At 37.6% G+C, this 72089-nt stretch overlaps 1 protein-coding gene and 1 non-coding gene across 6 annotated transcripts; both read right to left on the reverse strand.

Annotated features, from left to right (window-relative positions):
- Positions 1-7161: 7161 nt before the first annotated feature.
- Positions 7162-7234, reverse strand: TRNAK-UUU (transfer RNA lysine (anticodon UUU)). Its single transcript has one exon. It is a non-coding gene; the product is annotated as a tRNA-Lys (tRNA).
- Positions 7235-8452: 1218 nt separating this feature from the next.
- Positions 8453-42107, reverse strand: GK (glycerol kinase). Of its 5 annotated transcripts, XM_062600087.1 has the most exons (22): positions 41868-42107; positions 36751-36824; positions 35990-36096; positions 35352-35429; positions 34281-34360; positions 33254-33391; positions 32487-32596; positions 31988-32054; positions 30862-30879; positions 28245-28280; positions 27582-27649; positions 25982-26024; positions 25237-25317; positions 23259-23337; positions 21302-21398; positions 19599-19683; positions 18839-18959; positions 16766-16909; positions 15627-15707; positions 13996-14082; positions 12046-12129; positions 8453-10935 (listed from the first exon to the last, which is right to left on the reverse strand). In XM_062600087.1, exons 1-21 carry the CDS (start codon positions 41943-41945, stop codon positions 12089-12091), a joined length of 1713 nt encoding a protein of 570 aa, XP_062456071.1. In that variant the 5' UTR covers positions 41946-42107; the 3' UTR covers positions 8453-10935; positions 12046-12088. The 5 variants fall into 5 exon arrangements, with proteins under 5 accessions (XP_062456071.1, XP_062456079.1, XP_062456097.1 ...); XM_062600095.1 differs by lacking the exon at positions 30862-30879; XM_062600113.1 differs by lacking the exon at positions 13996-14082.
- Positions 42108-72089: the final 29982 nt, after the last annotated feature.

Here is a 72089-nt window from a genome sequence, read left to right on the forward strand (position 1 = left end):
GACACAGAAGGGAGGGAAGAGAATATGTTCCTGGAAAGTGGAGTGATGAAAGCATTACCCCTACTTTTAAGCTGTTAATGATACCCAGCTGCTTTTCACTGCTGAGACCATTACTTGCCTATCCCCTGAAAGTTAAGTTAAGGCATTTTATTGATCAGGGAAGAGTCTGAAGGGATTAACATCCACTCTTGTGCGGAGTGTTTTCTGCACAGCGTTTTTATTTGTCTCATTCCTGCTCCATCAGTAAAGCAGCAGAGAAAGCCACATTGAAGAGCATTATATAACTAATGCAATTTAAGCACTAGCATTTTCCAATAAAATCCTTTCAACAAGGTTTATTTATAAGACTTGGAGGACTCGTTTTCCATACTGAAATAAATTGTAATTAAAACTTTTGTAGTCTTTTAAGTCAACTTACTTTACACATTTACTTGCTAAATTTGATAAATATGTAAAATTAGTACTCTGGATTTTCAGATTTTTTTTTTTTTTTTTTTTGAAGAATCTTAACAGATTTTTAACTGCCATAGGGACAAAGATGACATGATGTGAATGGCTGACTGAGACCTGTGCTTGACTGTCATTCTGGTTAAAGATTTGTTCTTTGGCCAACCTACTAATATCCATCTAGATTGTCTTCCTTGAGAGTGAAAGCCTTGGACAAAAGCATCCCGGGCTTCTTGTGTGACCCTGAGTCACACAGTACTTAGGCCTATTAGTAGCCTGGTGCCTTACTGTTTTTGAAAGTCCAGATTTAATCCTTTTTGCAGCTCACTCCTCATTCAAGTAAAAGGCTTGCAAACTCTGCCAGCCCACAGGGATACTATGAAGACAGATACCTGAAAGGTAGTAAAGCCGAGCAGTGCGTGGCATCAAAGTAAGAGATGGCAAGGAGCAGTTTATGCCACTTCCTGCCAGCTGTTTCTGACAATATCAAGTATACTTCTGCCCTTCTGGGCAAAGTAACATTTTTACTGATGCCAAAAGGTAGGGGCAGTCATACACCATTGTCTTTGCTGGTGCACTAAAGCCACATTGTTTCAGCTAATGGCTTTGATTTTTAGGGGAAGAAAGGTAAAACTGCATCGTTAAATGCAACAGGCGAGGTGAGAATCTCTGCACTGCCGTGCAGGGGGAGGGAGTTACTGGTGTTGGTGGGTGGCTTAGCGAGCTATCGCACCGGGCGAGCACAACCTGGCCGCCCAGGGCTGGCCCTGTTCCGGTGCTCGGCTCCTAGAGGGCTTCCAGACACAGTCACAGAGGTGGCAGAACGAAGCCCCAGAGGCTTAATGGTTTTGATGGGTTAAGAACTAGGCTTAAATCTACATACTACTGCAGGCAGAGCTAACAGGATGATTATATCTGTAATTAGCCATGGTTATGGTACTCTGCCTTTTTCATCTTTAGTAGGATCCCCAACACAATACTTTTAAGAAAGAAATGCAACAGAATAATGAATGATTGCCTGACACTTACTACACTATTAGAGTCTAGCTCACGTATTAAGAAATGCTTAGTTGTATTTAAGCCTTATTTTGAAATTGATGGAGTCATTTAAGTGCAGAGGGTGGGCACAAAACAAAACAGCCAGTGAACAACGAGAAGAGAAGTAAAAGAAAGAAGATTCAGTGGGACCCAGAACGTCCGATCATTAGATGACTGATTCCACTGCAGATCGCTGACGGAGGTCGAGTCTCCTAGTTGACTGTCTACCCACCTGCAGACAAAACTCTTTTGGTGTTTAACAGACAAGTAGCTACATGAGGACAAAGTGTAATCTCAGTGGACACCCTAGTGTCAAAAGATGGCCCAGGCTGCTGCACCAAACTTGAGACTGGTGCAACAAGACTGCACTTGCTTATGTGGTACACGAGGGAATACGGCCGAGTCTGCTGCCTATGCACAGCTTGTTTTGTGAAAACATGAAGAGTTCCACTTTGTCATATTGTCAAACGAGCACCTTTATAAAGGAATTTAGCTTTCGTGAAAAATTAATACAATCAAGAAGAAGTGTCTTGTTTTTAATTATAAACAGCCAGTATTTTAAAGCAAAAGTAAAATGTGATTAAGAAAGCTAAAACAATTCTTTGCTCCTTTGTTCATAAAATATAATTTAGGCTTTAAACTTCCAATCAATCAAAGTTCCAGACTAAAATCAGAACTTAACATAATCATATAGAAGTATTTAATGTTGCAGTTGTTTACAAACTACACATTTACAATTTTCTCTAATGTCATTTGTGACATTTACTTAATGCTTATTTAGGCAACCCTAGAAAATGATGAAAATGTCAAACAAGCAAAATAAATGTATGTTTGCTGAAAATGAACATAATAAACATCACATCTGTTCAAATGGCTTTTGAGTACCAAACATGCCTTCCTTAAATCAAGGAGTCTCACATACTGGACCAGCAGTGCCTAGGTATTCAGCTGATCAAATAGGAGCTTGATTTTTACAATAAGAACTACATTTCCTTAACATCTAGCAAAATGACAGTGGTGATAAATCTATTTTGTGGTTCTTTGGAAAATTTCAATCACATGTGATGCTAGTAAAGATCAGTCTAAGGAACTAAGGAGACTGGAAGAATCAAAAAGGAAATTGGAAAAAGTCAATTGATCACACCAGTGCACGTGTTCAGATAATGTGATACCATTGCCTGAAGGTTTTTTTAACTGTTAAAATTAATTCTTTTAGCATATTCTTTAAAAGTTTATCTTCACTGAAGAAAGAGTATTTTTGCTATATTCTACTCTGTTTAAATTAGAAGCATTATGTGACAAGGCCTGAACAGTGATCCATTAAATTCGCGGGGAAAATGGTTGGGCTTAATTCAAGCCCAAAATGCCAAGGCTATTTCTGCAGAAGAGTTCCTTAACGAACAGAAATAAGGTAGCAGTAAAGCAATTCTGCCATGGTAATAGAGAGATCATTTTACCATCTAAAATGCCAGCAATACCAGTGAAAGTGCTGCATTGCCACTATGTCTATATGAAGACATAAAGGTGGATATCAACCAGAAAAAGTATCCTTATACCTATGGGTAGCATAGCTGTGTTGGCGAAGGGCTATTGGGTGAGCCTGGCTTCAGCACTGAAGCTGAGATGGAGGTATTTGAATTTATAAAAATACAATTATGCAATGTATCAAAAATTTTTTTTTTCTCCATAAGGGTCTTATTCCGGCTGAATATCGGGACTCATACTCTGTTCTTGTCATGATGTGAGCCACATCCTTAAAAAGCCTTAAAAGATACTATCCCAAATCCCAACAAACACCTAATGTGTGGACAGCAGTGAAACTGTTATTTTAATCATCCTGGTGTTCAGTGTTTCTTTTTGACTATTGCTACATGGCTGCCTATCAAGACACAAGGGGAAGTAATGGCTCTATAAAGGTATGGTTGTGGTTATCCTTGGTTGTGTTCCTCTCATTTAGAGAACTTGAGCCACCCTTCACAGGTGACTGTCTGCACGCATACAACATGCAGAGACATTTGCCAAAGGCAAGCGAAGGATGACAAAGAAGCAAGTGGAGGAGATGATAGATACACAGATCTCAATATTAATAAATTAAGACAAAGAGCTTTGGACAGTGGAGCTGAATCTACACAAGTAAGTGAGTAAGAATGGAGAGCTGATGAGAGTGCAAAAAGCAAATGAGAAGGGAAATAGGATGAAGAAGGAAAATGGGAAAAGAGGCAGGAGCTGATAGTGCAGGGAAGGTTAAAAAAATTTGATGGCTGGAAGGAGTATCACCAAGCGTATTGGCAATTAAGAAGAATAAAATACATATCTAAGGACGGCCTCATTCCCTTTTATAAGACTTAAGGAAACACAGTTTAATATCTTGGTCATGAATTGGCTCAGTCTGTATACGAGATTACTTGAGACATCAAAAATTAGGTCTGATTCTGAATGTCCCCAAACCTAAGCCAAGAACCATCTAATAAAACAAAACTGACCTGGCATCATCCCGCTCACCATTACCCACGCAGGGGTGGTCCTGTCCATCCATAACACATCTTCCGAGGTCTGACATACCCATCTGAAAGCTTTCTGTGCTGCTCTGCAGCACAGCCTGGATGTCTCTGAGGAGGACTTCAAGCCTTTAGCATGGGCAGGGTATCAAAGTAGGAGCATGCCTGCAGCTAGCAGCCTTGACAAAGGAGCAGGTTGGAAGGACTTTGCTAAAGAGGTTTGGAAGGAGACTACCACATGGGAACCAACAGAACCTGTTGGCCTTCAGACCAAAAGGGTATCTAGTCCAGGAGTATACACTCCAAAAAAGGCGTCTTTAAAATGTGATGTTGTCTGACATCTAGAGGCATGATTGTATGTGTCTGAAACACAGACAGTATCTCACTGCAGTAGTAGAGTAAGTGTGTGGATGGAGAAACCTACAACCTCTTGCTCCTGTTTTGAAGCAGGAATGCCTTTATGACATGGAGACAAAGTGATGCAGCAGGTGAACAAATCCAAAACAATAAACCAACATCTTTAGCAGCCTTCTGAAAGGGTATACAATATTTGTATTTTTTCAGGGACAGAGGAAATAGAAAGCAGTAGTGAAAGCGTGGAAACACAAGGTTTTGCTAAAGTCTGAGAGGTGTTGGTTGTACTAGGGAGACTAAATGGAACCTGCAGGATATAGATACAGGTCAAATTCAAGAAAAAGTAGCTAGCAGTGAGGTCTGAAAAGTGAAATAAGGACATATCTCTCAGCTTTTTTTCAGTAGCACTTGGTTTTACATTTCTTAGATGTTTCAAAAATTGTTTTCAGAATAATATGAAAAGTCAGGAAGAAAGAGAGAGACAGAGCAATATCTTGGCTATGCCTATACAAAAATGTAATTCAGCATGCTTGCTAATGACCGTATTTACAAATGTGCTGTGCAGGGAGACAAGAGCTAAGGACAGGACTTTGAGAGAAATGTTAAGCACTATAATAATGAGAATCCTTGTTTTATACATTACCAAATCTCTAACTTCCAAATAAGGAAAGAAAAGAGACAGGGATCTTTATACTCACTTATATCAGTTTCAGTTTCCTTCAGCACAGAACATCAGTTCATTTCAAAGTCCCAACAATCCATGGAGAAAAAGAAAGCCATATACTTTAATAACTACTTTGGGTTTATGGACAAGTAGGTCCACAAGTAACCTTACTATGGAGACTTTGTGATTTTTGAGTGAGATTTCCTAACTTTAATAGTCTTAAGGTAATTTCTGAAAACAAAAAATAAGCTTTGTCACACCGTTTGTTTTTTAGACTGTTATGAAAATCTTACTTCTTTTTTCGTAGATGTTTACTATCATCTGTTTACTGCAAACTAGTTTGGCAATACTGATCTACATCATGGATCTGCTCATATACTGATGTTATCTTTGTTTCTATTCCAAAATAGTACAGCTGTGACTCATATTTTAGCAAAAATAATTTGAATATGATTTCAACATTTTCATTTTGAGAAAACTGTGCCTAATGCTGCTGTGATGGGTGCAAGAGATGCTACTTTGAAAGGTAAGTTAGGCTAACTGGTATTTATCTTTATAAAGCTAAAAAAAAACTTCCAATAATTTCAGATTTTTAAGAATATTCTGCACAAAAAAAGCATCTTACTGTTACGACGTTCACTCATCCTATTGCTTGTTATATCGATCCACTATGGCATTAACCAACACTAGATTCTGAATTGCTAAAATTCTGATATGTTTTCTCTACTCTTTCTAAGTGCTTATCTCTCACATGGAATAATAATAATAAAAAAAATGCCTGGATATTCCAATATACAACACATCTCAATTTGCACATCATTTGGGAATCAGAGTAAATTGCAAACACTCATGAATAAGCAAATAATCTATTTCAAAACTAACAAGTAAGATCTTTCAATACTATTGTAATAGCACTATTACAATACATTCAGTTAACATGAATGTTTCCTTTTAGTTAACATTACTTAACCTACAGTAATTTTACAAACCTTGTCTCAAATACACTTGTTTGCTGGTATAATATCAACATCCCCACCCATCAGTTACTTATACCTGAGCCTTCTCCCAGCTGAGCAGTCCCAGCTCTCTCAGCCTTTCCTCGTGTGAGAGATGCTCTGGTCAATCCATCCTCTTCATGACGCTTTGCTGGACTCTCTCCAGTAGTCCCATGTCTCTCTTGTACTGGGGAGCCCAAAACCAGACACAGCATTCCAGGTGTGGCCTCACTAGGGCTGAGTAGAGAGAAAGAATCACCTCCCTGTTGATAACATTCTGCCTAATGCAGCCCAGGATACCACTGACCTTTGATGCAAGGGCACATTGCTGGCTCATAGTCAATTTGTTCACCAGGACCTCCAGGCGCTTCTCTTCAGAGCTGCTCCCCAGCAGGTCAATCCCTAACCTGATTTTGTACATGGGGTTATTCCTCCCTAGATGCAGGACTCTGCTCTTGTCCTTGTTGAACTTCATGATGTTCCTCTCTTCCCATCTCTCCAGCCTGTCCAGATCTTTCTGAACGGCAGCACAGCCCTCTGGACTATCAGCCACCCCTCCCAGTTTTGTATCATCTGCAAACTTGCTGAGGAGACACTCTACTCCATCATCAAGTACTTCAATAGATGTTAAGCAGTATCAACCCTTGGAGCACACCACTGGAGTGACTAGAGGCTCAGGGAGACTTTTATTTTGTGTGTGATAGGGATTAACTTGTCACAGATAGCTTTTGCAAATCTGAGCTATCAGTCTATCCCCCTAGAGGACTGACCTATATTTAGCAATTTATTTCCCTGAAATTACAGAGAAAAAAATATTTCCATATCTTCAGCAAGATATATACAGAGCACTGGGGGAAGATATTAACTTACTCAGGTTTGCTATTGACTTTGGTCACCATTGACCCATTGAACAGCAGAGAATTATCACAGGCTGGAAGGGACCTCGGAGGTCATCTAGTCCAACCTCCTGGTTGGATTTCCTGGTGCTGGTTCCACTGAGGCTTGAACCCAGAACCTCCAGCATGTAAAGCAGATGTGATAACCGCTACACTATCCCTCTACCCCAAAGAGTCTGTTAATGGCTGTAAGGATCTACCTGCTATTGCCCAGGTTGGGGGATACCAGTTGAGCAACAGGGAAGGCATCGAGTAAACAGCAAGATAGTTGCCTGAACAGGGGCTTGAACCCTGGACCCTCAGATTAAAAGTCTGATGCTCTCCCAACTGAGCTATCCAGGCTTCTGGATTCTAGCAATGATCCTATATTATTTCTATCCTTTAAAGGGCTGCTAGTCATCCGCCTGTCCTTATCTCCAGGATTTGTGTGTACTACTTCCACAAATGCTAGACAAGTGTACAACAAGAAAAAACAAATCACTCTGAGCTTGTGCTACATGTGTCATTAGGGTAGCATTCCGACAGCAAAAGATTCAGGCTTCTTTAGATGGGAAGATTATTGGATATATATGTGGGTATTAAAAAGTTTGTCTGCATATGATTCCAATAACAGACTAGACATTACATTAGCTTTTGTTGAAAAGCATTTGGTTAAACATGTAAATAAAACTTCATATCAAAGAAAGTGTAATTAACTATACTAATTAGATTAATACTCCTGAAGTTTCAGGTGGTCTTGTAAACACAGCTGAAGGAAAGGCTCTAATTTTGCCATTTGAAAGGAAAACTTTAAAACCTCACAAGCAGAGGTAGAAGTCTGGTATAGAGTAGTAATGTGTTAGCCAAATTTCTATGATGATAATTTACATGATATTTAAGTGATTTGTTTCTAGCTTACAATAACTGATCTAGATATATGGGACTACTTACTTCTTAAAGACTATGGCTGAAGGCTATATTCTTAGTATAATTATGCAACAGTAGATGTGTAAAATATGATTTTGATCCATGCACACACAAAACATAGAGAATCTGGCAGGCACACTGTGTAAATGTATCCCTTTTTAGGGGGATTTTGAAGGGAGTTGCTTTATATACATACCCTCTATTCTGTTTATTTTTTAAAAAATAGAAATTCCAGATGTTTCTAGATATTGCCCCCAGCCACATCTATTTCATTGACATTTCTCCTTCTCCTGATTCATAACAGCTTTTTAATCTTTAATAGTATCACCAAACAGTGTTGTTTGTGACCTTCAAACCAAATCTATACTAGGACTATGTCCCTCTTCCTCTTCTTACTTGTACTTCCCTGCTTTTTCCTGAATAAGTGGAGGTTGAGGAAATCTGAGTTATTTCTAATCCAATCCATGAAACTGAATATATCACTAAAAAACACAGCCCAGTATGACATATATTTGATCCACATGTCTCAGCAATTTAAAGCATGTGTGTGTGAGACAAAGCAGAGGCTCTATGGTTTAATATGCCTCAGTGCATATTAACAGTCCTTATAAAAATATTAATGAAAATGTATCTGCAAAATAACATGCAAGAATAAACTGACAAAATACACCATTTTATTTATGGTATTTTAATACCAAGTGAATGCATTTCTTAAGAGTTTATAAATCTGGTATTTTTTAGAAAAAAATCACAGTTTTATATTCACAAAAGCTACTTTTTAGCAGTCCTCCCCACACGCAGTTTACAATTAATTTCAACTATGAAATTACAGTGATGTGATATTCTTAAAAAATACTTGCAACAGCAATTGAAAATAAACTTATGGTATTTATTCAGTGAAAAAGTAATAGGAATTGTGTTTCTCAATAAAAGATACATCAGAAAAAGCAGCAAAAAATCTCCCTCCTCAATGCTACTTTTTTCCCTTGATGCATACATCACTGGCAAAGGCAACACTTCAGCATTAATCATTCCCCCTTTCATTACTTCAGTAATTTTGGCAAGAAGTCAGACGTCCAGTTTTTGAGGTGCGTGCTGCCCTTGACCTGTGCATTCCAAAGGCTGCTGTTACTCCAGTTCCTTGCTGTAAGAAGGGATCATCAACAGCTCAGAGAAAAGGTAAGGAGTATAAAGATTTTTCTACAGATTTATGTTTGTTTTTCACTTTTTATTCACCTCACCATACAAACTGGAAAACCCAGGAGTTTCAGTTGCACCTCACATTCAGGTATTTATAGGAGTTGTGGGATTAGAATGTTGATGTTATGTTTTTACCCGTGCATAAAAATCCCCTCAGCTGAATTTATACATGTAACCACAGGAGGAAAGATATTCCTTCTCTAACTTCTTAGTTAAAAGTCACATTTTCAAAGATCATTGCACTTGGTAATAAAAGGCAATTAATATGCATTTGATATTTAATATCTTGTACAGACTTGAATTTCTGTGCAATCCATTGCTTCAGACACACACATATTTAACATTTCTTTTAAAACTAAACCTCTATTTACAACTGAACGAAGAAAAACAAACTTTGTCAAAGAATAACTTTTTTCTTAAGACAAAAATCTTTAAGAACAAACACGCACAAAAAAAAATCACTCCCTTTAACTCCTAGTGCATTTAAATACATCTTTGTAATTTGTTTTGAAAGTCGTTGTTCCCACATTTAACTTCAATATCATTCTACAGTATTCTAGTGATACTGTACAAGAACACATTTCCTCTAACCTGTCCAATAAGGCTGTCATTTCTCATGCTGTTGATACCAACAGGAAAGCTGAAGTTAAGATTATTGCCTCGCTCCTTTACTTATGGAGGATCTAAAGTTTCAAAGTGGATGCAGCTCAGTTTTCAAGTACGTTGTCTCTGAATTCCAGTGGCCAATTTCAGGTGCCAAGTGCTTACAACTCCAAGCCAGGATTTTGGGCTGACCCAGGATATTTTGGGACAACTTGCTGTTAAAGTTATGGATATGGAATTTGAAAGGGAGATTTTGGTCCCTGAGATATACTAAATGAGATCAAGGACTAAAGCACTGATATTTAATTGGGAGCGGACCCTCTTTAAGGAAAACTAAATCAGCTTCAACTTTCAAAAGTTTAACATATAATCACTAAAACATCCTTAAGCAGGATGACAAAACATATGCAGTATTGGTCAAGAAAAGTACATTTTTCAAAGTAATTTTAAGAGTTATCAGCTACAGAGGACTAAGAAGCTCTACTCTGAATTGTACGCTGTATCAAATTTGTCTTTCAAAACAAACACAAACAGGTAAGAATGTGAAACAGCCTTAACCAAAATGTCTATTTACTCCTATCTCTTTAAAGATACAGTTACAGGACTTACTATCTTAAATACTTGTTGACAGGTAAACTGGCTACATATGCCAGAAGCCAAACAAACCTCCATTTAACTTTGTGGGTAATAATTTTGATAGTACTCTGGTGACCATATCTGCAACCTTTTCTTTGCCAAATCAGTGGCAACATGTGCTACTGAAGGTAAATTTTGAGCTAGTGATTAAAAGGTTTGTACTGTTAAAGGTGTTTCATACCAACGTCCACTAAAATAATACATCTTTGGCAACCATAGAAATATGATAGGTAATCCATAGCAGCTGGAAGAAATATTGTAAGATGTTTACAAAGTTCCGTAGTGCATCACTGTAACTTTCTGCAGTGCATTTTATAAAGTACCAAAATCCTGGAAAGGATAGAAAAACATCTGAAATTACCCCAGAAGTTTTTTAAATGACAACTTTCTCAAACAAAGGTAGAGTTTCTGAAATTTTAAAATTTCATGACGTCAACAGTATAATGTAGGATAGTCAACACAAAGGCTTTCAGTGCAGCTGGAGCTGATGGGGAAGGGAGCAGAGAAGTGATAGGATGATGACTAAGTTTCAGTATATCTCTGGGAGATTGCTCAAGGCCTGGCAACTGATGGGTTCATAAATGGATTTAGTACACAAACAGCATAATCACACTGGTGGTGGAATCTCTTCATACATAAAACAAACAAAAAATAAGCTGCATCCAGGTAATCCATTAAGTAGTTTCATTAATCAGCACCTTAAATAGGAAAAAAATATGTATTACTAGCATAGAATTTACCATGAAACATTTATAACACTCTATAATACAGCTGAGCTATAGAAGGAGTTCAGTATAACCATCCTTTGTTTTCAATTAATGCTAAAGAGGCAATAAAAAAAAATGTATCTTGTGCCACAACTGCACATATGTAAGCCAACATTCTTAAGAGTGTGGGATGTGCATACAGCAGGAGAGAAGAGACCACACTAACTAAGATGGGTAAACTTTTAACAAGTAGAACGGTTGAGGTAGGATACTCTAAGCCTGACATTTTCTGAATATGAGCTCAGCTTTCAGAATATGGAAAATATTACTGCAACTTATAACTGCATAGTGATCCCTATATATAAATTAGTTTACAATTTGGCAGTAACTATCACAACCCAGAAGACTAAAGAGAAATAATGAAATCTTAGAAAAAACAAAGCACTAAGAGTATTTAGGTAGGAGGAATATGACACCACTAGCAGCACTGACACCCTACTCTGTGGGGATAAAGTCAAAGGACTTCAATTTCCATATATAACTAATTCTCTGTTTTCATACCTCACTTAAGCCAATTTAAGCATACAAAGACGCTTCTTTAAATTTCAGTCTAATAGGATAATATTATTTTCAGTCAACCTCTCCCCCTGCCCTCTCAAAAAGAGTACAGCTGTACAGTAGGTTGAAATCTCTCAGGCATCCAGTTCCAAAACCAATTTGAAAGACTGGCAAAATCTGGCAAAAGATAATTGCTATATACAATCTGTTTTAATAGTAAAATTAAATAAAAAAATGGTCCTTTCTTCACTGGAAAGAAAAAGAATGAAGATGATAAAATAAAGTAATTGTAAGTAATTGACCTGATTTTGATGAAATCATGAAACAATATCATGAAATGCAGCATTGTTCTTCATATTCAGTCACCAGGTACTGCATGAAAAAGCAGTTAGTTTAGCAGTTCCCTATATTGTTTTTTTGCAACATTAGTGTCCTCTATTCTGCCACAGTAGATTTTTCCCTCACATTTCAGCAGTTGTAAAATCATAGTTATGCCCTAGAGAGACATGTTTAACAATAGCACTGTTGCCATGCAAGACTTACTGCTGTTTCAGTACATGAAGGATGAATTCAATCCTCTGTAGATTCAATCCTCAAACTTATTATACTGATGACTGTGTTGGAGTTCTAGTGTTTCATTAAAAGATAAAATGTAACAAATTAATTAATGGAGTTTCAGTACTGGAGTTAGAAAGAAAGTCCAGTCAACTAGTTCTGTCTTTTAAAAGCAAAAGGAGATCTATCAGAGTAAATGTCTAAGGGGGAAGCAATTGTGCTCCCATCAGTAACAAAAGTCTGTATCATGTTCTATCCTAACACAGAGCTGAGCAGAACTACAGCCTCTACATATCATCACTGATGCTAGTCCTATTTAGATATGATCATATTCAAAACAAACAAAAAAAAAAGCTGGAAATTTCTTGGAACTTTTCCTTTCCCCAAGCTTACCATGTAAATTACATATAAAACTCCTTAATAGTTATTTTTACTTGAAAACAAGAGTCAAAATAGGTTTTGAAGGCCAGAGTGAATTGAGATGAACGTTTTCCACTTATGGGAAAGAAAAGCACTGACAAGCTCAGAGAAAGGAGAGAAAGTCTGTTTTCATGGGTTCCAACCGTACAAGTTTAGATGTATGCAGGTTACTGATTAGCTGATTTTTAAAAAGCAATGAATTCAGAATTTAAGTTGCTTATCTGCCCAGTTAATCCTGCTTTTAATATTATTGTAGGAATCTCCCCATGTGGTCAAGAACTTGACCTGCAATTAACATTCAAGTTGCTTAGTTCAGCTTGTTAAAAATTTACCCACTTATTCTTTTTTTTTTATGCTCGTCATAACCAAGATTGTTCTAATTTACGGATACATTCCAGAGTTAATAAATCAATGCCAATCTATTTGTTCAGTTTGATTTTTAGTGAGCGTTTGATTAGTTTGATTTTAGTTCTCAAGCTCAGACAGTCTCTTCACACAAGGAAAAATACAACTGAGCAGTAAATTCACGCTGAATGACTGAAAACAAAATACAAACACATCACCATAGAAGCATGCTAGAGTCTTTAATAGTCTGTCTAATTAAAAAATAAGCCTCTTCAAGAAAACAACCACACCCCAAAAGCCCACTACAAGTAATAATAGCTATACTATAAAATATTTTCTTTCAGACGAAATTATAAAACACAAAAATGACAAACAAATGACATTGCCATATAAACTTCTTTTTCTTACCATATGAATATGTTAATAAAATGTCTTATTTCTGGTACAAGTAACTAACACTGTTATCTACAATAAGAACTTTCTTTTAAAATAAAATATGCATTAATAGGTTAAAGATGCATCTTCATTGCATATGCACACAGTCCCTTTCCCTTAAAACAGCTTTTGTAGATAGGCTTATCAGGGTTTCTTCTCTTTATACAAAATGAAATTCACATATTTGTCAAGAGCAAAGCACAAAAAGAGTGTTCTATATATAGATTTAGTGGAAGAAGTTTTCTATCCATACAATAGTTCCAAAAGGACCAGAAAAGGGAGTACATGAAGCCTTTCAGGGACAGAAAAGAAGTCTTCCTTTTAGTTAAATGGGATCCTCAATGTGATTTACAATTTTGTGAGAACTACAAGGAAAGGATAGAACCTCACTCTAACTGTAATGCAGGTAATGCAAAACTCTGCTAGGCTGCTCCAACCTATTTCCTTTTTATAACCTGTATACAACCTGCAGTAGCTAGATGAAAGGAAGGGATACTTCAAGGTTTTGCTTATATCGAATAAGAATTTCATGGCATATGATGAGGAATTTGAGATGGTCTTCACTTGGTTTCCTTAAATACTATATGTCTAATTCACAACCTTATAAACAGTCGTGTGCATGAGCAACAAAAACCATCAGTCATTTTTGCTGAAAAATAAACATAGAAGACAAAAAACTCCAACACTTAAACTAGTGTAGACAGCTTTTAAAATGATCTAGTTCAAATAACAACTAACCTGAGACGTACTTTGCTCCGATTAACATTATCATGCTACTCATAATAAAAAAACCCAAAGGCAGACTACAGAAGATACTAGTGTCACCTGATGTCATCCAGGGGAAGGTGTTTCCAGTCAGGCAAATCAAAAGAGAAATATATATATAAATTGCAATACATGTGTTAAAAATCATATGAATAGCAAAAAGTAACAAATGCAGTGACATCTGCAGAAAAGCTAAAAAAGTTTGTGCATTACCCCCCATAATAATTTGAAATAGGCTTTCATCATAAGAGTTAAATCAAAATTCCACTGTTAGAACTATTTAGGTTGAGCCCATTTGTAGTATTCTTCAATCTTAAATGCTCCTTGCAGGCAGAAAGCAATGTTTCAAAGTAAGAACAAAGAAAAACATCAATTTTTTCCCCTAGTGGTAAAATAGGTAATTATTGAAGGTAGATTCTGGTGAACATCCATTTTTCACATTAGCTAAATTAGCAAAATTTAGTTTTATTTTCTATAAGATAGATTTTTTTATGCTTCAAAATGAAACAAAGATAATAGTTAAGATACACATCAATGTGAGATTTTAGGATACATAGTACAGAACTGAGATGTAAGGCTACAAAATAATAATGGACAATGCTGAAATGAACCTTGTTACTCGCGCTAACATACCTATTTGCCTTCTAGACAGGATTGAGAGAATCGTTTGTAAAACCACAGTGTTAAATAAGATAATTCAATGAATATATAGAGTCACAGAAGGAAAATCTTAGCTTTATCTTTCAGTAATAAAGTTAGACACTTCAGGCAGCTGTAACTGTGGATCCTGGGGGAATTTTATATTTTGAAGATACCTGAAAATTTGATACTTGTCATTCTAGCAGCTTATTCAACCTAAGTTAAACAAAATTAAATGAAGATAAGGCCTACAAATGATATGTAGCTTGATTCAGGCCTGAAAACTTATCTTGTAATGGTGCAGAAATAAAAATTCATATTGCAGATGATAGAAGACTGCAGCTTTAATTCAAACCTGACAGATGCAAGAGTCCCCTATTTCAAAAGAAAGATCCTGTTTAGTCCCTCATAAGTAAGTGTTTGTATATTCTCTGTATGTGCACAATAGGTCTGTGCCACTCCTTATGATAACTTCTTGCTCTTAGTCCTTGTGGATCAAAGAGATTGAGATGGATAGATATATCCCTCCTTCCTATGCAGGATATGATAAAGCAAGAGATAGCAAGAAAAATCACAAGATAAAACTTTTCTCCTTTGCAGCATGAGGGTGTAGTATAAAAAAGTTTAAGAAATCACTGTACTAACTATACCAGCATTGTGCTGAATCTATTACTTTGGGAAGATTTTTTTTTTTAAATCAATAGAATTCTGCAAAGCCTGCAATTTAGTCCTCATTTAATGTCCTCTGTTTTTAGAGGGCTACAAGATGCTGCTTGAGTCCTTTCAAAAGTAAAGCCTATCTATTTCTTGCTTTGTTTCCACAGCTCTTTTAAGTAATAGTTTTCAAAACAATTGAAAGGCCAGTGATGGTATGAACAGAAAAGGTCAAAAATCGCAAAAATCGCTATTTACCTGAGCTAACTGGCTGATTAACAATACTCAACCTGCATTAATCATTAGTTTACCATTTGAAGGAGCTTCAGATGTCTCCCAGCCCATAGATTTCATCACAGCTTTCTTCCATCTGGCATAACGATATTCACTTTCTGAAATCAAGAAATCAGCAAACAGCAAAGTCTATGAATTTAAATGAATGCCACTAGAAATATTTAAGAAGCAGAGATTACAGTCTTGGCTTTCCACACTTCCACATAGTATCATTTGTTTGCACACACACATGCACAAAAAATGCAAAATATTGTTTTGAATAGATTTAAAAAATATATGCCTAGTAAGGAGAAATAAATCTTAGAAACAACTTTGTGCCTCTTCACCAGTAAGCAGATCTATAGGTAGGAAGAAATGAAACAACTGTTATTCACATAGAAGCCCTCCAGTGTTGAAAATAATGACTTAAAGTATGGGGTATAGCAGTACTTATAATCAAAATGAGAAGTAAAACAAAAACTTGTACAAAAAGTTAAATAATTAAAGAGACAAAAATGCATTTGTTATGCACATGGAATAACTATTATGTCAAGCACATGCCTTACAGTCTCTAGGAGCACTTAAGAAATGATTAAAGAGTTAGTTAAAAAGCAATGATTGGTTTGCTGGGATTGGTAGGCTTTTTAAAGTCTAGAGAGTCTCCTAAAATTTAGTTTGACTTTTCTACACCTATGAAAACTCATAAATGTACAGAAGCTTTAGGAGACATCATCTTTCGCAGTGAAAAGCTTTCAAGACAAAGAAATGAAAAGCCAACACAGGTTTCTGTTTTTACTTGATATAAATCTAAAGCCACTAACTGCAATGCCAAGCTTTAAAACAAAAACAAAACAAAAAGCCCACATACAAACAAAAACCCACCATCCAAAGAAAACAGCCCACACATTGTTTTCCACTCCACTCCCCCAACTATGAATTATAACATTTAAACCTTTTTGCAGTCTTACTAGTGAACAGATGACTAAAATAGCAAGCAGAAAACACTGTTTCCTAAACCAAACACTGCAAAACTGATCTTCACATTTGTGAGGATAACTACATATAGCTGTTTTTATATAGGTGTTTTTATATCAGTAAATATCAAATTGCAGCAAAGAAAAAACCCTAATCTATTGTACATAAAATGTTAAGTTTGCAAGTTCTTAGAGGTTTTTACCCTCTGGGTTGATCTGTGGTTCAAATCGTTCACATGTCACTGCTGTCAAGTCTCCAGGATTCAGACTCCAAATTCCAACTCCTTCTGCAGCTCCTGCTGCCATAGCAGCTCCTAGAGCTGTTGTTTCAGGCATTGATGGCTTTACTGAGTAAATCAGAGAGAAGACATGACAGTTTTTCATGAAAGTCAATTTGATGGCATCAGAAACTATATTCTTGTGTATGTGTATACATTTAGAGTGATTTATATTTTATATAACTATAATATATTATGTAAGCTTCCCTTAGGTTTATCATCTGCAAATCTCATTCTATTACCAATGACATGGTTATGACACTAACTTCACCTCTGAGTCTTTCAAGTTTCTGAAATACCTTCGATCACCATTTCCTCCAAGAGAGAATCATGCAATTGTCCCATTTGCATACCATGTGTATGGCTGCTGACTTTTAGTAACCACCAGTCTCTTTGGTGTATTCCTGTTAATAATGAGGTACTTTGTTGTCCTCTCTCTTCCTCCTTCCTCAAAGCAGTGATCAATGGCTCGTCCATCTCATTCCTGTGCTCTAGATACTTTATTAAAAGCATTTATACTTAGAAAAAGAAATCTTAAAAAGAGGTTATACACCTCTGCTTACCATTTTTTTGCTTTCCACAGACACTGTAGAAGATTATGTCAGTTGGTCAGAGTGTGGTGCTAATAATGCCAAGGTCGCGGGTTTGATGGCCCATATGGGCCACTCATTTGAAGGTTGGACTAGATGATCTCCAGAGGTCTCTTCCAACCTTACCAATTCTATGATTCTATGATTATCCTACCCTCCGTTTGTTAGTGGTAAATCTGTTCCATTAGCTCTTGAATTGTCTCCTTCTCTGCTTCAGGCAGAGGATTCTTTAAAAACTGATTTTATTAATCATATCTTTTCTAGATAACTATTAAGCATTGATAATGCGAGACTTGCGTATCATGTATCATTAAAGGCAAGTTATAATCTCTTTAGAGTTGATAACTTTTCATTGGCTTACTATTACTGAAGTGCCCCATGTTTATGCTTTAGAGACATCATGATGTTTTTCTGAATAATTTTCTAGTAGCTGCATATTAGGTGAGATTAGGCAAGATCAGTACTTTCATACAATCAATTATCATTCATCAGTATAGCTGAGGATATATAATATCCTGATGTTACTCAGTGACATACTGCATCCTTAAGAATGCTAATGTATAACTTACATTACTCAACAACTCCATATCTGCCAGACTTATTAAAATATGTCTTGAGAAAGATGCATGTTTTTCACTGATACTGAAATGCTCCAGTCACGCTTTTCAAGTGAAGTCCTTAAAAAGCCATGCACTCTGTGCATTAAAACACATCCTTCAAAAGCTAAAAAGACTTTTTATCATTCCAAGAACTTTCTATGAAAGAGGTGTTGTATGATCATTTGTAAAATGCTTGCACTGCTGTTGGATCAAAATAATGGCTTTATAAAATGTTACTTGCCTCAGAGAGGCAAGCAGAGAGGAACAGCTGTATTTGAGTTTGTATTTCATATTTTTATAGCTGTTCTGGGAGAAATAGTGGTCAGTGTGTTTTGTGGGTTTCTTTTACTTGTAAAGAAGAACAAAGGTTTGTAAAAGAAAAGGGAACAAAAAAGTTTATTTGCTGTTTGCTGAAATGCTTACTCAAAAACATGAGTAGTGGAGGTGCAAAGTTGTGGTTTAACTTTACATAAGACTCTCAGGGCCAAAATGTTGAAGTAGAACATTAATTTCACTGATCTGAGAAGACACTAGATGTTTAGAAATTGGTATGTTAAGTTCAAAGTTCAGTGAACTCATACTGGTATAATATTTCAACAAGAGAAACAAGAGTCAATAATTCTCTAGAAAAATGATTCTCAACATTTGTTGTAAGATCCAGTAACTTTTTCTGCAAGAAGAATTTTCACAAGTAGCAATAAAAGACCAGCAAGAAAAAAAGCCAACCGACTGGCCCTCATTAGTAATTACAAATCAGTGCTTTTTTTCCACACTTAAAAAGAAAACAATAGTTGTAAATTTCATCTTACCTACTGGAATACAGAGAATGTCTGATTGGAGTTGCATGAGAACTTTGTTATTGGTCATTCCTCCATCTACTTGCAACTGGCTTAGTGGTATCCCACAGTCCTTGTTCATAGCGTCTAAAATCTTAAGTAAGATTAATGTAAGTTATGACTGAATTATAGAGAAATCTATGAAATCCTCTGTGTATAAAACACTAATAAGTTAGTGTTTGATAAAGAGTGTAAAATAAATAACATTATTAACATAAATATGCTCAGAACATAGAAGTCACCTTTGATCTGGTGGAAAGATTCATCTCTTCTCTGAGAATTTTGGTTCACTTTTGCAGAATGCTGGCAAAAGCAATAAGAAATCCATTTTTGTTCTTGGGTACCAGCACAAACTATCTCTGTCACAGCAGACAGTCTCACATGTTGTAGAACAAATGCAGCTTTTTAGTTATGGCATTGGCTTTGCCATTGGATTGCTTCCATGTTCTGCCTCTCATGATACTCACAAAATACGCTCACCTTATTTTCATAGGTGGTAAAAACAACCTTACTCAAGTAAATAATGTACTAGCCAACCAGATCATTGTAGCCAAGTCCACAAAAACAATTCTTCACCATAAGCACCATATGAACAGAAAAAATAGTATCCTAGCATAATATAAAGTATATCATTCATCTTTGTTAAGTCTTTTCAATCCCCTGTTCCTGAAGCTATAGTTCCTGACATCATAATGATTTACAATGGTTTTATTAGGACATAATTTTTCTTTACCTCTCGTGTCTGAAAGCAAACAGCTTCTAGTGCAGCAAAGGCGATGTGATTTTTATTTGTAAACTGAGTAAGGCCACAGATAATACTGTTGAAGAGAAAGAAAATTTAGAAAACAGTTAGAACAACATATTTATCAGAAAATATATCAGACATAGGCCTGGTAGTTAAAAACTCATTTAGTTCCACTGTATGAAGAATGTTTTTTAATATTAAAAAGCTTGTTTCTTTTTAATCTAAACTCTTTTCTTTCTACAGTAAGCTCTCTGCCTGAAAAATATATTTTCAGTGACCATTCAATACAATTCATTGCAATAAATTAAAATTTTATTGACAATTTACAGGCAAACAGGTGCATATCCACATGCACACACACATGGATGTACACTCTAGTTGTTCATCCTTTAAAAACGGATAATGTATCAGTGAGGCTGATTTTTCTTTTAAAAAAGTAATCTCACCTATTACTAAATCTTACCAAATTCTCTCATACATTTAGTTCCTAAGGAAAAGCCCTACTGGTTCAGTGATGTGCTCTAAATGCTTAAAGTTGTTATTAGTTACTTCAGCACCTTTAAAGAGAATTTTGGATATAGAAATTATGCTACATCTACCCATGAGTAAGCTGGATTCAATCAATGTATTCTGAACTGCAGAGCAAATAATCATCCTTTTATATTATTTCTACATTTGAAAGATATGCTAACAGTACAAAGAAACGTAGCTTTATTTAATACTGGATACATGCAATATCAAGATATTAAAGGACATTTTTAGTTGTTAACATTCCAAAAATCAGTTTTTAGAAACTAAAGAGTTGAGCACTGTGATCTAAAAAATCATATAAGACATATTTGAAAAACAGATAAGTCAAAGATTCTTCTTCCCATAACTACAAAAAGTACCTAAATTCTAAAGATAAGACTACTTAAACTCTTTGGAACTGAGTATCTTTTAATTTTTTTTTTTTCATTTTAGCAAAGTTATATTTAAACATGATATGCTTCTGCAATTCTTATGTCATAGTCTGATTCCAGCAACAGCAGGCAAACCCACAATAGCAGAAAATATAAGTAGAAGGATATTGTTTGAACTAGCATCTATTACCAGTTAGTTGACTCTTAATCACCAGGAAAGGTGTTGGAAGGGATTGTGAAGGAAAAAAAAAAAAAAAAAAAAAAAAAAAAGGATCCTTAGTAGCAAGAATGATAGAACTATCCTGTAATTTTCCTGCAAAATCCACAACTTAGACCAAGTGATATCCCTGCTGACTCCCCATCTTCTTTTTTGGTTAGAGGAATTAACTGAGCTAGCTAATTCTAGTCTTTTCTACCAAAACTGTCTTGGGAAAAGATACTGTATATAGTCAATCATCTTTCTCAAGATTGGTGGTTTTCATAATTTCATACTAAAACTAAATTTTAGGGAGGGTTGGGTGTATACAGCCTGTGTCAGTGAAGTATTATACCTCCTTTTTACTAGAACTTTCTTCCTGTGAAGGTTGTTCCTTCTTTTTCTCCTAGCAGCTATTGCTGTTTTGAATATAAGCATCCCCTGTTTCTCTGTTGAAGATACCACATAGAATGAGGTATCCTGACATACCAAAAGAGCAAAACAACCTGAGTTCACAAAATCGGAGGGACCAGTGTTAGTTTTTGCAAATAATGAAATCTTCCAGCAAATGCAGTGTTTAATTAGATCCTTACCCCCTTGCACTGGGTTCCCAGTATGGTGCATACAGTCCTGAAAATGCTGGCACAAAGTAGCAGCCATAAGAAGTCCCCGCTTCTGCAGCCAGTTTTTCTAGTGCACACACACACACACACACAGTCTTTACATAGCTTTTCACAACTGTATCTGCACTTACATATGACATTTTAAGTTATTATTATTTAAATAGGGAATATTTCAGAATATGTAAGGTAACTAAAAAAAATAACCAAGTCATGGACAACTAGAAAATACAACAAACTCTAGCACTCTACTCATTAACTATTTATCCATTTGCAGCATTATAAGTGGGAGATGGAGCATAAAGGACTGTGGGATATGTAAAATGAAAAAGTTAAAATCAAAAACCAAAACTGTGTGTTCAGTATGCTAACCTACCTTCCATGAGTCACACTTTACTTGCAGGTACGTCAATGTAAGCAAAGGAAACTGGATCAAGACCAAAGGAGCTAAGAACTAAACTCCCACTAATTTCAAATGGATTTAGAACTCTAAATTCACAGCTTAAGTATACAATTACAAGCCCAGATACAAGGAAATCTCAAGTTTCTTAATGTCTTAATAGTAACTTTGGATATCTGAATTCTTTGATATTAAAATATTTATAATTTAAACAGTTATAGAAAAATATTTGGAACTGCAAAAGAAGCAAGGTATGTCACTCCTTCCTAAATTATATAACAAAAAAAAACCATATGTTTTTTCTGCTTTTATAAATTTCTTCTGCTTGCATGGATCAAAGCACAGCAATAAAGTGAGGTAACTTATCCAAAAAGTCTGCAAGCTGACATTTTGCATCAAATGGCACATTTACACAGACTCCACTTAAAAAAAAAAAAAAAAAAAAAAAAAAAAAAAAGGAGAGAGAAAAAAAGAGTGAAGAGAGAAGGAAGACTTACTCAGAGAAATGCTGCCAGATTCCTACCTGATTTTGATAATATCAAGGAGACTAAAGTTATTGAATCCCAAACCTTTCAAAGGTTTAGTTAAACTTATGAAGCCAATAGGCACTGTAGTCTTTCAACTAGATAATTCTAGTGACCATGATATATATGCTTCCATAAGGATCTGTGAAGTTTTATATTAGAAAAACAGCTTGATAGTCTCCATTTTTGCCTAGTCTTTGAAGTTTTAAGACAAATTTGAGTTCTAAATATTTCCACTTTTGAATAAGATATTTAGAATATTAAAAATGCAGTGAATTTCCTATATCTCATTAAGCCAGTTGCTTTCAAACTAATACTTGGATAGTTCTGAAAGTTTTTTCCTTTTTCAAACTTCTTTGTATTCATATTTCCTATAATATTACACATCAGCTTGTTTCAAGTTCAGCTCAAGCAGAAAACATCAGCTAACAAAATTTCAAAGGATTATGATATTCTTAGCCCAAATAGATTATATCATCACCCACAACTCCATTAAAGAGACAGTTTTACAAACTGAGGTCAACTGCCTCAATATGTATGAATCGTTCTACATAGATGATTGCATGTTTAGGGTTCTTCTGTTCATGATAGGAATGAGTATGTTGGTTTAGGATCCAATTTACCCTGTGTTCCATAGATAAGATTTACATACTCTTGGCTTTGGAAAATTCAATATTTTATGAAACCAGGAAATACACCATAAGGGTAATATCTTGCTGGATGTCTATTTGCTAGGGAAACTACTAAAAATTATGAACTGCAATCGAATGACAATGAGGCTGACAATAGGTTTCAAAGACCTTAGTGATATGCTAAATGAAATACATAATGTCAATAAACAGTGATTTCATAGGTGCAAAAATCAATTATTTGAACACAGCAAAATATATGTATCTTGCAGGTTCTCCTTACTTGAGTATTTTGAGTTTTTACTCACTATTAGTGACATCAAGATGAGTGAAAAGAAAACCTAAAAAATTAACAGTTTCACATTGCAAACACTTACCAACTTCCTGTGAAGTCTTAACAATACCTAGATTGTCTCTCAGCCAACGAACAACAGCACCAGCTATTGCAACAGATCCCTAAAGGAAACAAAATCACTACAAGATTAGGAGACCACAACTGGCAGCATCAAGTTCCTTTTCATGGGACTGGAGGGACAGGCAGTTGCAACCTCCAAATCTCAATTATAGTAAGAACTTAGAGCACTGCCAAGAATGCTCACAACCACAAATTTCTTGGCAGCTGGAATCTTCTGTGTAAGAACAGCAGTCTGCTTTCAGCATCCCTGTAAAAAAAAGGTGCCTATTGAACAATTTTTCCCTTGGAGGGGAGTTACCATGAGACTTGCTAAGCAGTCTTCTTGCTCCCTCTAATTTAGGTCTTCTCCTGAATATACAGTGATGAGATTCAGTAGCCTAACTCTTCTTTTTCCAACAAATTAAGATTTTTATGCTTTGATTTAAAAAATGAGAATCATTATGTAGTTGACTTCTTCAGATGCTACAGTCTAACTACAAATGTCTAGAAAGACAAAGAAAATTTAGGCACTTGCATTTGCCAGCAAAATTCTCTGGCTGACTCAACAAATGGCTCTGAATGCCCCCATCATATCACAGATGAATGGCATGGCTCCCATCTCATACCAAAGTCCAAACGAACTCCTCAACAAGACAATCTCTAGTCTCTTAGGCTAAGCTTCAACAGAAACAGTAGCAGCACTGTATTTTCATTCAAAGCTATCGCTAGAAGGAAGCAAGGGTGTTGGCTAACCAGCTAGTTATTATAAGACATGAGTTTGATTAACAGAAAAAGCTGAATCTGTATTTTTTGCCTCTATATGAAGTGTCTCAGCTAGCAGATTGTAGACCATTCTAGCTTGGATGAAGGAGAAGGGAGTATTCAATGCCTTCTGCTGAAGCTATTTCTTCAGGCAGCATAATTAGACTTGGAGATGAGGAAGAAACAGAGTGTGCATGTGCATGCCTGGGCATGTGGAAGCATGAATCATTCAAGACAGTTCTGGTTCTTGCTTCAACAACAAAGATTAAACAACAACAACAACAACACACAACAAACAAAAACATCCAAAATTTGCCAAAATGTGGCAAATGCAAGTTCAACTTTCCTTAGGGAAGGAAAAGGAAATGAACAGTCTGTCACATTCCATGAGAGTACTGTAATCCACCAATTATTGTCTGGTTGACATGGAAAAATGGCCTTATTACAAAAGCTCAAGGGCAGTAGACAATTCAATAAGTGTGTTTTGAGAATAACTAATAGATCAAGTCATTAAGCAAGACAGAAGAAAGAAAACTTATTCTACAAATCCCAATGAAGTTTTGGTGCAAAATAGCTGGTGAGCTGCTCTGTACTTCAGAATCAGAGCTTTCAACCCATGAAACCTGAAGTTAAAGGAATAAAAATCCAATTATCTACAGAACTTGGATGTCCTCTGAGTTGTGGGAAGAACTGAGGAAATAAGTTTCTGGAAGCAAACATCTAAGTTTTAGTAGATCTAAAGAGCTCAATTATTAGATGCTTCTTGTCTCAGAAATTTGATTCAGTTTTTTAAAAAATAGAAATAATGTTTTTTACTTCAATCTAATGGAATAAAGACATCTAATCTAATTTGAAATATTGTGTAACAGAAAAAAATATCTTAGCTATAATGGTCCAAAGATATAAATGATGCAACGTAAAAATATTTTTATTTGATCAGGTGATTTAGATTGGAAGTAGAGATGGGATAATCAAAAACACATATAAGCCTTGAAGCAGTCAAGCTCTAAAATAAATATATTTAAATGTCCATGCATCTGAACAATTTCTCTAAAGATAACCAAAATAACCTAGAAAACAGTAGTAAAGAAGAATAAGTATCACTAATAATATGTATATAAGATAACAGAATATGTAATAATAATATGTATGCAAGATAATATGTATCATTATAAAAGGGAAGAAATTACTATACTTACTTCTAGCGCATAACAAACAGGTTTGTCTCTGCCCAGTTTGTAAGCTATTGTGGTTAGAAGACCATGCTCAGAAAACACAGACTAAAAGCGGAAGGAGAAAGGAAAGGTAAACGTGAACAGAGGCAGAATATACATAAAAAATGTATTCAAATGATAATAAACAAGACAAAACTTCTACTGAATCAAATTTGAAATATAAAGAGTTTCAACAATATAAATGATCTAGCACTCCAAAAAAGCATGTAAGATAGACTTCTCAGCTAATTCTTGTTTCCACAAGTAGCCACAGATCTTTTCAGACTCTAATAGCAAAGGACTGGGGTTCTTTAGAAGGAGATATGAATAAAAAGGAAGCCAAAGCTTTCCATTATTTATTCAACTACTACTACGGAGGACAAATGGAAAAAAAAAAAAGGGGGGGGGCAGAAGTGAAGTAACCAAGATAAGGGGAAAATCATATTGTTAAGAAACAACACTCAGCACTTTCTGAGTGAGGTTAAGAATCATATATATAAAAAGTGAGAAACTTGCTATGGAAAGTTCATTTCAACTATGAAATTAAGTCTTAAACATCTTGAACAAAATATTATTTTCCATTATTTTGGATTACAGTATGCACTTTTCCTTACCTGTAGTAATATAGTTGTTGCTAAGAAGTTTAAGAAAGTCTGGTTTACAGTTGCATTCAAGTACTTAAAAGAAAATTGTTAAAAACAAGTGGACAGCTGGAAAAAAAGCAACTGACCTTTTGACCTGTATTGCACAGTAAGAAACATCCTGTTCCATACCTACAGTGAAAGAAAAGGAAAAATAAAAACAGTGTGCTTAAAGGATAACCAGTTACTGCAGTTCATGTAACCATGACTCTCCACTGCAGAGGATCAAGGCACCACTTTTCTCCCCCTTGGAGGCTATGCAACTACTAACCAATTAAAAAACTTTCCTCTAAAAGTTGATTCAAATGTAGGCTATAGCTGAAAGATCTAATCCCACTCTTCTTTCCCTGACTATTTCTTGTCTAATCACTGGATCAAGGAACAAAAGGGCTGAAAACTAAGGGGGCAGTGTTTGCTTATTTCAATTTAAGCTGATCATGAAAGTGACTTTATAAAATAAGAACTGCACAAAATTAAATTCAAACTTTTAAAAGGGAAAAGTTTAAGAAACTTTGTTCCTGTCACAAATAAATGACTTTTTATAAACATATTCTGTTCAAATATTTCTAAAAACTCCATTTTTTTCATTTGAAGACCATATCACATGTATGCGTGCATACATACACATACAAGAACACAATTTAATAAGAGGAATATAAAAATCTAATAATGCACTCCAACCTATTCTAAATAATTGTTTCTCATTGTTTTTGATGCCCTGAAAAGCAGTAGCTTAAAATATTATTGAGAAAATCTCCAGGTATATTTGGAGAGAAAAAAAAAAACATTGTATCAAAAATAGGTTAAAAAAATCTCTCATCCAACATTTAACTTACACCTTTCAGTTTAGCAGATTTTTTTTTCCAAAGATCTCTTGTGTTATAAATATACTCTCTCAAAATATTCATGTTTGTTTTATTAAAATGCAAGGCCACTAACTATTAAACCATTAAATTTGTATATAAACCTAAAAGGTAAAGTGAAAGTCAACTAGAATCAAGAACAGATTAATGTGTAATTAAATCTGTGAATGTCCAACACTGTGTATAAACCTACACGCTCAGTTAAGCACGCAATTGTAAATGGAACAATAAATCATTTAAGCAGAGAGCTCTTCCTCAAATAAATGTTTGATTATATGAGTTCCCTGATTTAATTGATAAGATATTTTAAACAAGGGACATTAAGAGGTTGAGAACTATATATCTTAAAAAAAATTAAAGTCTCTGTGTTAAGCTAGACACAGAACCCAAACTGAGTGATGGAATATAGATGAATCCTTCCAGCCTAGCAATGCTGCATGTTTCCTGTCATGCATGTCTGCGCAATCTAACTTACATGGCCTCCTGTGTATGGTTAACTTTAGGTCACTAAGTTAAATATTGGTAACTACTTTAGTCTGCATTCTGGACAATTTTAAAAAGAAAAATCTCCTGTCACATAAAGATGCTTCCTCACAATTACTTTGTTCCAAAATTTACTTCACAAACAATCTAATATCTTCAGTATTTTATATGGAAGTCAGGACACTGTTTACTTTGTAGGTCAACACAATCAAAAGGTAGAGTTGTAGTTATGTAGTAACTACAAAAGCATTTTGCAGTTATACTGAAAGAGAACACAGAATTTAATTCAAAACAGAACAGTGACCAACCTATTGTTTATCTCAAAACTTTTGTAGCAACTTACGTATTTTTTGCCTGTCCATCTTGAAAACACATTTGTCCAACAAGAGCGGCAGACTGGTCACCCAAACACTGAAAAGAGAGGGATTCTTTACTAAAAGTCTGTGCATGACTCACAGGCATGAACAAGTAACATGAGCAGATACATTTAACTCTAACTGTAACCTATTAGCAGCACACAATGTAATTGAAAGTGAAGAAGAAATCTATAGAGACAATGTGCCCTTATTACTATTGTCCCCTGTGTAAGAACTGCAAAAGCAAATGTGTCCTACTTATGGTGAACAATTTAAAGAGATAAAACTTAAATTTACTATCTGGATGTATATGATATTGGAAACAGCTGAGAATCTGCCCAATATTTCTGGATAACATATATACTCAACTCTTTTTATATATAAAATATGACTTGCTTCCATTTTTACTTGGAGATCCTAAGTTTCCAATAGAACTATACATACACATTAAAGTATATTTACGCATCTAGGCTTCAATTTAGTAATTGAACATGTTCTTCATTATTGGTTTATTTTCAAAAACATAGACATTTAACACAGTTAAAAAAAAAAAAGAAAGAAAGAAAACCACCAACTTAATTTGTTGCAAGATTCACCCATGTTAAAGCTTCAGGTTCTCATGCTAGAATTTGAGTTGAAGGAGAACTCACCCCAGAAATTGGTACACCCGTCAAAGCTCCTGATTTCTGTTTTCACAAGAAGAGAAAAAAAGTCAAGAATTAGGTTTCCATGATTACAATTTGCAATGAGAAACAAGTTAAACTTGTATTTAAGTGGGGAGATATGTATCTCAAACGTAGACACAAACAGATAAAACAAGGCCCTAAGTCATGCAAGAATGGACAGTCATGTAAAAGCAGTGTCACTAATGTTTGAATAGTTCCCTTGCCTTTAAAGTATGTATTCAATAGAAATGTTTGCATATTTCAAGTCAAAGATTTCAATATCAGACCCAAATAATTCAAAACCTGCATCAAAAAAGGTCATAATAGGCAAAAATAGACATAGTGACAACAGAAACATTTACAAGCTATGCAACACTATCAGTATCATCTGTGTGATGACTGTCATGTATGAAAGTGGCATAAACCAATGAATGTAACCTGCTTACCTTTTCTGATATCCATAATCTTTTAAAACATCCAGAACCCCTGGAGCATTCCCAAGAGGTCTGCTCTTTAATCCTGTTTCTATCAACATAGGAACTAAATCATGTTCTTCGATCATATAATAAATATACAAGTGAAAACACTTGTGCATTGGCTATCTTACTGAAATGCAAGAGTATGATTTATCTTTTAACACAATTGAAATAGCTAAGTGGCCTCCAAACCAGGGATATTTGCCACTTTTTTTCTAAGCAGCAGACCACAAAAGATTTTCACTGAAATTGCAGAACCTCTAATAAGCATCAATAGGTCTAACTGCCTTTTGGTCTCCATCCTTCAGATCCTAAATCTATAGACTATCATACTTTTGATTCATCTTCCAATTAAAAAAAAATAGTACTGAGTACAAGGAGAATAGAAAAATATTAACTTATATTATCTAGTTACAGCCAAATCTGGAGGCTAACTCAACCCAAGAATAAAAACAGGGGAAAAGTTTAGATAAAGGGAAAAACAAAATCAAGTTGTGGTGTCACTGCAGTTTTTATGGTATCAATATACAGTATTTATAACTGCAAAATAAAATGTATGCAGTTAACGTTTTTTTCCACCATCACTTCTGAGGTGGCAGAATCATGGTATATGTACATGGTCAAAAGGCAGGATCCAAAACATTATTCTTCCAGTCTACATATTAATCACTAAAAAGGTGATTTTTATTATAATACTTCTCTCATTTCTGATAAAAATCTCTAGGTAAAAATGGAAGATGGCCACAAGATATCTATAAGGAGACAGTACCATGGGAAGTAATACTTCTGGTAGCAGCATTCGATTTCTAGGAATTTACAGTAAATGAGGCAACCCTTCTCCCACCCCCCATCCCTCCTGGATTAAAAAAAAAAAAAAAAAAAAAAAAGTGACCCTGAGAACAAAAGGAGAATCTTCTGGTCAATCCTTTTAAATTAGGCTTATGAAAAGTGCTGATTCCTACCTTAACATAGCATAGACTTTTTTTGTAAATGTAAAACATAATGTAAATATTTTGTAAATATATGTAAATTTTGTAAATGTATGTAAACATATTTTACATTAACTATATCTTAGTTAAGACAGGGTAGGTAACTAAAAGCCAGAACTTTCTCCCTTTTATATCATTTTAAAGAAAAATTCATTGAAGGTAGGTAGTGTAAAAAGGAAATAACTCCTTTGAAGTTAAAAAAAAAAAAAATGAAAGCAGGCTTTAACGCGGAAAGGGAAACAAAGAAGGGTCACTTCAGCAACATGGTTCAGTTCAGGTGTACATCAGACTTCAGCTTAATGCAGTTCATGCCTAAAACACTAAAAAACAGAGCAGGGAATTTACGAATATACATGATGTCCCCTTCCAGTTCTTAAAATAGATTTTGTTGAAATCATACTTTACAGAAAATTAGGCTTACAAAAACATGCAGTGTGTGACAATTTTAAAACACATAAGTGAAAAATAGTAAAGTGACTGCAAAAAATGTGATTATGATAACAGACTAGGCAAAGACAGATGCCTCATTTTAAGATACAACATTTTAAGTCTTATAGAATTTCTTCCATATACTAACACATGCTTTTTCAGTTACATTCTTGCAGTAGGTAAAAAAATCTATACTGTGTCAGTCTTTACCTCTCTCTGTCATTTGTTTCTCTGTGGAACTGTGACAATGCATTTTCAGTGAAGCCATGCATGTGCATTTCCAATAAGAATCTTGGCTATTTTCTTAATTCTCATTTTAATTAATTGGATTTAAGGAAATTGAGTTTATAAATGCACTTAAAACTGCAAGAATCTAAAGTTTCACCATAATAGAATGAATATTTGTAAACAAAATAGCCCACATTCTTCATTCAAACCAGACAGCCAACATTTATTAGCCAGTAGCTGAGCACTATAGAAACAATATTCAACAGCCTGTAAATTAAAGCAAATATATAAGTAAAGACTACAATTAAGAAATGGCTTTGAGATGAACTCCAATTACAGTGTCTCACATTTAGATATACTTGCCAAATTTGTTGACCTAGAAAATGTGGTTTTACTTATTCTCACATCAGTGGAAATGCACAGTATCTGAACAGAATGAATGAGACATGGGTGACCAGCCTAATGAAAGGCTCTACTCACCAGGCTAGGACAGATTTTCTACAGTCAGCAAAAAAAGAAAAAGAAAAGATGGGTGGAAAAGGGAAGAGAAATAAAAGTTCAAATTTACAGTGAGCAGCTATTCTGTTGCCATTGCAATGTAGCGCCTTTTGCATTTGCCTCATTTGTTCAGCCTAACACAATTCTTCCTAATCTACTTCTTCACATTACTAAAAGTCAGCTATGATTCCTACCTGCATCTTCATTAATCGACTATTAAAAATACTTCAGGTTTCATGAAAGTTAGAATCACATTTCATATAAAAGTCTTATAATTTGTTTTAACTATAAAATGCTTGTCTGTACTTTCCAAATAAGCAAGAGGACAAAATACTAGGAAAAAGAATTTCTGCTACATTAAATCTCAATATCCAGAATATTCTATTCTGACATCTTTACTTAATCAAAGAATATGTTAGACAACATGGTATCAGAAGAGTCGATGCTGTAATAAAGTAAACTTGAGACCTCAGCCCCATGACAACAATTCACTCTTAATATTCATAGTCGCATGGAAAGCAGTATGATTAAGAAAACATCACAATGCTCCAAAATATTTTTAACTGAACTGCTATATAAATATACACTGCAAGGGGAATTATTTTTCAAGAAGAAGGCAATCTAAGATGTCACTTAGATTTTACATTTCATATAGACAAAATCTTGCCTTCAGTTATGTGGAAATGAGACATTATACATCTTGTTCAGCTTTCTCAGGTTGTGAAAACTTCCATAGCAATTTTCATCACCTCTATTAAAATTTCAGTTGTACAAGAAGTATAAAGATTGTGTCCTACTCACAGAAATCTCATTACTTTTAATCTACTAATAAACTGCATTCTGCTTGGTAGTTTCAAAATTAGTAAGTACTTGACAATAAAAATATTTTTTTTATTCTTATCAAAATCTCTTCCAACTTGTTTTGCCTGTTTGATGCTTAAAATAGAAAGCAGTAAATTATCACCTTCCATAATATTACACAACATTAGATAATGACACAGTAATAGCAATACTGGTCTAGAAAATGGCACTAGTTTTTCCCTATGGTCTATATTGATATAGTTTTATCTTTACAAGATTAACTTCACATACACACAAAAAAACATACCATCAGGCCATAAATCTCAGAAGAGCTTCGTACTTTTGGAAGTATTTCCATAGGAATATCAAAGAACCTGAACACAATGTAAAATAAGTTATGTGTATAATTACTGTTAAATCAGAAAGTAGTCTGCATTTATTTTCTTAAATAAATTTAAGCTAAAAGATAAAAACTACCTACAACAAGAACCTTGATTTCTAGGGTTTAATCTATGACTGTGTGCTTCTTCAATTCTTACAGTACATGATACTGAATTATTGAGTAAAACAACATATATTTGAGTACTTGAAGATGCATCCAATTCTTCTGTGTGGGGAAGTCATTCTTCTTCCAACAATGTTTCTGGACATTTGGAGACAACAATAAACCTCAATTCTTACGGATAACAGTAAATACAACAATAATTAATGATCTTAGTCTAGGTGACATTCTTACTGCTATTGTTCCTTAAAAAAATCATGTAGAAATCTATTAAATAAGAGCATTAATGAAAAACTGAGCTTACTGGCAGAGTTCAGGATCCCAGTCCAAGGAATGAATGTTGAACAGCATTGTTCTACTGGCATTGGTTACATCTGTACAGTGAACACCTCCATTCTTCCCCCCTGTTAAACTCTGAATAAGCATATCAACAGTATTAGTCAAGAAAAGTTACAAGTTTACATCAAAAAAGTACAAAGAAGTTCAAAGTTCATAAAGCTCTAAATTCAGTTCTAAACTCTGTTAGTTTTGCAACAACTAGAGAGACAGACCCAATATAATGAAAAACAGGTATGGGAGAACATTTTCCAAAAGAATGAATAGAATTTTATTACAACCTATAAATGGAAATTACACATAAATACCTACCAAAAAAAAAAAAAAAAAAAGAAAAAAAAAAAAAAAAGTGATACTGAGGACATAAAAGTTCATCCTGTAAAGAACTTTAACAGAATTTCTTCAATGGCTTGTACTGAAGACACTGTGTGATTGATGAGTATCACATGCTACAATGCTTTTGCTAGAACTGTATCACTCTGCCAATAAATTCTCCTAAACCAGTCATATTTCATAAGTGCATCTGCGGAATTACTGTATGAGACAAAAAATACCTTTTTAAATGAAGGAAACTATTACATTGTTCAGAAGATTATGGTTAAATATAGTACAAGCAGCAGGAAGATGCTCAAAATTTGGGTTTGCCAGTGCCTGCAACAAAAATTGCTTTTGCTAGGAATTTGTATGATATAGTCAATAGAAATCCATTAAAAAAAGAGACTCATAAATACATACCCATATAAGCCATGAATCAATAGTCCCAAACATAGCTTTTCCATCATCAACTGCTTGCCTAATCTCTTCTACATTATCCAAAAGCCACCGAAGTTTCACTGCACTAAAATAAGTGCTAAGTGGAAGACCAGTCCTTAACTGTATAATTAAAAATAAAGAAAATGAAATAAAGACCATGTAAGTATCCTTTCCACAATTATTACAGTTATATGTGAAAATAATGAAAAAAAGTGAAAAACATAAGACCAAAACTCAGAGAAATTACAGAAGCTTGTTTTCTAAATAAGTATAAAGTACACAATATGCATGCCTGAAAATATCATAACCAAACAACTAGTGGATTAATGGACAAAGGTCAAAGTTGATCTAAACACAGTTCAAAGACCATTTATGTGGAAATAGTTGTTTGCAGAAGTCCTATCTTATCTGAGATAACTCCGTATGACTAGACATTAAGCAATAATAACAGAAGAAAGAGCAACACAACACAGGAAAGATGGTATTTATATTGTACTTCCACTTAAATTATGGCACTATTTTGCAAGTATTTATCCTAAACATATATACATATATATAAATTATTTTAGAAAATATTTCCCTATTTTCAAATTGATTTCAATTAATTTCAGTAATATAGATATAAAATGAGAAATGTAATGATATATTTACATAAATAAAACGTTTTTCAGGTGAGATTTCTGAACTTGCTGCTAATTTTTTGGAGTCATGTTATCTTTAAAAAGAAACCACATAATTAAGTCTCACTGACAATTACTCTTTGGCTTTTAACTTGAGCTACATAGGAAGAGTGATCAAGTTATTTTAAGGAAAATAAACATTTCTGCAGTCTCAAATTTGTGTATACTACTATATACATTTATTATTATATAACAAACTAAGAAGAGATTGAAAGCTACGACCAAATTACTTTGTTACATGGAATTTTAAGCACACATGTCATAAAATCATTATATACTACAGCAGTAAGTATTCAGCTACTAACTAAATATTCTGGAATATGTGTTACCTTGAAAAAGGATTTATTTTTTCCTGGGATTCTTTTAAGAAGGCGTTCAACTGTTGATTGCGTTCTCAGGTCAAGCCACACTAAAAGCCCAAATAAAATTAATTCATCAAAAGCTTTAATACATGAATAGTGACATTTATGAGCTTCTCCTACAAAACTAGAGTTCGTGTCAGTAAACTCCTTTCTCCTTTTTTACTTTCAAATAGCTGGAAGAATTGTACAATTGCCATTGTATATTTAACGTGTTATTGAAAAAACTAAAAATGGTCAGAAACTCATTCTATTTAGAAGAACAAATGATTTCAGAAATCAGAATTGGATTTTCCACATAATAGGATATATATTTTTCTATCAGAGTGTAAAGAAATGACTAACTATACTTCTGAGTTTACAGCAGGTGAATGTCAAATTTAGAAGGTTAAAACAAACAGGAGGTTGATTATTTACTATTACTATGAAAACTTTGAACTAAAGCACTATGACAGAGCTATCAAGGCATAGCTTGGCTTAAGATAAAGCAATAAACAACATATATTTGAACATAGAACGGTCCTGCTCTTTCAATGATATTACACTAAATTAAACTATCTTGCACCTGTCATGGGCTAAGAGCAAAACCAGACAATTACCATTTCTCTGCTGACATAATTTGAAAAAGCTACAGTAAATTAAAAATGCAAATCCAAGTCAATAAGTATTCATTTAATCTACTTAAAATGTTTTTTTTTCCATTTAAGTTGAATCAAAAGAATCCTGAGAATTTGGTAAGCTCCTTCATTTAAAAAGAAGCATAAGTAAGAGCTTCATTACATGCTAAGGATGCACAGAAACCCTCAAGGCCTTGCGTTTTTGTTAAAAGCCCACAAAACGACTTATTAATCCATTAAGTAATAACTGTAAACAGAATAGGCCTTAATTGCACCTGTTTGTACAAACTCATAGCTTATGAGAGATATCACCAAAATCAAAGTAGTTAGTAGGCCACAATGAAACCTTCATAGAATTAGGAAAACATTTTTCTACAATGAACTCATTTTACAATATTACATATGCAGAAAGTTTCGTAGTTACCAATGGCATTATAAAGAGGTTCTCCAGTTGTCTTGTCCCAAACCACTGTTGTTTCTCTCTGATTGCTGACTCCAATGGCTTCAGGATAAAATAGAAAGAAGTATCCTTTTCAGAAGGTTTGTTTTCCCCTTTTAGGGGGTGAGGGAGGGAAGAGTGGGGTGAAGAGGAGGAAGGAACAGGTAAGGAGAAAAGGAAAGTAAATGGGTAATAAAATGTTTCCAACCTTTTCATGCTAAAATTTAGAAATATTACTTCTAAAAACTGATCTTTCATCTTTTGCTGCTTAACCCATGTGCTTTATATCTCTCTCTCATTTTGCCACAAAATGACATGGCAACAACACTGACAGAGAAATTAGTTTTTGCCAAGAGGTCCTATTTTAAATGGCATCATTTTTTCATTTATCACTTGTCCCTGATTTTGCAAGATTAGGGAAGTCTGCTTTGCAGATTTTGCATTGCTTATATGTACAAACAACTTCTCTTCTAGTTATTCCTCCCAAACAATAAGAGCTAACATTTTTTCTGAAGGCACATATGCTGCCACCTTTCTCTGTATTGACTTAAAAAGCAAAGAATCTGACTTGCTCAGCCATGAGTATGTTAAAGCACTCAGTTACCCTTAAGTACTAGGAATACCTTTTATGTTAGTGATATCTATGTTCAGTTGTTGCAGTTTCTCACAGGTCCTTTCTACACATTCATGGACTGATTTTAAGATTTCCTTTGGGTCTTGTTCCACCCATCTTTAACAAACAGTAAACACTTGTTAGTAAATAAATAAATAAAAAAAAATCCACACAGAAGTTACATTTATGACAAATAAGGAAGGTTTCCAAGTCTGAACCAGAACCAGCTGAACATTTTACACAATCATAATTACAAAGCATATTTTACACATCTAGAAAAAGTTTAATGAATTCCAAAGTCATTTTGAACACTAAGCTGTATTTTCACAGCAAAAATATCTGTAGAAAATAGAGAATATTATTTTGTTTTGTTTCCATACAGAGGGCTTCAGAGGTAAATGCTAGGTCAATTAAGTACAAAATAAATAAATAAAAAATCAGAGTGTAAACTAAGCAACTTTCATAGACAAAGATAAGGAATATGATTAAACTGTCAGAATGACCACTGTACCACTTTAAACAAGATTGACAGAGGACAGATTAACGATTGGTCAGAGACTTTAAACTAAGTAATTTTAGTTTGTCTAACTTAGAGCACATATTGGATATCAATATACTTTTTAATATTATTTTTCCTACCACACAATCTTATATAGCAGTATCATGTTATTAATAATTATTCACCAACTTCAGTTTTAATCATTCATATATGAAATTAAGAATGTTCTACTGAAAGGTACAAAACAAATTAAAAAAGCAGAGGATTCATACCCTTCTTTAGGGAATTTCTGCTGAATCTCAACTTGATGGTGACTTAAGAGTTCTGCTGTCTTTGCATTAAAAACCTGTAAATAGATCACACTACTGAAATTACTATGAACACAAACAAGTTTAAACAGCAGTAAATAAATACTATTTCTATTCAAAAAATACAGTTAGGTGAGAATTGATAGTTGTTTTCTTGTCTATCATCAACAAAAAAGCTAACCATACATTTAATCTTGGTTTAGATACATTTTTATATTTAAGTGAGCAAATAATACTTTGGTAAGCTTTGTTGTCAGTTATAACCAGTATTTTTTCATGATGGATTAGAAAAGAACTACATTTTTTCTTGTGGAATTTATAGAAATTAGCCTGATGAAATATTTTAGAACATATCTCTCTGTTAGTAACGCACCGACTGTTATTTACAATACAATTTCTCTAATTCCTGCTCTGACACTGATGCCACAAGTACACTGTTTCTCACTTTTAGGACAAGTGATTTTAAGAGAGAATCACATCTGATTTGGAAACCACAGAAGGAACCAAACTGCAAAGAAAGAAGAAGCACCTAAACAGAATCCAGTTTCTTCTGAATCTACAAATACCAAGCTCAGGAAAAAATCTGACAAGGAAAACCCTCACTGCAGCAACACAATGCATTAAAAAAAAAAAAAAAAAAAAAAAAAAAAAAAAAAAAAAAAAAGGAGAGAGAGAAAAAAAAACTTACATAAAATGGATTAGATTTCAATATATTACGGTAGAAAAAGCAAAGAAGAGAATCTTGAAGACTTCTACTAATGGCTGAACTTAAGGCTAGAAGCTCTACCTTGCAGTAGAAGTCCAGCCAGAAGAAACAAAGATTTTCATCAGTGGCCTGCTGTAGAAAGTAACATATTGTGGCCAAGCTACGAATACCCTCAAGATGATATCAAATATATCATTCAGCTTAACCACAAAATCTAACAGCAGACTCTGGCTAACTGCAGAATGTGACAATAGGACACCATCTTAACTTTTTATGGTAAGCAAGCAGAGGAGGGCTAGATTTATGAATACTCTCATTCTCAGAGTACAGAATTCAGTTGTTCCCATCTATTATCTGGGATATGACTGCAGCACAAGTGGTACTATCTTTTCTGGACTTCCTTGGCAATGATCTCTTTTCAATCCACAAGTTGTAGGAATTTCTCTCAAAGTTTTAAAACCATAAATTCTTGATTTCATTTAGATAGTCAAGTTTACTTTGGAACTTTCAAAACATTTATGACAAAGCAGATAATGAAGTTCTGATTCTTTAATTTCTTTGAAGCCTTAATGTGCATCTTTAAAGTGAAACTTCAAGGTTTATGAATATTTTAGTTATATATCAAAATCAAAGAAACATAGAATAACTTAGGCTGGAATGGGCTTTGAGAGATCTCTAGTGCAACCTCTTCCTCAAAGCAGAGTGAGCTATGACATCAGACCAGATTGCTCAGGATTTTATTCAGATGGATCTTGAAAATCTCTGAGGATGGAGACAGCACAACCTCTCTGGAAAATACTAAATCCACCTGCCCCAAACAAAAACACACAAAAAAATTTCTTAAAAGAGCACAGATTCTCCTTCCTTGTCTGTTATCAGTTGGAAATATTACACAGAAAAAACACCACTATATTCTTTTCATCGTATCTACTTATCTGTGTTTCAAATGCTGGTTGAGCCTTGACATTAAACTCTACTTTAAAAAAAAAGGCTAAGGTCTGTTGGCACTATATGCTTAGAAAGAACAAGTATAATGGGATAAGGAGCTTAAAATGTTACCTTGTATAAATAGTAAAAGGGATTTAATTCTTCTATGTACAGAGCAAATAGAAAAATCCTGAAATTCTCTCAACGACAAAAGCCTAGTAAAGTTTACTAAGGTAAACTAATAAAGATAGAAAGATAGAAGACTTTTTCTTTAAACCTGTATGTATTTGGTCTGTTAGTAACATTAAGACTCATTCAACATTCCTTGATATAGAAAGTAGTGCATGAGGTTTAATACTGCCGGCAGGAAATAACTACAAATTAGACAAGGTCATTCATGGAACCTGGAGTGTGTAACCTGATAATAAAGGCAGAAGCTCTAACTCAGGAAGACTTTTTGTATCCTCCTAAGCAAGCCATTCTAACAGGGATAAATCTCAACAGGGAAAATAACAATACAAATGCATAGATTTTTCATGCCCATAGAGAATAACTAGGTAAACATGACATCACAAACCAAACACAAGCTTTTAACATCCTCAACAAAAGCAGCAGACACTCCCAGTACCTCAGGGCAAGGGATTAAGAAGTTTCACTCAGAACAATACCATGTTCTATATCAATATTAGAATCCTGATACACAGAAGGAAGCCACAGGTAACTGAGACATTACATTGAAACCTAAAGGCAGACTGTAAAAGAAGTAGGGAATAAACAGAACAAATTAGAGCCCCTCCAAGGGGCTGTTACGAAAAATAGATAAAAAATATGTCCTTGTTTCTCTCTGACAGTGGTGAAAGAGTAAAAGCAATAGGTGACAAAGAGTATGAGCAATTCAGATAAGGTCAACACTTCTGCCAGGCCATTCCTCCAACTGGAATTCCAGTCAACTGCTCCCCGCAAGTTGTTGTTATCTGCAAACCTGATGAAAGTGCATTCAGGCTGTTGATGAAGATATTCAGCCCTCACTGAATAAGCCCCGAAGAACACCACTTCTAAATTGGCTACCATTTAGACTTTTACACTTTGGGCCCCAATGGGCTAGGCAATTTTTCACCCACACATCTTTAATCCTCATCAAAATCATATGCCCCCCTCTCTTACAGTCTAGCTAGGGGTTGCATAGTATTACTGATAATAACACATTAATAATACTGACAATACATACATGATAATAGACATTCAAAGTAAACAATAATTTGATTTGATTTTTGGCCTCGACACAAAGATGAAAATGTTTGGAAACAATAAAAAAATGTACAGAGAGAACAATGAGAAAGGCATGCAAAACAACGAACACTGTAAAGATCAAGAGGTAAAAGAGAGCCAAGGAAACAACCCATACCAAAAGAACCCATACCACATTACATTTGATCATTAAATATTTCAAAGTAAAGTCTCTTTTCTAACTGTAGCAATCTTGTTCCAACACAGATTTTTACAGGTGTATATGTTAGTCATTATCTGAAGGACTGACATGATTGGTAATAGGTCACTGCACACTTTGCCTGCTTCTCTCCCCATGTTCTGATTTTAATTTTAGTGATGAAATTTTTTTGCTCAAATTCACACAGCTTTATTATCATAATAGTTTGATCACACTGCCAGATTTAAGAGAATGCCATATTTTGAAACAAACTGAAAAAAACTGCAATGAATACAAAAAGAACTGAGAATAGTGGCAGATACCATGCCCTTTTTTTAAAAAAAAAAAAGGAGGGGGGGGGGGAAATGATCTCTTTCATTCATTCATATGAGGTTCTGCAACTTCCAAAAGAGTAAATATAACTTACTTAAAGAAAGGATAAAACCACATGTATACAAACTATTGATGAATGCATCTAGTGTATGAAATACCTTGTTAGAAGAACTTAAAAAAGAATTTGAGCATAAATTTAAAGCTTGCAGTGTCTATTTAAGTTATACTAGTAACTCAGCTCTACATGTAAAGCAGATACAATTTATCTTCAGGTGTTTTACGGAACTTTTCTTTCTTTCTTTCTTTCTTTCTTCCCCCCCCCCCAAAAAAAAAGGATTTGTAACTGGTATTCAAGATAGCTGGCTGGTGTCATTTGCCAGTTTGGTGTTTCCCTCCACCCCCAGAACTCTGCTTTGTCATTTGACAATCCCATGAAGGTCATGATATTGAGTAATAATGGTAACAGAGGTCAAGAAGATATTCTAATCCCCTGCCTCATGAAAGAAAATCCCACATGAGAGAAGCACTAAAAAAATAGCAAAAGCAAACCAAGATGTTCCTTTTTTTCAGAAAAATATTATGCACATTTAACAACATGTTCTATTTAGCCATTGTCTCAATTTCATTTCCACATTGTTTGTGTAATCAAGTAACAGTGGAAACTGTCACCAGGATTTAAGTCAAACTCCCATGACTTACTGACTGGGAGTTAGGACAATATGTGCAGAGATTTGCAAGCAGGAAGCTTATATAGTAAGTTTCATATCTCATAATAATAATAGCTACTGTCTATTGCATAGTATGGAAATATATAGACCCTAGGTGACCCTGCTTGAGCAGGGAGGTTGGACTAGATGATCTCCAGAGGTTCCTTCCAACCTTACCCATTCTGTAATTCTTAAACTAAAGCTCTGTTAATCATCCCATTTTCAAACAAACTATCTCCCTCCAATTTTTAAACAGGCCCATCTCTCATAAGATGTGCAAGTTCAGCCACCTGAATACCTACAGTTCCTGAGATGTGTAACTCTTGACATCAAGGTTTTGGCCTAAGGAACTGCACGTGTCACTCCCATAGGCCCAAGTAGGCTTTAGAAGGCAACACAGCAGAGCCACTGCATTGTTTTAACACTAGCTAATCACAAGCACTTAAAAGACAATTCAGCAGGAAGTATTTCTCCAGTGCTTGAGCACCTTGCCCACTTGATCTAGTTCAAGGCAAGATACCCCACAGATTCGAGACGCAGACAGCTCAAAGCAGCGAGATTTTGCAGCACCCTCAAGCAGTTGCCTGACGCGCGATACAGCGGGAGCGGCAGGCAGAAACCTCTGCCGCCGGGGAGGACATCACCGACCGGCCCAGCGGCTCCGCCCTCTCCCCCCCACCCCCCAAACGGGTCCTCCTCGCGGGGGGGGGGGGGGGGGCAGCCTCAGGCCAGCCGCGGGGCAGAGGGAAGCCGGCCCAGAGCAGGAGATGGGAGCTAAAGCGACAGCGGCGCAGCCCTGGGCCGCCCGCCGGCCCTGCCCTTCCCCAAGGGCACAGCAGAGGCCTGCGGACCCCCTGCGCTCCGCGAGGATGCGAGAGAGCGAGGGAGCAGAAGCGGCGGCTGCCTGGGGCCGCGGAGCCGCCGCCGCCGCCCACCCCCGCGGCGCCGGGGGCCGCTCCAGCCCCCGCGATGATGCGCTCACCAGGAAGCGAGTGGAGCTGGTGCCCTGATCGATGGAGCCCACCAGCGGCCCCAGCACCATCCGGTCCGACGCGGCCATGAGCCTCGCTGGGCCGTTGGGTCGGTTGGGAGGCTCTCGCTCGCTCGCTCGCTCGCTCTCACGCGCCCGCCGTGCCCTCAGCGAGCCGCGCGGGTAACGGCCGCGGGGCGGGGAGGGCAACGAACCCCCGGCCGCGCTCGCGCTCGCGGCCGCGCTCGCGCTGCCGTGACGGCTCGGCGGCCGCCGGCGCGTGGCTCGCGGAGCGAAGCCGGGCAGCAGGGCGGGGGGCGGGGCCGGGGGCGCTGCCCTGCGCTCGGCGAGCCGGCAGCCAATCGGCGCTCGGGGCGCGGCGGGGGCGGGAGGAGCAGGAAGCGGGCCAACGGCTCGGGGGAGAGCAGCGGGCGGACGGGAGGGGCGGGGCGCGGGGCGCGGGGGTGGCGTCACGTGACGGCCGCGGCGGGCAGGGGGGGGACGTTCCGCTCTCGCCCCCGGCGGCGGTTGAGGGGTGTCGCCGGCGGGGAGAGCCGTTGGCGGCGGGGCCGGGGGTCTCCTTGAAGGGGTGGTGGCCCCGTGGCGAGGGTCTTCAGGCGGCTATGCGCGACTGGCCGGGGCCCCGGGCACCGCCGAGTGCCGCCCAGCTGGGGTCATTTCAGTCCGGCGGCGGCGTGCGCCGGGGCGACCCTGTTTCCTTTACTCGGCCAGAAACACCTTGGCCGGCCTCCGCTGAGGCTGCACGGGGCGGGACGCAGCTCTGGAGGGTGAAGGCCCTGGAGGTGCCAAGGCAGGACAGTGCGCTTCTCTGGGCAGGGGAAAAGCGTCTGCTGGCAGTGAATATTGGCAAGGAGACGTTCAAAACTTGTGAGTCAGCCTGCTCACGCCCGTGATGTCGGCTGAAAAATGTTCGCAGGCATGAAAGGGTTTGTTTTGTCTTTCAGAGCTTTACTCTGCATCCAGCAGAAATACTTATTAACTTATAAAAAAAATCCTCTTTAAGTTACTACATATTGATAACTAGTGCTTCAAGAAAAACTGCTAGTGTTGCAAGACCCATGATAGAATTGCAAAAGCTGATAATGCTGACTAAAGCAAATGATAAGTTAACTAGTGAAATGTTGCAGTAAAGCAGTCTCCAGTGGAGATTTTTATTTGCTCTAACTCCCTATTAGCAGTAGCTGTCGAAACTCATGGTATTTTGTCAACAGTACTGTCTGATAAGCGAATGCTAAGTAGTGATATTTTATGTGGTATCTGATTCAACTCTTCTGATGGACCTTTTTTTCTTAATACTTCAGCATGTAGCTAGGAGCCTTAATATGGATTAATATGCAACACCATCTACTAATGCATAATGCATTATTATGCATCTAATGCATAGATGGCAAGTGACTTAATTGCAGCCAGTAGTTAACTACATGGGAGCTCAGATTTGATAGTAGAACACCCCTGAGCCTAGCAGGCAAAGCAATATCAAGATACAAAATCTGAAACTAGAAAAATACAGTTTAGAAATAAGATTCCTAGTTTTAAGAGTGAGGGTAACAGAGTGCTGGGATCACTTACCAAATTCCAGATAGACACGGCTCTATCTTGAGCAGAGGCTGAGGTCTCTAGGGATCCAGAAAGGGAGGTAGCAATACCATGACTGATATTAATACATGAAATACTACCACATCTGTGTAAAATTTACAGAGATCATGGAGTTATGAAAGCTTTCTATTAGGTATAAATCTATCATTTGCTTGGGTTTCCTTTTGGCAATGTCTGTGTGTTTTCACAGATCTGGAAACGGAAAAATGGCTAAGATACCTTCCTATGCCATTTTCTTAATGTGAAGTAGGTAAAATAGAAAGGAAGAATTTTAGCAGAAATTGTATAACAAAATGTCAAGAATATGAGAGCAGCTTATCAGACAACAGACAACTTTATTCTTTGACATTTCCTATTCAATGAAGAGAACACTCTTTTCCTGTGGTATTTGATTTTTGATACATGTAAGTTACTATTTGCAGAGTTTGTAGTGCTGAGAGTGGACACTGCTCCAAGGAAGTTGTTTGTAGACAAATGAAGGGTGGAGCTAAGGCCATACCTTTATCTAAAGATGGTGTGAGACAGTAGGCTGCTGAGGTAGTTTTAAATGAGTTAGCTTGGTATTGGAAGCAGGGTACCCAAAGGAGCACAAATATCTTTGTGGACTGATTTAGTCTGCTTCTTGTTCAGATCTAGCTGAGGTGAGTATATACAACGCAAGTCTACTGAAAGAATCTACACATCTTAAATAATCAGCTATGTTGCAGAAGAACATACAAATTTAAGAAAATAATCAACTAAATAATTTCTAGCAAGTGCTGGTTAGGACTCTTGTATAAATTACTGTTTGTGACACACACAGCGATTTTGGAGGTTAGATATCTTTACAATGAAAATTCTGAGCCTGGCAGAAATGGTGGAGACTCTCATTGACTTTAGAGAATCTAATTAAAACAAAGTTGGATTTGGTTCCCCAAAATATTACTCTTGTTCCACAGGCAGCTTGTTGACCTCTTAGTCTACAGAATGAATTTGAGTGAAAGATTTCCACCTCTCTGAACAGTCCTACTATTTTTTTTTTTTTTTTAGGTAATCAGCTTTTTTGATACATGTTTTTTTTTCATCTCAGCAAAATGGACAAATGCCGGCAATTAAATGGTGCTTTTTCTGGCTGATTTTTTTTTACTGACCTCAAGTAAAGGACAAAATGTGACTGTGTCAGACTACTATAAGCATGTGATACAGTGTGAATTAAAGAGTAGATGCCAGGCGTCCACATGTCTTTCCATTCTCTCTCTTAGTAGCAGAGAGAACTCAGTAGTCTGAATCTTGCTATTCCTTACTAATGTCTGTCCTGTAGGAAGATCTGAAGGGAAATATTTCAAATTAGCCTAGAACAGGTGTACATATAAAGTGTTAAAGTGTGCCATGATAGTGAGTCATGCTGCCACATATCCCCTTTTGCCTACTGAGAACATGAATGGTATGTGTGAGAGCGCGTACATTTGCACACGTGAATAAATGCAGTCTCTCTTAACAGCTTAGAGACTAAACACAAATAGATCATGACCTTGACATCCAATGCCCTTACCTTTACCTAAATTGTCTGTAGCCCCCATATTCAGGGAACCTTTTTGTAAGTCTAGCAGAAGTAGGTCAGACTGAACAATTCCACATTCTCTATCCTAGATTTATTCTGGAAGGTGTCCATATGCAGTATGCTGGCAGCATTTGGCAAGAACAATTTTATTGTGAAGCTATACTGCAGTGATGCAATATATGCCTTGCAGGAAGTGTTTCACTTCTGACCTGATGTTAAACAATAGTTTTCCCTGAATATCATTTTATATTTAGGACTACTCTTGCACTGTTCAAACCCTGAGCAATCATTGCCGCATTGTTATTGGCTTCCTGGTGGGCAAAAGTAAAATTTAGATTAAACAAATTCACATTAAAAAAATGAATACTGAAACATTCTGAAAAGTAGTTTTTAAGTCAATAAATATTTATAATCAAATGAAAATGGGAAAATAAGAGAAAAACAAGAATGTTTATAGTTAAATATTAGTATTCTTGGGACCTAAAATGAATAATTCAGAGAAATATGCATAGTAGATGCTCTGCGTGTCAAAATTCTTACCTCTAAGATATTTAGTCTTCTAGCTTCCATACAAACATTATGGCAACTTACTGCAAAATTTGCTCCTGAAAAAAAGGTACACTGCATAAAAGAGGGCATTAAATTTTAGATAGTTTTCTATTGGTTTTCTAGAAACTATATTTTACTGCACTTTCTTTTTTATCATTTTTATCAAAAGAATAATCTTTTGATAAAATCTATGTTCCATAAAGAGATGATATGAAAACTAGTTCTCATAGGCTCATTCTACTTCTTACTTACTCTTTAAATTCAGTTTAATAGAGGCAAGGCAACTAGACTTCATATAGTCCAACTTCTCATGTGTATGATTTTTTGCACCGGACCAGTGGATGTTTCCAAGAATAAGTTTAAGTGAAATTGCTCTGTATAATGGTAAGATCAGAAAAAAGGTAAATTATTGTAAATGGTGATATGTGGCACTTTGCTCTCTGATACCTGGCTCAGAATTGAAAATTCAGTGATATTCACCCTAGACTCTGATTTTTATGCCTGGATATAAAAAATGCCAGGACAGCTGTAGTAAAAAGATTAAGAACAAAAAGCAATAGAGGAGCTGTATGAGAATCCTGAAGCTATTGCTACATTGGGTTTTAAAAGATTCTATTAATTCTGCACTAATCTAAGCTCTTAAATCATGCAAAAGAACTGAAACTAAACTGAAAAAAAAAATTCACGTGAATCATGAAAACCTTCATATATCTAGAAAGGGTCCAGAAGAGAATTGGAATTCAGAATGATAGTGTTGGTTAAAATATAACATCAAATGTATATTCATTTTGTAGAAATATATTTAAGGCAATATATCCCACAATTTGGTTCTCTCTTTCAGTTCTGTTACTCTGTGCAGAACTTTCAGTGCAACATCCTCAGAAAGGGTACTGAGAATTTAGTGATTGTTTTGTGATTGTCTAGCTATTTACTCTAGGTAATTAGATAGCCTGAGGAGCCACGTATTTCTTTATCAGTGAACTTCAAAAGCTTTTGATGTATTATTTCTACAAAACCCCTTGAAGTAGGATAATGCTTCTAGCATTTTTTACTGATATGGAGAAAGGCTCAGAGCAGCTAAATTACTGACTAGTGGTCACGTAGCAAGTCTTCAGCAGATCAGGAGTAACGGTCAGCTCTTTCTCAAGTCCAAAGGCACTGTCTTCCTTACGCACTGTGCTTCTTAGGAATTAGTAACTGCCTTCAGAGGCAGCAGGACTGAATTACCTAATAACCACCAGAGGTAGAGGCATGATTCCACAGAATAAATTAGTCTAACAGCACATGTGTCCTAAGAGACCTATGTTTTTAACACCACCATCCCCCATCCTGGCTGTGCAGTTTCTACTTATTGTGCAATGAGTCTGGTGTTCATTGGATTCCTCCTTGAGTTGTCTGAACTCATTAATGTGGCAGAAATCAAACCCAGACAAAATGGAAGTGGATTGTTTTCTGCCAAGAAGCTGAATTGACTCAGTCACTGAAATGAGTGCCAGAGCTGGTGCAAGAGCAGAGTTTTCCACGGCTAGGAGCATGGGAAAGGTTAAGAAAATGTAGGAGTTGCAGAGTTGTGAAGGAGACTAAGGACAGGATGAAATATTCATCAGCAGCTGGCTCTTAGATTGCGTCAGCTGCTCATGGACCTTCAGCCTCCATATCTTTGAATCAAATGTTAGCTATCTGACAGGAAATTCTGGAAATATTAATGAATATACTGTTGTCAACAAAGACCAAACTATGTAATCTGTACATTGCTACTTTCAATTTTACATATCTTTACGTTGGATATCACAAAAATGGTATCATAGAGCTGATGGGAGACCGCAACTATGCAGAGGTTTTCTGGAGGTTCTTTACACTCTGGTTACATCCTAAGACAAAATTAAATTAGTTACAAGTAGCTGCAGTTCACTGGGACTGGTAGATGATGTATGAGGAGAGGTGGAGAGGGCTGTGTTTGTTCAGCCCGAAGAAAGGAGGGCTTAGGGGACACCTTATTGACAACTGTCTAATGGGAACTCTCCCATTAGTATAGAGTATAGAGGAGAGGGATCCAGTCTCTTCACAGAGATGCACAATGATAGGGGAAGAGGAAATGGACACAAGTCGGAACACATGAAACTCTGATTAGAAGTAAGGAAAAACTAGAAATACGGAACAACTTTTTTCACAGTGAGAATGGTCAAACTGCAGAACAGGTGGTCCTGAAAGGTTGTGGAATATCCATCCTTCCAGATACTCAAAACTTGACTGGTCTGACCAACCTGGTCTAACTGGACCTACTTTGAACAGGAGGTTGAACCAGATGGCCTCAGGAGGTCCCTTACAACCTACATTATTCTGTGGTTCTATGATACTTCGTTGAACTTCATAAAGTTCCTCTCTACCCATCTCTCCAGCCTGTCAAGGTCCCTCTGAAGGGCCCTCTGGGGTATCAGTCACACCTTCCAGTTTTATATCATCAGCAAACTTTCTGAGGATGCAACTCTGCTCCTTCATTCAGATCATTGATGAATAAGTTGAACAGGATTGGACAAGTATTGATACCTGGGGTATAGCACTGGTTAATGGCCTCCAACTAGACTTTGTAGCACTGATCACACGCCTTGGAGCTTGGCCATTCAGCCAGTTCTCAGTCCCCCTCACTGTCTGCTCATCTAGCCCATACTTCGTCAGCTTGTCTGTGAGGATGTTATGGGAGACAATGTTGAAAGCTTTACTTATAGTCAAGGCAGACAACATCCACTGCTCTCTCCTCATCTACCATGCCAGTCATTTTATCGTAGAAGGCTATGAGGTTGGTTAAGCGTGATTTCCCCTTGATGAATCCATACTGACTACTCCTGATCACTTTCTTATCCTTCACGTGCCTGGAAATGGTATCCAAGATTAGCTACTCCATAACCTTTCCAGGGGTCAGGATGAGGTAGACTGGCCTGTAGTTCCCTGGGTCCTCTTTCTTACCTTTTTTGAAGATTGGAGTGGCAATGACTGTCTTCTAGTCCTCAGGCACCTCTCCTGATCACCATGACCTTTCAAAGATGATGGAGAGTGGCCTAGCAATGATGTCCTCCAGTTCCCTCCACACTCATGAGGACACCCCGTTGGGGCCCGCAGAGTGGTAGAGGTCGAGTTTGCTTAAGTGATCTCTAACCCGATCCTCTTTCACCACGGGAAAGTATTCCTTTCTTCAGACTTTCTCACTGGTCTCCAGGGCCTGGAATTTCTGAAGGTCTTACCAGTAAAGAGTGAGATGAAGACGGTAATGAGAACCTCATCCTTTTCAGTGTCTTTTGTCACCAGGACCCTTGCTCTATTCACCAGCGTGCCCATATTTCTGCTAGTCTTCATTTTGCTACTGAGGTACTTATAGAAATCCTTCTTGCTGTCCTTAACCAGATTAAACTCCAGATGGTCTTTGACTTTCCCAGCCCTCTTCCTTCATGCGCAGCAGAAGTTTCTATATTGCTCCCAGGTTACTTGTCCCTGCTTCCACCTCTTGTACCTTCCAACCTCTTGTTGGACATTGTTGTCTGCTGACCCTTGTGGAACGGGGAGTGACTCAGCTAACAGGTAAGGGGAGCTGGGCAAAGGCAAATGCAGGAAGCCTTAAGCTCTCTTGGAAGAAGCCCCAGCACTTATCCCCGACTCTAGCTGGGTGTAACTACTGCTAACAAGCAGTCTCCCTTGCCCCTGAATAGAGGGAGTTGGGGCTTTTGACACAGGTTGCCCTTGTCCAGGGTGGATCAAGTACCCTGTGAGTCTGTAGTAGGGAGAGGTCTATTTAAGAGCCAGGCCTGGAGTGCAGCTCCTAGAGGCAGCAGTTTGTGCAGGAGGAGTGCAGTTAGAGTGCAAGAGGACATCTTTCTTCTTCCAGCGCCAGTAGCACCCACTCTTGCCAACATGGCTGTAACTCGCTGTAAAGTGTATTTGCCAGTAGCTGGGGAATTGCTGCATCAGCTGTGTCAGAAGCATCAACCCAGACAAAGCCTCTTGCAGCAGATGCTGCCCTACAGGTCTCAGGCTGCAGGGAGTGCTTGGAGCCTCTCCAGAAGGCCTGGACTGATGATCCGCCCTCCTGCAAGAGGTGTGCTGTTGTTGAGGATTTATGCTGTCAAGTCAAAGAGTTGTGGGAGGAAGTCAGTAGACTGTGAAATGTGTGAGAAAGTGAGCAGGAGATGGACAGGGCGTCCTCAGAGACCATGCTGCTCCCGGAGTCCCAATCCCCTGCAGCAGGGGAGTTGCTGGAGGACTCTGTGAAGAGTGAAATAGTTCAGCACAGCATTGCTGAAGAAGGCTGGAAGGCAGTTCCTTCTGGAACAGAGAAAAGAAAGGCCCCTAATCCTCCTGTAAACTTGGAGTTACAGTTGAAGAACACGTTTAGTGCACTCCAGGATGAGGAGAACCCAGACCTGGCCTCAAGGGAAGCAACTGGGCTGTCTGAGTGTGTGCCTTGCGTGACCACTCAGAAGAGATGATGAGTGGTTGTAGTGGGTGATTCCACGCTGAAGGGGACAGAGGTGCCTATCTGCCGACCTGACCCCTCCTCTGGAGAGGTTTGCTGCCTGTCAGGGGCAAGGACAGGAGATGTGTCTGAAAGGCTACCAAGGCTTGTCCGCTGATTAGACTACTGCCCTCTGCTGCTCTTTCATGTGGGTGCTAATGATACAGAGAGCAAACTAGAGACAATAAGGGAAGACTTCAAGGCCTTAGGCAGAGTGGTCAAGGGTCTGGGAGCCCAGGTGGTCTCCTCATCGGTCCGCTGATTAGGGGGAGGGATGGGAGGAGGAATAGGAAAATTTTTCCAAATCAACAACTGGTTACACTGCTGGTGTTGGCAACAGGGTTTTGGATTCTATGACCGTGGAACATGGTTTGAAGATCAAAAAGTTGTGGGGAGAGATGGGATTCACCTTACCAAGTGGGGCACATTTGCCTTTGCCAACAGGTTGGGAAGGGTAAAGAGGGCTTTGAACTAGATAGGAAGGGGGGGGGTGTCATAGAGACAGGGTAGACAACAAAACACAAGTTTGGTTGGGGGGCCTCCAATGGGTGTGTGCAGCTGGGGATGTGCGTTTAGGACAAGGCTATGGGCGACCCCCGTACAGCCTTCCTGGGAAACCTGCAGGAATGACCACTTCTTTGAAATGCCTGTACACCAATGTACGCAGCATGGGGAACAAACAGGAGGAGCTGGAGATCTGTGTGTGATCACAGGGCCATGATCTCATTGCAGTCACGGAGACATGGTGGGATAGCTCCCATGACTGGAATGCTACCATGGATGGCTCTGTGCTTTTTAGGAAAGACAGGCCAGGGAGACGAGGTGGTGGAGAGTTGGGCAGAGAGGAACCTCATGAGGTTCAACAAGGGCAAGTGCAGAGTCCTGCACCTAGGGAGAAATAACGCTAGGCACCAGTACAAGCTGGGGTCTGACCTTCTGGAGAGCAGCTCTGCAGAGAAGGACCTGGGAGTGCTGGTGGATGACAAGTTGACCACGAGCTACCAATGTGCCCTTGTGGCCAGGAAGGCCAATGGTCTCCTGAGGTGCATTAGGAAAAGTGCTGCCAGCAGGTGGAGGGAGGTGATCCTGCCCCTCTACGCAGCCCTCACGAAGCCTCATCTCGAGTACTGCATCCAGTTCTGGGCTCCCCAGTCCAAGAGAGACATGGAGCTGCTGGGAAGAGTCCAGCGTAGGGCTATGAAGATGATCAGAGGGCTGGAGCACCTGCCCTATGAAGAACGGCTGGGAGAGCTGGGCCTCTTGAGCCTGGGGAAGAGAAGACTGAGGGGGGATCTTATCAGTGTGTACAAGTACCTGAGGGGAGGGTGTCAAGGGGATGGGGACAAACTCTTTTCAGTTGTCCCATGTGACAGGAGAAGAGGCAATGGGCAGAAATTGAAACACAGGAAGTTCCGCCTGATCGTGAGGGGGAATTTCTTCCCTGTGAGAGTGACGGAGCACTGGAAGAGGTTGCCCAGAGAGGTTGTGGAGTGTCCTTCTCTGGAGATCTTCAAGGCCCACCTGGATGCAACCCTGTCTACCATGCTGTAGGTGACCCTACTGAGCGGGGAGGTTGGACTAGATGATCACCAGAGGTCCCTTCCAACCTTACTGATTCTATGATTCTATGATCTCAGGCAGAAACATGGTATGTGTGTGAAGGGATACCCCATCTGAAAAATAGGCATGTTAGAATGATCTTCCGTAAGTGCCTAAATGTTGTCTGCTTAGCAGGTGGAGCTGAAGATAAAATGGTTACTTCCATGCATAGCTCATTAAGAGCTCAGAAATAATGCAGATACCAACCTCAGATTTCATAGGGCTAAGGAATTTCTCTCCAGAAGGGGAGAGTGGTGCATACCTTTTCTTCCATCTTTAACAGCTGAGTGTTAGTAGTGGGTAGAAATTGTGGGTTAGCTAGCGGGTAGAAATTGCTACTGTATTAACTGTAGTTAAACTGACAGATAACCTCGATTCTTCAGCCTAAGAAGATGACTCAAAATAAAGGAAGAAAGACCTATGTGCAAAACTTGTTTTAATAATTAAACCTAGGCTTAAGAGGAGCTTCCATATTAAATTTTTTGCTTAGTAATCTGGCTTTCTGGTTCTGATCTCTGAGTATTTTTGAGTTAGAATTCTAAGTGTCTCCCTAAATGAAAGAAGAGGATGGGTTTTTACATAAAAACTCTGCAGTCTCAGGAAGGACTTGATATTTACAATCCACTCCTTTTGCAAAAGAAAATTGCAAACCAGGTAACAAAATTCTACCAGAGCCTCATTTATGGATAAGGACATTCTGGAGAGACTGGATGATGCATGTTGTCCTGTCAACTTTGGTCAGTGTTACTGACTCCTTCAGCAGTACCCTAACATTTGAGACTACCCTCCACAAGAGATTCTGAAAAACCTTGAATTTATGTTGTGAACTATCTGTAAGACTAGGGGCTCCCTATGTAGGAGAAGGGTCCATTTATACCAGAGATAAATGAGTCATTTTCTTGGAAAAGCAATGCTCAGAAATGCAGGGAGAGGCTGGGCTTCACAGATCCACTACCGATCAGCATCACTATCAGGATTGAAGAGAGTTAGAGCACCTTTGTGCGACCCCTGCTCTTGGGGAGTTTGGGGTCTAAACCTAAGAAACGGGGAACTCCTGATAGTCTTAGCCCTGATGTTAAAAATAGCTCTGGCACTGAGCCTTTTTTTTCAGAGGCAAGTAGTGACATTTTTTTTTCTTTTCTTTTCTGAAAGGGTAAGACTGAGAGATACAAAATTTTAAGTGTGATTGTAAAGGACTCCTGGAAGGCAGATCCTGCAGAATAGGCTAAGAAGACACAGTGGAAGTCCAGGAAAAGTTTTGCAACCCTCATGCAGCAGTAACTGCTGATGTGACAGAAGTTTGATACCAGTGATGCTGGCAGAGCTTTAAATGGTTCTTGGGGCAAGACCAAGCCAAACATTCAGACCTTCTTTTCTTCTCTTTCTTTTTCTTCCAGCCTTTGCTGTTATTAGCAGAGGACTCTGAAACCTAGCCTAGAACCTCCTGAACTGGTAGCTGGGTATTATAGAAACCAAAGTCCCTTAGACATCTTCAGTCAACAGTCAGAGTGAGAAGTTGTGGTGGGTGAGTGCCAAGGTCTGATACTGATCTGATGGCATGCACTGCTAGCGCATTCCTGAAGCATGTATTCTCTATTTGAGTTCTAGATTTGAAGGAATAGAGACAGGCATATTTAAACACAAGTTTCTTCTAGAGGCAGAAAACTCACTTGCTATGTGAACGGGCAAATATACCCCACTAGGTATACCAAAATGAACATTGATGTTTTGGCCTTCGAAAAACACTGAGTTTGGAAGATACTGAATAGGTCTGAGATTCTGTCTGGGATTGCCAAAGCAGAACCCCAAAGGTATTCTGATGGGAAAAAAACAACTTGAGAAAGATAAAATATCTCAACAATAAAATAAATAAATAATTAAAAAAAAAAACTATGAGAAAAAGACATGGAAGAAGAGTTCCTACCAATATAGCTGACCAAGAGAAAGGTAATCTTTGGTACCTGAGACGAACTGAGGTTTTGAGATAAACAAACCATAGAATATCCTGAGGAAAGTGAGAAGTGGGAGAGAGTTGAAACCTGTCTAGGAGCTATTATTAGGGGAAAAAGCCCAGTCCCACAAAGAGAAAGTGGATATGTGGACTCTTCCTCGAGGACTGAATTTGACATTTTGATGATTTTTTGTATACTTCATAAACATCTCCAGAGACTATGTATCTTAAATGTTTTTGTGTTGCAGCTATTTACTATTAACTTCTGTGTATTCCAGCAATGCCATTAGTACATTGTTGGGACTGCCTGTTTATATTTGCTTGGTTCTTCTCATGTTCCACCTCTCTTCTTAGTGGCCGAGCTGCAAGTTAGGGTGGGAGCTGCTTAAGCTCTCTGGTTTGATCTGCCTGTGTTAGTGCGTCGTCACTGTAGGTATATTAACTTCTAGAGGCTGAGTTGATTCTTCTGAGTAATTTAGTAACATTCCAATGAGTATAAAAGAGTAATCTGTTTGTATATGCCCTTTACTGAGACAGTTAGCACCGGAAGATATTAAGGGCATGGATAAAATTGTAAGGCTAGACACTCAGATGATGAAAATCAGTTCAGCAGTGGTAAAATTCATCTAAATGTTATTGCAGAAGTAGGAAAAAAAACTTTTGTAAAGACATAATATGGTTCCTATTATTTGGAGATAATTCACAGCTGACTGTTCATTCTGAATGCGATTATATTTATGATATAATAACAATATAAAGGAATTTAACTGCTACCTTTAGCCTCTTCTACATGTTCATTTCTACCATATTATTTGAGGCAGGAAGTCAGCCTTAGGCAACACTCTGTGCTCAGTTTGATGTCGTGTGCACTGTATGTAGTTCTTTCCATTCCACGTAAAAGTAGTTACGTTGTTAATGAGAAAGACCGTACTGCACTGTGACTGTGAGTCCCCCACTGCCGAGTGTTTCAAAAGTACTGCGAGGAAAATTCTTGCTCCCCCTGCAGTCAAAGGAAGCTTTTGCAGTGAATTTAGGGAGAAGAGACCTGCATTTTTCCTGTTGGTGCCCTAGAAGGTGTTTGCTGTTCGTTTCAGCGGACGACTGAAACTAGGAAGTTTCAGGAAGAAAACTAGATTAAAGTTTTAACATCAAAAATATGTTATGCTTGAATATATTTGCTTACTATATTTGTTTATTTGCTGTATTTCTGTAAATAAAATAAATAGTGAATAAATAGAAAAGCTTCTTCCACGACTAATCGTTTTGGTGTGCTTTGTACAAAGTTCTCAGATGATGAATGGTGAAGCATGTGTCTGCTAAAATAAAAAAACACAGAGAAGAGCAGAAATCTCAGAGGCATCTGAAATACAGGAAAGTACAGTTCTAATTAATGAGTGCTCAGAACAATATTTTAAAGCATGATCTAAACTTTGAAAATAAATGATGCTAATACTAAATAATTATAATTATTTAGTATATATAATAAATATGATTTAGTAAATACAATTTATAGAAACATATTCATAGAGTAATAATATAATAATATTTCCAGATTCTATGTTAAAAATGTCATAATATACATAACATTATGAAGTAGTAAGTAGATGTCTAAGAGTTTGATATAATTAATTTTCACAGCATAATTAGGTTTGAGAGAGACCTATGGAGGTCATGTCAGTACCCTCTTCATACTAGAGTTTTACATTTATGGACCGAACACTAAATCTATAGTGTGCTGCTCTGAAAAATGCTAAGTCTTCCCAGTTCCTAACAAAGTCAATATGAGATTAGAAAATGCTTCTTCTTGAATCAGCTCCTGAGTCTATATACAGACAAAATTATATGCATGGGAAGTTTAGCTAGGGGGGGTACTGATTAAATTGTCTGAAGAGGTCAGGATTTTACATTTCTATTAAAATATTATTAACTGTAATATCTACAAGAAAAATAAAACCCATGTAGTCATATAAATTTCACCTTTCAGTTTTGAATAACAGTAGGAACACTATAAATCAAATAAATGAAAATACAACTAATTATTATGAGAAAATAATTTGGGTTATATGAAATGAATTTTAAGATTATCTGAGCAAATAAAGCTTGTTTGCAACTCTCATTCATATCAAGGGGAATGCCTAAAGCAATGGAAGAATGGAAGTGTTCAGCTGTTTGAAGACAGTGGGAAAAATTGCTCAGATAGCACATGAGATCATTTATGTAGTAGAAGCTACAAGTTCTGTACTTATGATAAATAGCAGAACCAAAACATGATTATCTTTATTCAAGCAAAGTAGCTGTACTATTCAAGCCTTTGTAACTCTTCATTTCTGATTTGAATTCTTTGGATACAATTTTTCTGTTATACTGTGTGGTTTTCTGTTATTATCAATCTCTTGTTAGCACATCCATTCGATGAAAAAAACAATGTTTCGGATCACTAGGAGTATTTTTTTCTAAGATTAAAAAAAATTGCAGGGTTTTAGGTATGTTATTGTTTAAGTTCACATAGTTCACACAGGGAACAAATGAGGATTTTCTTACATATTTAGAAGGACTTATCCCTTTTTATTCCTTTTTTTTTTTTTTTTTTTTTTTTTCGGAGGGGGGAGGCTTTTTCTTGTTTTTAATTTTGTAGTAATTTGGTGCCTGACATAAAAGAAGGAGCTCTGCTTTGGCTTATATGCGATACTGTCCTTATACATTTCAGCAGGAGGATTTACTTTTCATTATTTTGACAAGGGAGGCAGCCTATATGAACGAGGCAATCCCAGCTAACACAGCATGTTTCACATGACAGCCTGCAGGGCCAGAGAGGAAGGATTTAAGCATTACATAACAGAATTAAGCATTTCACACGCTTTAAAGTCACTTCAGAGCTGTATATTTTGGCAAGTAAAGGAGATAATTTTTCTTTTCCAAAATGGATTAACTCAGAGAAAATATTTTTAACTTGGAATATAAGCTTTTCTCCATGGCAGTCCCATAAAATGTAAAGGTCAGATTCATACCATGATACAGAAAATTTCTCCTGAAGTAAACAACCTCTGCACTATCTTTTATCTGCGCAAATAACCCTCATCAGGAACTTTTCAACGGCCAGCTTCCTAGTGACAACTGATACACAATTGCTCATTAAAGAGGAGGCTGTCCTGGAAGAAAGGTGAGAAGCTCTTTTCCCTCAATGTGTTGTGTCCTGCTTTGGCTAGAGGGGCTGGTGTGTGGATGCCAGCATTTATTGCCCTCTACCTGTTTTTTTGACTCAGGCTCAGAGGCTATCTTATTATAAAAAATTTCGCAGGTCATGGGAAAGTTCATTCTTCATTTTTACATGCAAATCTCAGTTCGTTTACCTCACGAGACCATGTGTGTCAGTGCCTGGAACGTGCTCTGCGAAAGGGAGTTCGAGGGTGGAGTGTCTATGTCTTATCAGATCTTATCAAATATGATTTATCTTATTAATGTAAATCTCCAGAGGCCCAGACTCTTCGCCTCCTCCGTCCCTTGTGCCGTTAAACATGAACCATGTTGTCGGCAGCACGCGATTCCAATCGCAATGCAGGTGCCAGCCTGAGGACTGGTCAAATGAGATGTAAAAGGGTGATATCTTCCAGCCTACAGGTGAAAGAGCTTCTGAATTCTCAAGCAGCTTCATAACAGGCATTTTTTAGAGGATGGACAATGTTCCCTTCCCCCTGTGCTGCAAACACACCCACTGTTCTCATTTCAGGCAGATTGCAGTTAACAAACATTTCACCATTTAAGAGGTATGTCCAACCTCTTAATCCTAAGGAATTTAACCTACCACTTTAAACAGCAAAAAGGATAAATTCGGTGCTTTGAGGCAAATATCCACCCCTCTCCTGTCTCTTGTGTTAGCTCACGGGGACCCTAGCCCACCAGAATAGACTAGGTCAGATCATAGCCGCTGGGGCTGTGACTAGGCTGCTGGAAGAGCTGTGTCTCGGACAGGAGGTGTCCCTCAGTCACTCTGCAGAGCTGGTCAAACCTGCTCAGCTCATCCTGGATGGTCACATTGCCTGGCAGGGAAGCAAGGAAAAGAACAGCCAAGGCTGTTTCTCCTCCCTCCTCTCCTTAGCTGGAGCAGAAAGGCAGCTGGGCAGTCACTGAGCAGCTTCTGCACTTCAGGGGACGGGGCTGGTTACCCAGAGAGCTTCTGCTCTGTGCTGGACACGCATCTGGGATGGTGGAGGAGCTGTGTAAGTAACTCAGAGATGTTTCTGTAGGGTGACGTACCTGATTCAAACACTTCAGTTAAAAAACAAAAACAGAAACAAAAACACCCCACCAGCCCAGCCCTTTAGGGCAGTCAGCAGAGTCCAGGTCTTCAGCTGACCTTTACAGTTAGCCGACAGAGCCCTCAGGGCTGCTGGAGAACAGTACTTATGAAGTGGCTACTTTTCTCTGCAGTCCAGAGGCTGTGAGTGGTAAGCAAACAACCTCCTCAAAGGGCAGCCAGAAGTCCTGAATAACCCCAGGGGGTGAGTTCTGCCCACACGTAAGAGTGCTGTGCCCTGGTCCAAGGCTGGATGTTAAACTACTGAGATCATTGCATCACACATGGGTGAGTCTGGGGTGTTGTGAAATGTTTCCTAGTTACTTGTAACAGTAAATCCATAGCAGAATGTGAATTGCTGCTCTCATACTAGATGCTCCTTATCTGGGTGTAGATAATTATATTACAGACTTTTTCTGTATGCCGTGGCTGACTCAGCATGAAGGGCTGCTAATATGGAAGATGATACTGGTGTCCATAGGACCACTTTAATTTTTTTACGGTATAATTTCTGTGTTATAAGTAAAGATGTTTGTGAAGTTAGGTGTGATACGAGACAAAAAAAAAAAAAAAAAAAAAAAAAAAAAAAGAAAAAAAGAAAAAGAAAGGAGGGTGACATAAATACTAAACAACTTTCATTTCTGATAATGTATGCAATTCCTTTCCTTAAAGGAAATCCTTACCAAGCCATTAAAGGTGAAAACTGCATAGCACAAAATGAAAGATAAACAGCATTTTAAAGAAAAGAGTGCTGAAAAGGATCAGTCTCACCTGACACATAGGCCTACATTGTATTACATTTCAGTAAAAATACAAACATTCTTTTATACTGACTTTTAGTTTCATTGATACTATTCCCATTCTTCCTAGCTTCATATTTATTTTTATTTTTTCCAATCCTTCATTAAAAATAAGAATCAAGTCTTCTACATTGTCCTAAACTGGCTGTGTTTGTTGACTTCTGCTGATTTACAGAAATCTCTCTGCTCTTTTTGGATTGTTGAAGCCAGCAGTGAAACTTGTTCCAAGAGTATCTTTTACAATGGAAATGAAATTATTTGGCCGGTGGCCTCCGTTGGTTAGTTTCAGCTTAGTTTCCAGTTTTGCTTAGTGATGACTGAAATCACTAGAATTTGTTTCCCAAATCCATAGGGATGGTCTTTTCTCTCCTAAAAGTATTATGGGCATCTGTGCTTGCTGTGTATTGATTTTATGGGTTGAGAGAATGAATGACATAGTATCTAAAGGTCTCACCTAGAGATACAAAGCAATTCTGGAACAATTTTGTCAGTACAACCTGAATTAACAAGCATCCAAAGTTGTTTTGAGTATAAAATCTTCCTCCGCCTTTAGTCTCCATGTTCATCCTTTGCGATTATTCTGTTATCTCTTTGTCTAGTTTCATATCTAGCTTTTATTTATTTTATTTTTGTGCTTATAGTGAACTTTTTGTACACGACTTTTATTTTATGTTTTAGTAGCAACAAATATTCACAGGGAAGTATTTGATGTCTTTTGTATAAAACATTATCTCTATTTTCTACCTCTTTCATATTTAGAATCACAGAACCACTGAGACAGGCAGGAACCTCTGGACATCACCTAGTCGAACCCCCCAGCCCAGAGAAAAATCAAATAGAGTGGGTTGCTCAGGGCTGTGTCCAGCTGCATCTTGAGTATCTCCATGGATGAAGACTTCACAACCTCTGGACTATTTGTTCCTGCTTTTTACCCTCAGTAAAGATATTTCTTATGTTTAAATGTGATTTCTGTATTTTAATCTGTGCCCATTGCCTATTGTCCATCACTGGGCCCCACTGAGAAGAGTCTGACTCTGTCTTCTTTACTCTCATCATCAGGTATTTATACAGATTGATCAAATCCCCTTCAGTCTTCTCTTCTGCAAGCTAAGCAGTCCCAGCTCTCTCACCATCACCTCATATGAGAGAGACTTCAGTCTATTAATCATCTTTGTGGCCCTTTGCTGGATTCACCCCAGGAGCTCCATGTCTCTCCTGTACTGAAGAGTCCAGATGTAGACCCAACACTCCCTAGCTGGCCTCACTAGTCCTGACACTTCTCTCGACCTGCTGGCAGTGCTCTACCTAATGCAGTCCAGGATGCTGTTGACCTTTGCCACAAGGGTATATCGGTGGCTAATTTTATTTTATTTTTTCTTAACTTTTCAATTTTTATCTTATTTCTAAATCTTTATATTCTTTCTATCCCAATCTCCCTAAATCACTGACTCCTCCAAGCGCTACACCAGATATGTAATTTTTCTTAATTTGTTGAATTCTACCTTAAAACAAATGTATTTGATGTTTTCAGAAACCACAGAACATCCATTTTCTTACATGACTTTTCTTTTATTTATATAACCAAACTTTTGCTCTGTTTTCCTTGCAAAATCTCAGCTTCAGCTTCCATCTTGCTTCCCTATGCCTACATAACTTCTGATTTCCCTTTTTCTTTTTTCTCCTGCTTCTCAGCGATAACAACAACCAACTCAATGACTTCTGGCCTTCAATTAGCTTTTCAGAAACTCGTCCATGCTACCATTCCTTCCTCTCACCCGTTCTGCCAGGTCCATGTCCTCGGCTATTGCTTCAACGACGTAGTTCCTACGTTAGTGGATGGAACTGACAATTTTCTCTGTGCTGTTTCAGCCCCTAATATTTGCTGCTTTTCCATTTAAGACTGAAAGTAGAAGGGGAGTTTGTTCATGGCACTGTTGTTCCAAAATACCCAACTCTTGACAAAGCTATAAGCAGTGGTTTTCTGGGATCTAGTTTATATGGGCTAAGGTGCTGGAGGCTTTTCTATTATCGTCTTGCTAAAAGTACTGTGGCTGAATTTAGCCACTATTTTCAGTTTAATTTACTAATGGAGAATTTGGACTAGCTGAAAAATTGTCGTTCTTGGAAAGATACAAGAATAGGAAGTGGATGTGGAAGTCAGAATCAAAAGAGGAGCTAGTACTTGAGGAAAAAATGCACGAAATTCAGCCAGCAACCACTGGATGGCTCCACCTAGGTAGCACAGATATTTGCCACTACGGCTAGCATAACTAGACCTCTTTTACCTTTTGTGGTATTTTGGTACACTATCAGTAAATCCCTCATGAGTAGCCTGTGGTGCTTCGCCTTTATTATGTTGGTATTGTAAAAAAATAGAAAAGAGGAAAAAAATCCATTTATTCCACAATCCTATTTTCCAGTAAAAAGCCTTCTGCTTGATGTCTTGAAGCCTCACTACTAGTGGCTAGTTGACACTGAACCAAGAAGCACATTGGCAGAATGAGGCATGATTTATTTTTAACAAAGGCTCAATAAAAGCATCTGGATTTGATTATGCGTCATATAGGAGGATTTTTGTACAGGTAGGAGGTGTTCCAGCCATTCTGTTGCCTTTGGAAATATCAGCGAAAGTTTTACATTATGATTAACTAGTTCCCACTTGAGAATGGCACAAAAAAATCAAGGCTTATCCCTGAGAGTCTGCCTAGCCACAGTGGAAGCCTAACCAGTGGAAAGCCAAGAAGAAAAATACCTGTATGCTGCCGAGCCAGTCTTGCAGAGAGGAATAGTCTTTTCTTCCTCAAGACACAGGCGGGTAAGCAATAAGCTCCTCCTTAGCTGGGATTTGCTGAGGCTTAAAGTTTACTAAATCTGGAGAAGTGCTGAGAAGGGAAAGCAGAGCTCACCCAAAGGCAAAAAATCAGAAAAAGGGTCTCGGGGGAAGAAGGCAGGGGGAGGAGAGAAGGGGAAGCTGCACCTTGCTCTGGCAACTTTGGTTAAACAGCTCCACGCTCTGCTCCCCCCGCCTTGCTAGGACTGAGTTGGCTCCTGCAGCCTCGGTGCTAGGCACAGCTCTGTGTAAGACTCCTCAAACGAAAGGTTGGACTACACTGCAAGCGACACTAATATTTCCTCCCAGACCTACTGGCTAGTCTTATCACTACTCTAATGATGATACCTTTCTCTTTGGAGCAGAAGATGTAATTAGCTGCTACTTAATTGAGTAGGCAGATGTGAATAACCATGTCAGACTTGTGAAGGAGAGACTGAATTATAACATCCTGTGTTCGATGCAGCTGCGGTTCTAGCAGCGGGTATTGATCCGGTACTATGGAATTGAGATTTAAGCTCAAACACTTTCTTGTCCTGCAGGAGCCACTTTGAAATGCAGTGATCCGGGGTGGGGGGCTGCTTTATTTGTTTACCATCTTAGCTATTCATTTGGATGACTTATGTTTGCTACACATACTGGAATTTACAAATAAAAGAAAGCCACTTAAGAATAATTTTTCACATTGTTTGCTGTGATGATTGATATGAGTTCCAAGCATTCAAATAAGTTGACTATGTATGGAAAGTCTTAAATAAAACAAAAAATAGAGAGAAACCACCAAACCTTCACATTACATATGTGTATTTTAAAAGTTTAGCTATTTACAAAGAAAAGATGCATCTTAGGGGAAAGAAAAACAGAGAAAAAAGTCATGGTTAAATTTCCTCTTTGAAAACAGACTTTTAAAAAATGGACTAGGCCTACTATTACATAGAAATCTCTTGAAAGGAGAAGAATCAATGTCTTTGCATTCTAGAAAGCTTAGAAATTGACCCCAGGAGATCGAAAAATATCTGGAAGGTGCAAAGATAAGCAGTTATGGTTGCTGACAAATTGTTTAGCAAAGCTGGCTGGTGAGACGGGGAGAAATACGCTTCATTGCTTAAAGAATAGCTGCATTTTGCACTCTGCCTAGCACACTGTGGAGCTTCAAGCTGCTCTCTGCTGTCCTATGCATCAATACTTCAGTAGTCGAACATATATCTATAGCCAATGTATCCATACATTAGGGATCACCTTTTATCCTCATCATTTTTCCTTTTCTTCCTAACTTATCCTTTCCTAAGTTATGCTGTTGATTAAAAAGAAAAGAAAAAACAAAAAGAAAGAAAAGATTTTGGATTTTTTCCAGATACTGACAATGGAAAGAGGCAAACAAACCAAGCAGTCCAGCTTTTGATGTTTTACAGGCCGCTCGTGATTCATGCACTGCAGGCTAAATAGAAATGCTTATATACTTATGTGCCCATATATGGTTATGTGGGAAACCGCAATATACTCTCTGCCAGCACTTGTAGAGTAAGATATTTTATTCAGAATACATTGAAGTAGCATTATTTATGACCTTTATAAACACAGGTGAAACAATTTGACCGCTAAAGGTTTTTTTTTTTGTTTTTTTTGTTTTTTTTTTTAAAGGAATTATGAATGAAGGTAGCTTAAGACTGAAGGGAAAGACTTCTGAAATGTGGCAAAACCACCCTCTTAGTTCATGTAAATCAGTGACAGAGAACAGAATATGAGCTGAAAAGGCTTCATTAACTGATTATTCGCTACTAATAAAGGCTTATTTTGGGAACATAATGCAGAACATCTTCAATATGCAAGGTTCAGTACTGCAATGTTCAACTGGCCTTGGAGAATTTATCAGAGGGTATAATCATCTTGCTTATAATTTTCTCAGATCAAAGGCCTTGCGTCTCTTCTTGACTAGCACATGGTTTGAAGCTTTAGAAATAATTGGATATAAATAAAAGATTTATTGCTATATTTTGAGCTATAAGGGAGAAAAATAAAATATAATATGAAAATTAATTTTATATATATGTTTATTGACCAGAAACAGTGTGTAAGGCAGTGCAGAGTTTGTTATTATGTTGTCACATGAAATATAAGAGTCATACTATAATTAAACAAGAAGTCAGGTACAGAAGTCAGCATGATATTTGCTTCTGTAAATAGCCAAAAGATTTAATGATCATTTTTAGGCTGAAAGGACTATTTCATTTTGAAATACCAAACACTGGGTCCTAACTTGATCTAATAAGCTGCTCTGAGGGTGCTGTGCCCCCTTATGCTGAGGTTCGCAGAGCTAAGGCTCTGGGCCCCGAAGGCAACTCTTCTGCTGGTGCGAGAGTCCTCGTGCTGCGGATGGACCCTCCGGCCCTGGGTGGCTGGAAACAGCAAATACAGGTGCCAGCAGCACGCTGCCCCTTCCCAGAGCTGCAGGACAGCCTCCAGCCTCCGTGCCCATTCAGGCCTTTTCTTCCTCCTCAGAAATGCATGTCCACAGCTGGTCTTGGGGGAGCAGAGCACAGCAAAGGGGATAACGATGCTACAACCGCCTTTCTTTTCTGTAGCAGAATGAGGAGTTTTAGTGAGGTTCCCTTCAACCTGAGATGATCCAGAACCACACATGGATGCACTATAACGTGTGAGTGAGCAAAAAGGGGGAGTGGGGAGGATACTGACCTTCTTCTCTTCCCTTACAGCAAAGAAAACAAAATTCACAAAACAGAGAAGAGGGACAGAGATGGGAACATGAGACTAGTAGTTAGGGTACTCATTTGGAAGATTAGAATCCTCATATGTTATTTAGAGAAATATATTTAGTTTTTATTATCAACAGTGAAAAGAAAATTGTACAATAGAGAAGCTCCTTCCCTGCTTAAAAACTGATGATTTACTCAAATAATTGATTATACTGTTTTAATTATCACACTGGGAACTGAGTTTCAGACTCTAATCAAGAATGTGGTATACTGGGAAATCTGAAATATAACAGATTTTGTTATTGTAAGGAATATAAATTATTCATAGTCATTCTTTATGATAAAGTACTGAATAACGTACTGATCCTCCCATACACATTTCCCTTCCAAAGACTGAAAGGAATCAAAATGTCTTCTTTGTCATATTGGATGAAGTATATATAAAGTAGGCAATAATCTTAAGGTGTTATATTTATACATTTAATTCCAAAATTTTTAGATGATACTATAGACTTACTAAATGGGGATAGAACTGGAATTTTTGGTAGCCTTATAAACTTCCTGTGTACATGGCTGCTTGAGTATATGCACAAGAAGACATCTATTTTCTGCACTTATCATTAATAATAATTTTAACAGAGCTACACAATATTAGTCATCTCAAAGGATTCCAACTTAAAATTTTTTGAATACAAGCAGCTTTTCCCCTGCAACTGCAGACAGCTGCCTTTGCACTGTTTGACGAAATAGGCCCGCATTAAGCATAGATCATCCTGAACTTCTGTAGTAGGGTCCGTAGATATAGAGAAGGAACTTCAACCTTCTCTCCATGGTTATAGCAATGCAGCATTATCATTCACAACACGCTAAGCCACAGTAGCTGAATAGCATCATCACCAGTGCCAAAGTTTACTTGGTGAATAAGCAATTAACTCTCTAGTACTATCCTATAGAAGAGAGCATCAATAGGGCTCTGCAGTTTTGTTTACATCGGCATATCACAGTGTATCACATTTAGAGAAGACCTGGACAACAAAGTAGTTGGTGGTGAAACCCTACATCCATGGTACACATGTTCTGGAGATGTTATTTTGGACTAGTTCTGGTGTGAGCTCATGAACGCCTGTGAGCAGCTAGTTAATTTTAAATATAAGTATGGTCTTGGCCCATGTCCTCCTGTTTGGTTTCATCCAAAACGAAGCCTTTTCACTTGCTCCAGGACTGGTCTGTGAGGCAAAACAAAGCACAGTACATGGGTACAACTGGGAGATTTACTTTGAAACTACACTTCTGAACTGAAGTAAAAGCTAATGTAGATGTGCTTTGGGCCAAAATCAAAGCAGTCTCCCAGAGGAAGCTCTCTCCCTGAGACTAGAAAGAATGTGGGGAAGAAGGAAAGTTTTTTTTTTTTTTTTTTTTGGGGGGGGGGCACAAAAACAACCATGTTCTTGTTATGTTGGACTCATCATGGCAAAGTGTTAATGGGGAATTTGTGCGACAAGAAGTTACAGTTCTACATCTCTCTTCCACAGGAACATATAGCTACTGTGCAGGACTATGGACAGTGTTTTGCTTCCTCTAAAGCACTGAAAATATTACATGTGCATAACTGGAAAGAAAAAAAGGTCATCTATTTTATCCAAATATATATCCCTAAAGTATAAGTATAGATCTGTATAAAGTGCATTGTTTTTTTCAGTGGTTCTGGATAGCTGCACTTCTATGGCTGTGGAATCACTTCTTACTTTTAAAAATCTGCCTGTTTATATCCTGTTTTAACACGGATTTAGAAGATTTAAAATATATTCTGACTACTGTCTGAAGGCTTTTGCAGAAATGCATTTAGAGACTACAAACTTATTTCCCAATAATTTAACCAGAAATAGTTTAACTAGAGTTCTTGTATGTGGAGAGTTCTGTGGATCTACAGAAGAGAAAAAACTTTCTAGTGATTTCTTGCTTGCTTCAATACTAGTTCAACCAGATGATGAAAATATCAAGAAAAGTGTCAGAACACTAAGTGAATAACTCTCTCGTTAAAAGAAGAAATTCTGCATGGCCCAGGGACTGAAATTCATTTATATTTCAACTCTTTACAGAGAGTAGTTTTCAGAGAAAAGGGTAACTTGAGGAGTAAGTTCATAATCTTTGGGGGAAAAAAACCTCTCAGTATTGCTCACTGTTTGAACATATGTACAAAAATATTTTGGGGGTGCCTTGTTATACAGAAAGCCAAAATGAGACTGGGACACTTGGACTGACTTCAGTAGGATAAATGGGACAAGGCCCATAACACGTCTGAAAGATCAGAGAAAAAAAATGCAATATTAATGCAAACACAGGGCTGTCTATTACCACAATACCGTTGCTCCCACAGGGAGTACCCTTTGCATTAGACTGCCAATTTTGTCCAGCTTTTGTGCTTTTTAGATATTGCCATTCGTATGGCGTAACATATGAATGAGTACCAAATTATGTGATTAAACTATGTATAAATTAAAATGCATAGGTAGGGTCCAGACCCAGAATGACAAACGTGCCTTTGAATTTTTTTCCAATCATATTTAAATCTCGACTAAGTGGAAAAAGGAGAAATTAGTTTGGAGACAGAATAAAATGAGATCTAAGATACCGGAACTTCAAAGTTTTCATGTGCAAGATACTGAAAACTGTACTATCTTTCCCCCGCTTTTTTTGCCCCTCGTATTTTTTTTTTTTTTTTTTTTTGTAGTAGTAACCGTTGCTTCAGTATCTTATCGTTGGGCTCTTGGGCTCTGTGGAAAAATTCAAAAACATGAAAACAGCATGAAAATCACCTCATAGCAGTGTTCAATCACTATTGAGTAGGTGAGGGATCAGGAAGCCAGGAAGGTTTTCCTTCTCTCAGCAGCATTTCAGACTAAGGTACAAACATGTCTTGATTCATCTCAATTTTTGCAAATGATTTTACTAGAAACATTGTATTACAACATGTTTTTTGGCTGCCAATGTTCTACGCTTCTGAGAAAGATAAAATAGCCAATAGCTCCTTAACGACAAAGTCAAAAGACACCGAGAATGAAAATTAATTGCTCTTATTTCTATGATATTCGGATGCCTGATGATGCCTTTTTAAGCAGCTTCTGGGCATTGTGTTACGAGTAATTCAAGCAGTCCAGCTGCAGTAGTCAAACAGGACGTGTCCTCCGTCCCTTGAGGAACGCTCCAGCACCAGACTCAAAGCCGTACCCACTGCCTGTTCTCCTCAAGCCCGGCGGGTGAGCTCCCACTTGTCTAAGCTGCCGTAACATACGGCCATACTAAGGCAAGCTGCCCGCCTGGATGCGGCAGGCAGTGAGGTTGCTGAGCACACGGCGAACCTGGCTCTCTTTGCAAACACCTGTTAAAGGTTTTGCAGATATCCCCAAAGCCGAATCAGATGAACCAACTGAGCTGTGATGTTCTGTGGAAACTGAAAGGTCAGAGGGTGTAGCACAACCTCTGAGATAGCCTGCAAGATGACAAAGTTGGTCTTCTGTAAAGTGCATTTGTGCTTTGGCACGTCAGTCTCCCTATCTATTTACCATTACATCTTGGCGTGTCTATTTAATAGATGTCTTGCTGTTTCAATTAAAAAGAAAATGATAGAAAACAGATGAAATGGAGTACACTGTCGCTAAAAGATTAGCAATTTATTAATCTCTACAATCTCTAAGAGTATTCTAGTTGTTTAATTCACCAGCTTTTCTTGTGTAAGAGTTAATAAAGAGAAGTCTGGCTGCATGGGCTGAATATGTTGCAACCAGCTATTTTAACAATACACAGTTTCACAACAAGGTTTCATTTAGACATAAAAGAGGAAATAAGTTAAGCATGTTGTGGTACAGTCAGTTATAAAACCCCTCATCTCTTAAGAGACTTTCTTTCTATACTTCTACTCTAAGGAGGATTAGAAATCAAACACATATCATCTTAGAAGTATATTTAAAAATAGCAATAAAAACAGAGCATTGCATTGTAGGACAGACTTACAGGAAGCTTTAAATCAGTTGGAAGACAGACTTTCTGTGCATGGTCAGTTGCTCTATCTTTGGAGGTAAGAACTTTATATATACCTTGTATTTTATAAACGTATGAAAATTTTGTTCTTGCTTAACAGTGTGGGATGTGGGACCACAGCGTGCAGCTAATAAAAGGAAGATAATTTTCTAACTAACTTGAATGCAGTGTATGTTTCTAGAGATTCAGATTCTGTTCACATGCAGTTTCTACTACCTTAGGAAACGAAAAAACGTTTCAACAGCCCTGTCTTCAGAACCTTCAGAAGCTGCTATGCTTGGTCTGTGATAGGTCTCCAGAATGTTGAAAAAAAAATTAACTGTTCCTCTGATCTTTTTAAACTTTGTCACAAAATCATGCTAAATAACATCTATTTTTGAATACTTTAAGGGGAGTCTTACTAGTCGTACTGCTTTTATCACTGCTATGGCATTTTTATTGACTTCTTTGATGTGCATGTTAGTGTGCTGTCCAAACCATGCCTTAGGTGGAATACTCTTTGCAGATTATAAATAAAAATAAAAATAGGCACCATTCATGGAAATGCAGGCATCACATATTAAAAAACAGTTCATACAAAAAAGTTGAGTTTTTTCTGAATAAAAGATGATAGTAAGAAGTAGAAATAAAGAAATGTTATCATTGTGTTTTCATGATTCACAGCAAGTTATTGGTGTACACTCATACCCATGCACAGCCCCCCACCAGCTTCCCCCTCCCTTTTCTTTTTCTCAACTCCACAGCAGAAGTGACTTTAACATTTCAATGCTAGTGAGCGCACCATTTCCCTTACACCTTCTGGGAAACCCCTTCAGCCTTTTCTGTCGTTCTTGCATTACTATTTATTCTTCTCACTTCTAGAAAGTGTACTCTCTTCTGTAACAGCACACATTTTTCCCCTTTACTTCAGCTATTTAGATACAGTTTATTTCAATCCAAATAGTTCAGTCATAACAACTGATAACTCAAAATATGCATAGAAATCCAGAAACATGAGAAGATTTCCACCCCAGAAAAACGCAAATGCTCAGTGCAGAAGTATCATGTAGTCGAGTCATCCTTACCAATATAGGGCCCAATACTTTTCTGCCTCATGTTTCATCTTGTTGCTTACAACCGGGCATATTAGGTGTAAAATACTATCAAATTAGAATGATGGTGCCATAAAAGAACTTTGTGTGGGTATAGATGATTAAGATAAGTGTGGAAATGACAAATTAAGTACAAATCTGATTGGAACACATGCTCTGCACATATCTTCAAGGGACTCAAACTTATAAAACAGAATATGATGGAAAATGATTTAAGAGCTAAGGGAGCTATATTTATTCAGATACAATTTTTGTTGTATTTTTATGGAAGCTTGTCTGTAGAAACTCTACTTATTTAGAGATATAATCACATTCCCACACATGAACCACAGTCAAAATAAGATTTTTTTTTTTAATGAAAATATTCTGCTGCTCCCAGAGATCACTACCATCAGCTTAGCCTGATTAAAAATGGGTAGACACTTGTCTGACAAGGACATTCAAGATTACAATACACAGATAGCCTGCATTGTGATCTTGGTGGGGAAGGAGATTTCTCCCCCCTCTCCCTTCCTTCAGTTTACCCTTCAAGGTGATTCCTCCCTTCTCTGGCAATATGAGTTTATCATCCTTCCAAACCTTTTCTGTTTATTTCCTCCCAAACAATCCCAACTTCCCTTGTAGTAATGTAACTCCTAACCACCCTGTATGTTCACTCTTGACATGTGAACCAAGAAGAGCATCAGGGCTCACATTTTCTTCTATGGGAAGACAGTAGGGCCTGAGTTAAAGACGAGTAGCAGAGCAGGTGGGTAAAACTGTTGTCACTGTAAAAGACCACAAAAAAAGACCCACTGATCCCAGATTTTCCAGAGTGGCAGCAGGGGAGAGAGCTAAACATGCAGCAAGTAGAGCTGGGATGCTTGTGCAGAAGCCCTGCTTAGGAAGTCCTCTTATCTTCTGCTATAGGCAAAGTGAGCTGACTCCTGCCTTAAAGAGCAACCTATATTACACTTATTCCTTGTCTAATGGGGTTCAGACTCCAAAATTAGTAGATTTCCAGCATTAAGGAAAGACTTAACTCATCCATTTGCATATCTCATTATACTCTGTTCTTCACCCTCCTGATTTCCCAATACAGGGGCTGCTTTGCTCCCGTCCTGGTGGAAAGTAGATTACTGTGCTGCAGTGTGAATGGGCTCAAGGTTCCAGCTTCCCTTCTTGCCAGGGAAATGCTCATATCCATGACCTGAAACCTGAGACAGATCCCAAAACTAACTGAAGGGCTTTGTGTGTAAAAATGGGAAGAAAATAACAGAGATGGATCCATCCTCAGGACAGGGAGACTTTACCATCTGAGGTCCATCTAGTAAGTCAGCTAGAACTTAGTCTATGACTTGTATTATCACTTGAACTCTGACTACCAACAGTACAATATTAGTGTCATTAAGAAAGAGCCTTACTTAGAAAGCTGGAAGCCATACATACTTTGGCAAAGGGCCTCCTTTCATGAGCTTTTCATTACCTCCTTTGGCACATGAAAGAAAGTTCCTTTTCCCACCAAACTGTGATCCCAGGCAGCACTACATTCTTTCCATTCTCCCTAGCAGTTTTTCATCTTGTTCAGTTTTTATGCAAGATGCACATTTATCATGTCTTTTTGTTTATACTGACCCCAAGTACTTCCGTTCTATTTGCTTCCTCCTATACTCTGATCTTAGGGTTTTTATGCAAAGATTTATACCACCCCCAAGCCTTATATCTCAGAAAATTTGCTACCACTTGGCAAATACTTGGAAACACTACTGGCTTTATACATTCGTTCTTCCTTGGAACTTTCTTTCCACTGAAGAATTCAACAAATACCTCTGAGACGCTAAGGGCATTTTTAACATTACAAAGTGCTAAAGATTGTGTAAGATAGGAAAGACTGCAATAAAAACCATCTTCTCCCTTCATTATGCTCATGTAGGATGTAGTCCACCAAGGCAGTAGCCATCTAAAGAAAAATCCCTATTTTCACTTTGCATGCAAAATGTATCACAGGAAAATTGTAACTCAGACTGTTTGTGTGCAATAGAAGTCATGCAATTTTTTTCAGGAAAAAAAGAAGTGAATATAGTTGAATTTAAAGAAAAGCATTATTGAAATACATTATGCACACTCTATGTGCACTTGGAATCTTGTGTGTATATACACATATGTACACCCATACAAGTGGCGTGGAAGGGGGATTATGAAGAGATGGGACATGAGAAAGTAGAATTAAGAAATTCTACTTAATTAAGTAGAATTAATTAAGTCTACTTGACTTAATGCCAAGTCACCCTTATTACATGTAATATGCAAGAATTAAGGCTGACCTAACTGTGTGAACAGCCATTGGCAGTGAGGCAAAAAACAACTTTACTCTATATGGATATATATTGTAATAAGTATAAGGACCAGAGAAGAAATACACATGTACCTCACTTGTGCAGTCAGGCTCTCAGTGCCTCTCAGAACTTCAATTATATTTCCTTGCAGGGCTAAGAATATTGTCAGATTAGAGCAAAAGTCCTTGTCATCTTCAGAGGGGGAGCTGGTAACATTTGAGCCTAATGTGAGCCTAAATTTTTTGCATTTCCCAGGTCTTCTGTTTCCACTCCCACCTCAGACTGTTTGCTCTAGAACTCTGAAAATAAGTACTGCAGAACGCACTGCAAAGAAATGAAACCAACGGTTTCATTTCCCTAATGCATCACCTTATGACAGAAACAAGATGCAT

Source organism: Rhea pennata, chromosome 1 (assembly GCF_028389875.1).
Source record: "Rhea pennata isolate bPtePen1 chromosome 1, bPtePen1.pri, whole genome shotgun sequence".
Classification (NCBI taxonomy): domain Eukaryota; kingdom Metazoa; phylum Chordata; class Aves; order Rheiformes; family Rheidae; genus Rhea; species Rhea pennata.

What these genes read in the sequence shown, in the direction of transcription:
- GK (XM_062600087.1), bottom strand. Translation starts at nt 41,945, where the DNA reads ATGGCCGCGTCGGACCGGATGGTGCTGGGGCCGCTGGTGGGCTCCATC. An exon ending in CTGTTTGTTATGCGCTAGAA is followed by an intron (nt 23,338 to 25,236) that starts GTAAGTATAGTA and finishes TGTTTCCTTTAG; the next exon opens with GGATCTGTTGCAATAGCTGG. An exon ending in ACCACAGATCAACCCAGAGG is followed by an intron (nt 15,708 to 16,765) that starts GTAAAAACCTCT and finishes TCTTGATTTCAG; the next exon opens with AAAGTGAATATCGTTATGCC.